At 35.0% G+C, this 72,089-nt stretch overlaps 5 protein-coding genes across 7 annotated transcripts; 3 read left to right on the forward strand and 2 right to left on the reverse strand.

Moving 5' to 3' along the window:
* Window positions 1-468: 468 nt before the first annotated feature.
* Window positions 469-15,953, forward strand: LOC132274968 (uncharacterized). The gene is made up of 15 exons (XM_059776340.1): window positions 469-2,137; window positions 3,248-3,358; window positions 3,473-3,529; window positions 4,197-4,273; window positions 4,359-4,458; window positions 6,015-6,088; window positions 8,665-8,765; window positions 8,854-8,957; window positions 10,323-10,376; window positions 10,458-10,513; window positions 10,630-10,668; window positions 13,812-13,953; window positions 14,227-14,410; window positions 15,316-15,427; window positions 15,523-15,953. The coding sequence occupies exons 1-15, from the start codon at window positions 2,057-2,059 to the stop codon at window positions 15,638-15,640; spliced, it is 1,410 nt and encodes a 469-aa protein (XP_059632323.1). The 5' UTR covers window positions 469-2,056; the 3' UTR covers window positions 15,641-15,953.
* An 893-nt stretch (window positions 15,954-16,846) lies between these two features.
* Window positions 16,847-32,137, forward strand: LOC132274966 (splicing factor U2af large subunit B). Its single transcript, XM_059776338.1, has 10 exons — window positions 16,847-17,012; window positions 18,512-20,068; window positions 20,164-20,301; window positions 26,995-27,066; window positions 28,602-28,643; window positions 28,750-28,839; window positions 30,298-30,405; window positions 30,525-30,617; window positions 30,770-30,849; window positions 30,969-32,137. The coding sequence occupies exons 2-10, from the start codon at window positions 18,668-18,670 to the stop codon at window positions 31,696-31,698; spliced, it is 2,754 nt and encodes a 917-aa protein (XP_059632321.1). The 5' UTR covers window positions 16,847-17,012; window positions 18,512-18,667; the 3' UTR covers window positions 31,699-32,137.
* Window positions 32,138-32,743: 606 nt separating this feature from the next.
* LOC132274967 (large ribosomal subunit protein bL28c) lies at window positions 32,744-35,760 on the forward strand. Its single transcript, XM_059776339.1, has 2 exons — window positions 32,744-33,079; window positions 35,387-35,760. Exons 1-2 carry the CDS (start codon window positions 32,866-32,868, stop codon window positions 35,617-35,619), a joined length of 447 nt encoding a protein of 148 aa, XP_059632322.1. The 5' UTR covers window positions 32,744-32,865; the 3' UTR covers window positions 35,620-35,760.
* A 433-nt stretch (window positions 35,761-36,193) lies between these two features.
* On the reverse strand, window positions 36,194-37,750 carry LOC132273455 (glycine-rich cell wall structural protein-like). Of its 2 annotated transcripts, XM_059774413.1 has the most exons (2): window positions 36,942-37,750; window positions 36,194-36,902 (listed from the first exon to the last, which is right to left on the reverse strand). In XM_059774413.1, exons 1-2 carry the CDS (start codon window positions 37,705-37,707, stop codon window positions 36,349-36,351), a joined length of 1,320 nt encoding a protein of 439 aa, XP_059630396.1. In that variant the 5' UTR covers window positions 37,708-37,750; the 3' UTR covers window positions 36,194-36,348. The 2 variants fall into 2 exon arrangements, with proteins under 2 accessions (XP_059630396.1, XP_059630395.1); XM_059774412.1 differs by having other exon boundaries at window positions 36,194-37,750.
* A 17,836-nt stretch (window positions 37,751-55,586) lies between these two features.
* LOC132274969 (glycine-rich cell wall structural protein-like) lies at window positions 55,587-57,011 on the reverse strand. 2 transcript variants are annotated; one of them, XM_059776342.1, is made up of 2 exons: window positions 55,980-57,011; window positions 55,587-55,937 (listed from the first exon to the last, which is right to left on the reverse strand). In XM_059776342.1, the coding sequence occupies exons 1-2, from the start codon at window positions 56,938-56,940 to the stop codon at window positions 55,723-55,725; spliced, it is 1,176 nt and encodes a 391-aa protein (XP_059632325.1). In that variant the 5' UTR covers window positions 56,941-57,011; the 3' UTR covers window positions 55,587-55,722. The 2 variants fall into 2 exon arrangements, with proteins under 2 accessions (XP_059632325.1, XP_059632324.1); XM_059776341.1 differs by having other exon boundaries at window positions 55,587-57,011.
* Window positions 57,012-72,089: the final 15,078 nt, after the last annotated feature.

The following is a 72,089-nucleotide window of genomic DNA, read 5'->3' on the forward strand; positions in this document are numbered from 1 at the left end:
ATAATAAAGGAACGACTAGATTAATCTCCAAATGATAAAAAAAAGTTAAAAACTCTTAAGGGGTGAGAACATTCACACAATCAAATAGGTCAAAATCTCACCACCAATGCTCCACTCCTTGAATGTTAAAAAGTGGTGCTAGTCACGCTCAAGCATGGCCCATGTTCCGTAAAGTATAATTCATCATTTAAAATATTTACATGTAAAGTATAATTCATCATTTAAAATATTTACATGTAAAATATTGGTTAAAATACACTAGGAGTAGTTTTTATGAGAACAAATTCCATTATTTTTATATACTTTAATCAAGTTCTATGGGTGGTGTGAAGAATGTTCTAGACCAGCCACATTGATGGAAAACTAAGTGAAAGAATTAACTAGCAATAACGATTAAGAGAACCACTTTGTTGCCCGAAAAAAAACGAAAAAGAAAAAGAAAAGAGAACCACGTTGAATTTACAAAATATTAAAAAAGAAAATTCCGAAAATATTATTGATCATTATATACTGTGCCATTGGTAGTAAAGCTAAAAATATAGCTACAATATGACTATCAAAAAAGTATGAAAAAGAAAGATAAGAAATCTAATAGATCTGGTCTGATTTTCCATCGCCAGTCATCAGATCTACAACCGTGTGGAGACGGGATGGTGTAATTTGGTGGTGCCGACTGCGATTCCGATTCAGATCCTTTCGCAGGGCGCTTGAAAATACCGCTACCGAAATAGGTGTCAAATCAGGACTGCCCCATCTAGGCCAAAATTTTGCAATACAGAGTTTTAGAACGGGTTGGATTCGGGAATTTAGAGAAATTTTGGTTTCATGAGTGTTTTGTTTTAGGCCATGGATTTGTGTGTGTGTGGGTGGGAGTGCAACACCTATTGGCCTGTTTGTTTTGAAATCAAACTAAAGTTTTATAGTTTGTAAATTAACAATTTTAACATAAAATCAAAATTACCCCAATATACTCAAATAATTTAGAATCAACAGAAAAAACAACATAAACAAACATAACCAGTAAAAGATATATATTATTAAAAACAGAGCTCAAAGAGCATACACGAAAACACTGAAATTGTGAAAACACTAAAACGCTCAGAGGGGAGCCTATAGTCTAGACAGGTGTTAGGAGGAAGAAACACCTAGATCTAGGAGGGTCCATACAGTATACTCAGGTGTTGGAAAAGAAAGAAACACCTGGAAACTAGGCATCTCGGCATACTTGGGCCATATACTTCCTATATGAAGCAACATGCTTCATATTGACGCTCTTCGGAAAGCCTGCGAGCTCAAGGAAGCGCCTGTTGGTACCCCCAACCGGCCTTGGTTTGGACCGAGTCTGCTGCCGACGCCCCGTGGAACCCTAGGATGCCTCGCAGATACTCTCTATCTGTATATAGAGCAGTCGGTGGATCTCTATTAGAAATATCACGCAGGTGGGGCCCAGAACCTTAAAATAAATAACTCCATTTTAACAAAACCTTCCTCTCATCTCAGCCGTCGATTACACAATATGGATCCCATACTTCCACTCTTCCCTGTAGCCAGTTACAACAGCCAATTACACGAACAACACCAAACTGGAAAAAAGAAAAAAACAGAGAGAAAAACAAAACAATTTCTAATCATTTCTTTAATTTTTTCCCCCTCAATTTCGAATCCCTATTAATCAGATCGTATATCAGTGCTTCAAGGATGGTGATAGCTGCCGATTGGCACTTCTAGAGAGAGAATTTTAGACCCAGAAAGATTTATGAGTATGCTTCGAAGGTTTGCTTTTTACTGGATTGAAGTCTAAGATCGTTGCAAAGAAGATATTTGTTTTGGCTTTTGATATAAACTTTGATCGTTGTTTGCAACTTAAGGCACTCATTTGTCGTTGACATATAAGTTTAGATTTTTAGAGGAATTGGCTAACTTGGGTTTGGGTTTTGGATGAGTTTGGGACTCGGAAGAATTGTTAGATTCATGGTTCTGAGACTTTTGGATTGTATAGATATAGATACAGGTATGGGTTTCATTTGATTGGCTGGGGTTTATACAATTAGTCGACATGGTTAGCGGAAATATATTTCATTGTAGAAGGAATTCATGGCCTCCTGAAGAGTATATAAACAGGGCAACATTGCAGTTGGTATGCTTGTCTACATTTAGTTGCAGAATTGGTATATATATATATATAATACATTTTTACACAGAAAAGTTAGTCTTTTTATTGAAATTATATATTTTATCAACTTTGAAACTAGACAGAGCACTGCAAAAGAATTGTATCATGAGAAAGAATATAAGAGTACAAAGTTCTATTTAAACAGATTTTTTTTAAAAAAAATTTTAATTTTAATTTTTTTTAATTACGAGTTCATTATGTGTGCTGGTAATGTGAAATGTGAGAGCTTTTCATTTTCAATATTTTATGCTCATTTTTTGCCCTTCTATGAGTGAGCTGATTGTAGCATGGAATGCTTAATTGAGCCAATTTGTGCAGTTATGAAAGAAGAGAACTTTTGGAAGATCCTGCAATCGCAACCTTTCAGTTTTCAAAACTTCATCAGCCACATCAGTAATCAGTTTGAAAAAAAATTAAGCATAGATTATTTAAACCTTGTAAGCACCAACGGTGTTGTTAAGATGAAATTTTGTGCAATGTATCCAATTTTTGCTTTTCCTACTCTCAAGTAATGCAACTTCTTTATTGTGTTTCTCAAATTCAGTATAGAACACTGTGTTTCTCAAATTCAGTATAGGACCCAGGTTAATTTGTAGTTTTAAAGGTTTAAGACTGTACACTGTATATATATAAACGGATTAAAGACTGTGCATACTGCAAGGGTGCTATTTATCTACTCTTGAATGTTGGTCAATTATAAGTTGAAATTTGTTTTTTAAAGAAGAGGTATTAAGTTGAAAACATCTTCAAATTATCACAAAATTGTTGGTTTGTGTTTGCTGTTGTTCTTTAGGGTAAGTGTCATTGTTCTTGTTTATTGTGTTCCTTGGTGGTTTTGAACTTGAATTCAAGCCTCAACAGGTTCAACAGGTCAGTTGTTATTTTGAATTACATAGGCTAACAGATGTCTACAAAGAAGAATTTGGATTTGATTGCTTGGTGTGGGGGGTGGATTATTGTGTGGCATTACTTTTAGTGACATCTTATTTATACCCATTCACAGCTTTTATCAGTTTCTTTTTTTATTTACTTTTTAACTTGAACTAATTGTTGTTCTTCAAACTTTACCTGAAGCTTGATTATGATAGTGCTGCTCCTCCGGAACAAGCTTGGAGAAGAAAATTAAATAGCCATGCTAGTATTCTTAAGGAATTCAGTGTTACATTTATGGAAGCAATAAAAATGGTAACCAGTTGATGAATCCATTTTCTGGCTCTAAAGGAAACAAAGGTCCTGTGTGACCTCATTTTTCCCTCCTCATTTCTCATTTGGTGATTGTTATTTGAATTTTAAATATAGGTTCGACTTGGCATACGATTGTGGTCATATGTAAGGGAAGAGGCCTCTCAGGGAAGGGTAACTATCTCTATTCTATTCATATTTATTCTTTTTTTTTTTTCCTTATTTATTTATTTATTTTATCTATTTTGAGTAAATTTCTTTCTATTTTCTTAAAACTTAGAAACAGATGAGGACAAGTGCTTGAACTAATTGTTGTTCCTCAAACTTTGCCTGAAGCTTGATTATGATGCTGCTACACTCCAGAACAAGCTTGGAGAAGAAAATTAAATGGCCATGCTAGTATTCTTAAGGAATTCAGTGTTACATTTATGGAAGCAATAAAAATGGTGACCATCCTTAGTGGATGTATCCATTTTCTGGCTCTAAAGTAAACAAAGGTCCTGTGTGACCACATTTTTCCCTCCTCATTTCTCATTTGGTGGTTGATAATTTTAAATATAGGTTCGACTTGGCATACGATTGTGGTCATATGTAAGGGAAGAGGCCTCTCAGGGAAGGGTAACTATCTCTATTCTATTCATATTTAGTCTCTTTTTTTTTTCCTTATTTATTTATTTATTTTATTTATTTTGAGGAAATTTCTTTCTATTTTCTTAAAACTTAGAAACAGATGAGGACAAGTGCTTTTTGATGCTTGAGAAGAAGTAATTAAAATTGAAACCACATCTGTTTTTTATGTCCTGAAACTTAAATTTGAATTCTTACTCCCTGATCTCTACAGAAAGCACCTATTGATCCTTTCACTCGAGAGAGTTGCAAGCAATCAGCATCCCATGGGGTTCCACTTGGGGGGATGGGGTAAGTAGTGGGCGATCTATGAGATATCGGCTATTTCTTTATTACTTTTCTGCATCTGATGGGGGATTAATCTTTTTACTCACAGAAGTGGCAGCATATCTAGAGGCTTTGGAGGCGAGTTCAGGCATTGGCAAATTATTCCGGGCACATGTGAGGCTTCACCTGTCATGGCCAATCAATTCTCCGTAAAGCTCTGCCCTTCAACTCATCATCTGCTAGTTGTTTATTATTTAGCTCCAGGAAACATCTATGTGCTATTCACATAATGTGTTTTCTGTGAGTATGTGCATTCAGTTACCTTTTATGTTTATTGTCTTTCATTTCAATTTACAGGAGTTGATGATAAAATTTTCAAATTGTTTTATTCAAGTGTCATCATTTATTTAGCTTACAACAAAAATTGAAGATTGTATTTGATAATCTTTGCTCCATTTCTGTTGTGTTCCAAAATATTGTCCAAGATATGTACAGTTTGCTAACTGAAACTTGCCTCCAACAGTAAACTTATGCTTATGTAACCTTATCACACAAAACTTGGATATTCCTTCTTTCTTTCTGTCTTTCTCTTTTTTTGGAATTTTGCTCCAGATTTTTGGGGCAGAATAACAATAAGAATGCGTGTGTATAAAGAATGTTTAAATGCATATGTTGTTTGTATGAGAAATTACAAACTCTTGGTATCATGTTCTATTATGTTGTGAAATAAGGTAGATAACTGAGATAATGACAAAAATTTCTTTCGAATTTTGAGGAATGTTAAAAATAATATTTTTGAACTCATTATATCCAATTTCTGAGTTTGATGGGGTACATAGCACTTGTTGCCAATTTACTTCAGTTGAGATTATGAAAAGAACTGTCGTATATTGCAGGGAAATAAGTACTATAAATTCACTGATACGAGCATGAAAATGGTTATAATTAGCTATTATCTCCAAGTGCTGCACACTTAAAGTGATTGTTTCTAGGTAATAGTCTCATGTCTAACTGTAAACTTATACTATCTTTACTAGGATCCTGAAATTGTAACATTTTCTTAGGATAAGCTTAAGACCTTGACCTAGTAGATAATTAAGAGATATGTGGAACCCAAATGTCCATTTTGGCCCAAGCTTAGAGTCTGATAGTCACAATCGTCATCATCCTTGCTCTTATCCCATATATTTAGAGTCTGATTAGGATATAAAAGATTTGGTGTGAAAGGATTTTCATTGATCAACTGGACTTACTTTTGGGGATTTTCTTTTTATTGTGGTTATTTGGTGGAAACTTTCTTTATTTGTTCTTTATGAAATCTTCAGGGATGACGAACTAGTGGTATATATATGTATCAAGTGATTGACTTTAAAGAAATCCAACTGTTTAGAAATTTGCTTTTCTGTTTGCTGCATACCCAACTGAGTTGCCATGTCAAAACGTATCCTCAGAGGCAAAGAAATCCAGTTGATGGTTGTGGTGACATGAAATAGTTTGGAGCTATCATTTAGGCTGCTCTAAAGGCATTGTTACCCAGTATGATGTGGAAATAACTACTGTATGAGACTTGCTCTGTCCTCCAAGAAGCGTTTTGGTTCCTTCTTATTATTTTATTTTAGATCCAAGTACTAAAAAAAAAATTCTAAAATGCTATCTGATTGTATAAACCACAAATTCTTCACTTTTGAGATGTAAAAGTATAGAGTTTATTGTGCCTGACAAAGTATCACGTTGTATTATTTCATTTATTTTTTTGGTACAAGAGATTTTCATATCTCGAGATGGAGGAAATAAAAATTATGCATCAGTTTTAGCCCCGGGCCAACATGAAGGTTTAGGGTACGTAAATATCTAACAATATTTCAATTGTAATTTTCTGAAGCAGACCATATGCATCTTTTAGATCTATTTCTAATAATGGTGAGTAGAGGCTTTGCTGAATTGACGAATGATATATGATTCATCGAAATAAAATTCACTTGTGAGAGAGAAATTTAGAGAAATTTTATTTCAAATACTAGCATTTCAAAAGGAGACTGTCCATTTAAGGTCGTAATAAGAACATTACCATTCACAGCAAAAGCTTATGTGAATTTGGTGCAACTCTTCATATATGCTTCTGACTCCTTTATGAGGCTGCTGATGATCTTTGAGTAGGCTGAGTATCCAAGCTTTTCCAACTCCTTCCAATAGCCTTTGATATTCTTTGTACCGCATAGACTAGAAAAATTGTTTTTTGTCGAGTATATGAGCTTTTCTACTTCATAGATTGATCACAGGAAGAGTAGTGACTGTGAAGTGAGAGGGAGAGAGGTAGTGTGAGAGTGGCAACTTCTAGAAAAACATGTGGTCCAGAGTGTATCTAAAGCGGCATGCATATGGTTGAATGGTTTTGTGTTTTTATATAACTCGGAATGAATCAGTAAGATGTGATGTATTGGACCACTGGTAGATCAAAAGAAACCATGGTAGCCTAATGGTTAAGCTGATGTGTCCAAAGAATTGATTGTGGGTTCAATCTCCAATTGCTGCACACTTTTGGACTCTCTCTGATGTAGTAGATTTATGCTAAAAAAAAGTAAAAAATTGTAAAATAAGTTATTGCAGCCCAAACAGCTGTCAATCTTTCCAGGTACACTTATAATAGCACAGAAGGAAGTGATTTAGTGTTCATAAAATCTATTTTTGCATTTAAATGTTACTACTACTCCCACCCAACCCAACAACAAACACAAACATACATTTAAAAAAATAATAATACTAAGAAAAACTGTTAGTCATCTTAGGTTACAGGAAATACTTTACATTGGATTATGTCATCACTTTTAAAATCTAGTCCTATATATCTTACTCGTTTTATCCTTTAGACACTTGTGGTTCCCACATGAAGAAGTCAAGTCTATTTTGGTCAAATTTTGAACTAATTTGAGCCGAGCGAAAAAATGCAATAAACTTTAAACTTTTCTGCCTAATTAGATGAACTTGGCCATATAAGGTGAAAAGAAAGAAAAGGCATTCCTTTTGCATATTTTGGCTCTCAATGCTTTCAGAATATAAGCGAGAGGGGCTCTCTGGTTCAATTTTTAATATCGAAAAATGTGAATCTTTCAGAATTAACTGTGTTTTCTTATTAGTTATCTAGTTTTTAGATACATTATGCATACTGTACAAAGTATTACTACAGTTCCTATATATTAATTATATTTTGGATTAATCTAGATATTTCTCACATATCCCATAACTTCAACCCTTTTAAGGACGTCCGCTCTTTCATTTTTGGCTTTGTCTCCTCGTCTGCTTCCAACTTGGTCTGTTTGACACAATGATGGGCAGCCATGCATCCCAGTTACGTGAAACCATCACTTATTTCACCTTTACAGTTGAGCAAACTCTTATCATGTTAATTTTGCACATGCAATTTTAGATTTTATTTTTAGAGAGGCTAATTCACTTTGGCGGAAAGAAATTGCTTTTGAAACTCTCTGTTTTCTCTACCTATTGATCTATCTGACCTGTTAGGTATATTCTATATCTCACTACTATAGCTAAATAGCTAATTTGCATGATGACTGTTTGCTGAAAATGAAAAGAGTATCCAGCCACAAAATGATGCATGTGTATACTTTTGTGTCCTCGAAGAGATCTAATGATAGTGGCAGATTATTTATAATTTAACTTAATCAGCAACATTTAGGTTTCTGCAGTAAGTTTTTGGCATGATATCAGATCTTCTCTATTCTTAAGTTTTAAATGAGAAAAAGGCAGCAGACTGCTTTTGACAACTATGTATTTCTTTAGAATTTATGTTGAAAGGGACAACGCTATACAATTGAACTCTGCTTGTTCTTGTTAATTTTTGTGAGAATTAAGTATATAGAAACATTGAGTTCTGTTGGCTCATGTAAATTGCAAGATATATTAAATTCTACTTAACATTACAACATCAAATGGAAGATATCTCGAATGCCTCTGCTTGGAACTTTTTGGTACGAAAATATCATAATGAATGGGATTTAATGTAATATTGTCGTCTCCGCCACCACCGCCATCATCATGATCATTATCATTATTGTTATTTTTTGTTTGGAGGGGTTGGGACTGAGAGGCCAAGGAATTAGGGAACTGTAACCAAAATTGGGGTACATGACTTGTTTTAGGATCTTTGGATATGGCTATTTTTAATTTTTTACCTTCATCAATTCATCTGTGGTGAATTGGCTGGCATTGTATTGTCTTCATTAGGAGGATGTCTTATAAAGAAAATTACATGTGCAACATAACTACATAAATAAACTAATTATAGTTAGGGATGTCTAAATGGCAAGTGTACTCTTCTTTAGTGTTACTTAGAAGTTCTATGGAACTATATAGTGATGTGCAGATTGTTATCTTAGTTTTATCTCATTCTCTAACAGGAAACCTAGTGATCAAGGTATATCATCATGGGGCTGGAATTTGAGTGGTCAGCATTCGACATATCATACACTATTTCCAAGGGCATGGACAATATATGAAGGTATTATTCTACTTTGGACTAAAATTCTACTTAACATATAGATATTTCTCTCATTATGTTCTTTTAATTATGTTACTCTTACTTTCAGGTGAACCAGATCCAGAGCTAAAAGTGTCTTGTTGGCAAATATCACCATTTATACCGCATAATTATAGAGATAGCAGTCTTCCTACTGCTGTTTTTGTTTACACGGTATGGAAATTTAATTTCTAATATGAAATAGGTGTATTACCGGTGTTGGTCCTTAATCGAGGATGTAGGAAGGGGTAGATCGGGTATAAAGTTAATCTTTGACGTTATTTACACTATCACGCTCAACTGCCCAAAATTTTCCCACTATACGAATCGATGACCCCTAACATATCAAATATTTTTGTTAGTTATAGTACTCTTTTTTCTCCATATGGATTCTTAAAAGGAACTAATATTTAAGTGGGTTTTCATCATCTATTTATCAGCCATGTGAAATGACTTAGCCGATAGGAGTTTCAACTTATATTCTTTTGATGCTAAAGATATGTTTTGCATTGACTTAATTCTGATTCAGATCCAGAAGTTTTTACGGTTGAGACATCCAGTATAGGCGTTGGACGGCTACTGGATGGGTTCTCTTAGGTTGTTTGCTAGAATAACCAATCAACACAAAAAATGGGGAGGATGAGTTAGTGACATTAGAAATAGTTAGTGAGATTAAAAATAGTAAGTGCAGAATAACAAATTGGCTTGGACTCTGGCTTAAATTGTTGCTCATCAAATTTCTACAACATGGTTGTAATTGTCTGCTATGGGTTTCTTTCTACTTGAGTATTTTTTGTGTATGTGAATCTATAAGAATATATTTATCTGAGAGGTGTATATGTCTTCTGTTATTTTCTTTTCTTCTGGTCGCTACTTGCTACTATATCACTTCCTTCCATGATCCTATGTATGTGTCAATGTGTGATGCTTCTCTTGTTGACTAAATTGATATTGTTTCCTTCTAAAATGGGGCATTGGCTATCTATAACCATGTGTAGGAGTGTTTTTTCTTTCTTTTTCTACAAAATTGTAATTAATTCATAAAAGTTATGATTGTAACTTTTTGTACTATACAAGCAAGAACCAATAATATGGATGTATGACTTGCTTTTCTTGAGCTATTGAATTCTTGGCCTAATATCCGTCCCGCCATTCCTGACTGGTTAGAGGAGAGAACGGCTGTCTTAGTTAATTCCCTTCTTCTTTCTTTACACAATTATCAGTATAGGACTGTATAAATAAATAAGACCAATTCTAGTCCTTTGTACCAGAAGAGTGATTAATTCACCCAGTATCTTTAGTCTGGTCTACCAGTAATTAAATAAATTAGTAATAAATGATTCTGTAGTCTGATGACCTTAAGAACTGCTTTAAAAAAGTCATCTTTCTGAAGAATGATTAATTTTTATCTCCTGCTTAGATATACATATATGTATGTATATATATATATATATATATTGATGATATTAGTGCAAGAATTATTAGAATCACCATTATTGTATGATTTGCTCACATACGTGTGGCTTGTTTCTGTTGTAGCTAGTAAATACTGGGAAGGAAAGGGCAAAAGTTAGCCTTCTTTTTATGTGGGCGGTAAGCTTGTTCTGCTTTCAAGCAAGAAAATATGGACTATGAGCTCTTATATATTCAGTCATCATTTTTTATGTTGCACAGAATTCAATTGGAGGCACCTCACACCTATCCGGTGATCATGTGAATGAACCATTCATGTGAGTACATTTGACTTTTTTGTTTGTTTGTTTGTTTTTTTTGTTTATAACTCTAGTGGAATATAATACTGACTTTTATTCACCCTTTTTTTTTTTTTTTTTTAATTTTTAAATAGAGGCAAAGATGGAGTCTCTGGCGTACTTCTACATCACAAGCAAGTCATGAAACCTTAATAGCTATATATAACGGTTGATTTGCAATGTATTCTGGAGTAATTGCTGAGTTTTTGTAGGTATAAGTGAAGGGATGGTGTCAACTAACTTCCAAATTTCTGTTCTTCATAATTAAAGTAATGCAAGAAAAGAAAAAATATAATTAGCAACAAATAAATAAATTTTCAAGTCAATCTAACAAGGAAAATACACAATTGCTTTGGTATGGTCAACTCTGGAGTGGAATTGTTTTGATAATAGATTATGCAGCCTGTAAATATGAAACTAAATTTCAAAGATCAGAAAAAATAAAGAAGAAAGAAAAAAAGAAATTGAAATATAATCACTACATGCCAAAAAAAAAAAAAAAAAGAAAAAAGAAAAAATTTCTTTGAAATAAAAATCAGGTCTAGTCCAAAGGTTAATGTGTTTGCGTATGTTTGTTGGAGTTTGGTAGAAGGAAAAAAAATGGATAATTGTTATATTTTGGACCTAGGAACTTAGCCATAAAAACCGGAAGATTGGTGCTAGTTTCTTGAATTCTTGCCTAAATTGCCGAACATGAGAGCATTAGAACCGAGATTTCCATCCTCCTTGAAAGGCACTCATTGTTATAAACTTTTTTTGTTGTTGTTTTTATTTTTTTAAAAAAAATTGCAATTTCATGACCATCTGACGTGCTTCCTGCAGCAAAAACTGAAAATACTTTCCTCCATTCTTGTAAGGAGAGACTTTCTCCCTGCAGCTGACTTCTCATACTATAATTGAACCCCTTTAAATGACTGATTTGGGATCAGTTTGACCCAAGTAGAAATTAATTAAGCATTTGTTGTTTTCCATTCTTTGTTTCTTTTTTATTTGTTTAAAGTTTCTAAAATTATAAAGGACTTGTGTCACATTAATATTATGACACCTCAGTTATAAGGAGAGGATATCTCCTTACTGAGGTTGATACATTGTGTTGAACTCACTTTGGTGAACATTTCAACTAAATGACTAATATATTAAAAATCATTAAACATAAGGGGTGAAGTTACTGGTTGTCTCTGTGTGTGTGTGAGGAGGAGTGCCCCGCGGGGCGGGGGGTTTAATCCTATTCTTTCTTCTTCCTATGTTAACCTTTTGGTGATCAACAAAATGATTGTTTCTTTATTTCTGGCATTTCCATTCAAATTTATATATCTATATATGTATATATTTATTCTTTTTCTTATTATATCATTTGATCATTTTCCCCTGTATGCTATGCTGACATTGATGTAGGGCACCTATGCTAGGTGCAATTATGTGTGCTGGTGTTTAGAGTTGTAGCTATGAGCCTATGACACTACTGAATTCTCATTACCATATTGTCATCATATCTGCGTAGCACTAGATGAAGTGCCTGCTATAGTATGCCAAACACGGAAACCTGAACTTAGTTTAACTACTGTGATATAAAGTAACTACCCAGATGGGTATCCTAGAAATTTTTTGGTTAACTAGTAGGTTGCAAATGAGTCGAGCCAAGTGAAACGGGACGAGCTTTGGATTGTTTGGGCTTGGCTTGATAAGGTGGTATATCCATGCTCAGCACTTGTCTAGACGAGCTTGTCTTAGCCAAATTTGAGTTTGGCTTCGGATTGTTCAGCCATGCTCGTGCTCAGCTTGGTTCATGCTAGTTTGCTTATATATATAATATACGATCACAGGGTTACACAGATACACATACACATATATATGATACGCAGGTTAAAAAATAAAGATCCTTGTGTCTTTATAGTTTATATATATGAATTCATATTTTTGCAGATTCAGATATAGATACACGCACACGTATATATCTACATACCTGATGAAATCGTCAGCAACTAGATAATATCCTATATGTTCCAAAACTAAATGCCTAGGGGTTAAGGAGCTGCAAACCAATGGGCCTCTTGATAAATTATTGTTTGCCAAATATAGCACCATTTAACAAGTTCTGATTCCGATTTTTTTAGTCAAGCAAGGCTTGGGCACATTGAAGATGAGATGTTTCAGCTTTTGGATCCAGCCAAGCGTGGTGTTCCTTTTGTATGATAGTGTTGAATTTGCTTTGGTTGCTGAATCTTTATCCCCCTCTTTATACGTGAGATCTATATATGTAATATTATACATATCTTAAGTCCATACAAGATGGGCTTGAATTTCCCAACTTAACCCTGGTTGAAGATAAAATGGATATGTGATATTAGGATGTGGCCTCCTCTATGGGCATGTAAATCTGGACAAAACCTAATCTTAACCAAAGGACTTGGTAGGGATGATGGACAATTGTGAAACCCTGATTTAGGCCATCAAATTTAAAGAGCAAATTGCCCCCCATCAAACCACCACACCCCCCCCCCCCCCCCCCCCCCCAAAAAAAAAAAAAAGGGTTAGAATCGGAGCAACCCAGTAATTGTTGCATCTCATTTAGTTGCAGTCTCGATCTCCTTGCAGTCAATGTGCCATAAGCTGCAGAATGTCCACCGGTGTTGTACAAATAGTTAGACAACATGGTGTTGTTGGACCATCTTTCATAGAGAGTATGGATTTACAAAGTTGGCCAGTTCAATTTGCTTCTCCTCACTTTCAATCTCCCGAAGGCAAGCTAAGATGGATTCAAATTTGATTTAAATTTATCAGTGGCTCCTTTTGTATTGGACGTGCAGTGATTGACAATATTTGGATATGGATTTATCAGCCTGGCAAATGTTCTAGGCTGACATTAATGATGCATCTTATCCTGATATGATTATTCTATTTTGTTTTAGTTAATAGGATTTCGTGAACTTGAACTGAGAAATTACTTTTTCTACATGCATGGTTCTTGTTTCCTTTGTCCATCCTTTTATATATGCATAGATATAAATATCAAGATGCCAAGTATATTTGTTTGGGAGTCTTTATATATCTTCTTTATCACATACAGTACATACTTTGCCCACCTGGCCCCCTTTCCAATATGTCACATGTTAGATGATCACTTTATCACGTCTCTGAAAAAAAAATTATTTTTTTGATATTTATGTATGCTTGAACCAAAATATGTATATTTTATGTGGGGTTTGGTATCATATCATTGAAAATATGAATTTTTAATTGGATTGCTACTGCTTCTAATTATAATGCACGTGTTCAGGACCGCAAAAGGGAACCCTGCTGTTACTTTTGCCATAGCTGCATGTGAAACTCAGAATGTAAGTGTGACTGTTCAGCCCTGTTTTGGGCTGTCTGAAGGAAGCTGCATTACTGCGAAAGTTATGTGGGGTAAAATGGTGAAGGTAATGTTTTTAACCATCAGGTTTCTATAGACCTTTCTACACTTACTTCGTCAACGTTACTTTTGCTGCTGTTTTGGACAGTACAAGTCTTTTCTGTAGCGTTGAATGGTTTTTGTTTTTGGAACTTTGTATTAGGAATAAAAATGGTCCTGGTTATCTAATTCTATGATACTTTTCCTTGGTACAACAATTCCCTCTTAAGCATGTCAAGTGTCCAATTAAAAGCATTATGCATACTTTTATTATTGTTGACTTGTGTTTATGTGTCTAAAGGATGGACACTTTGATCGGGAGAACTTCAATACTGGACCTAGCATGCCTTCATCACCTGGAGAGACACCTTGTGCTGCGGTTTTTGCTTCCGCATGGGTTGAACCTCATGGAAAATGCACTGTTGCATTTGCTCTTGCATGGTCATCCCCAAAAGTAAAATTTAAGAAGGAAAATCATATCACAGGTAACTTCTTTTAACTTTTAAACTTTAACTTTTTTTGCTCATGTGGTCAAGTATGTATAAATTTAAGGGATTATTACATATAAATGGTGTTAATGATCCATATTTATCATTTGATGGAGTCAAAGTCTCATTATTTTGAAAAAATAAAGTTGACCAAAATGCTGACGTGGACATGAAAAAACATTGTTCATTTGCCAAAAGGTACCACTTTTAGGCACATAAGTACCACTTTTTGTGCACGCAGGTACCACTTTTTGTCATCAGGTACCATTTTTGTTTTGGACATAGAGGTACTACTTTTATGCACATATGTACCACTTTTTGTGCAATTTTTTTGTGCAAGACAAAAAGTGGTGTACCCATGTGCCTAAAAGTGGTACCTTTTGGCGAATGAACATTGTTTTTTCATGTCCACGTCAGTATTTTGGTCAACTTTATTTTTTCAAAACTATGAGACTTCGACTCCATCAAATGGTAAATATGGGTCATTAACACCATTTATTTGTAATAATCCCTAAATTTTTTAACTTCTATGCCTGCACTTAATTGTTCATTATGTTTACTTATGCCTGGGTTGTTTTATACCATGGGGTGCCGGTCTGGTCGGCATTTTTTTTCAAATAATAGTCATACATTATTTTAGAGCAAAAGTTGTCACAAAATCTAAAGCTATACACATGCTTCGTGTCAAAAAAATGTTGTTAAGGGCTAGGGCACATATGAGCATCACAATGTCAGATCCCAAAAAGAAAATATGTAAACATATTGGTAGTTCATTAATCACCAAGGGTCAAGCCTTTTGTTTCTCTACTTTGCTTTCATATATTTCTCTATTGTGTCTTTATTGCAAAGAAACGTATCTGATGGCATTCTCTAATACATCATCATAATATCTGTTTCAACAGTAGTCCACTTCTGCCAAATATTCCTCCACTGCAAGCTACTCCTGGTACAATCTTTGTTCTCCACCAGAGTGCACTCTCTCTGTCTCTTAGGTTTTATCTTAATTTATGAAATGTAAGATTTATTTATTTATTTATTTTGGTTTGCAGTATTGTGCAATATAAGAAATGTGGGCAATAATGCATTCTGAACCACATTTTGTTTTGTAGATTGGCATGGCATTCCTCATCAACAAGATGTATCAACTTCAACTTTGATGATCTGTCTCTGAATTCTTTTAGAGGAACACCTCCAGCTTTCTTGTTTGATCCTAATTTTAACCGATGATCATCAACAAGAAGTCGTATAAATTTCAACTTTGATAATCTTTCTTCGAATTCCCTCATAGGAACACCTTCAGTTTTCTTGTATGGTCCTCATTTTTATTAAATGAGGGAGTAGCTGCTTGGTTGGGTTTTTGGCATGTCTTTTGTATTCATAATGTAATCACTTTGTAGGATTATGATGATTTACTGAAGCCAAAAATTTTCTTGCTAGATGAATCTAGTTGTGAGTTTGGCAATTTGATTTTGCATTTTACTGAATGGTTGTTTTCATCGGCAAGACACATTCACATACTCACGTGGCCCTACGGAATTTGAAACTTCATTCACGTAATTTACTTTGGAAGGTGAGGAAATCGAACCTTCATCCTTGAATCTTCATTCATATAATCTACTTTTAAAGGCAAAAACAAACACAGGAGGGGGTTTTAACCCCAAAAAGAAAAAATAGTGCAGGATCTCATAAAAATATAAATTTGCAGAGAAAGTTATAACAACTAATTTATTCAGAATTTACAAGTAGCATCATTAATTATAAAAGAAAAATTTCTGATAAAAATAACATTAAACAAAAGAAACTAAATGATAGTATTCATTTTTTTGGTTCATTTTTTAATAATTAAAGAAGGAAAAAAACAATAACGGAGTACCATCATCAAGAGAAAAGAAAGGGAGAGATTATAAATATTGTTTATATGTGAGTAGCAAACAAAACAAAAATACATTATTTTGAAAATATAGGAACAAATTGGATAATTTTACTAACTCTTATTTCATTTCCTTCCAACCCTATGAAGGATAATCAAAACACTATTCAAAGGCTAGGCCATTCTTCAATTTTCTCCCTCCCAATCCTCTCATTTCCTTCCTCATTCCTGAAATAAATACATGATAAATAATTTGACCTCCTTTTTTTTATTTGTTTATTTATTATTTTTTATTATCACCCTTCTTTCTTTCTTTTTCTCTTCAATTTATTATTATTATTATTATTATATACAAATGAGGGCTGAAATTGTAATTTAAGCTGTAAATGTCTCGATAGTCCAGTAATTAGTGCCTCCGGTTGATTTTGAAAATGCCAGGTTTCGACTCTTTGTACCTACTGATCTAACTTCTAATAAAAAAATATATATATAATAACCTACATGTTAGGGGTATTGTGGTAATTTGACTCATTAGATAATATCAGTTGCCTGCCTAGGTTATTGATTTTTCCAATCGGAGCTGGGGGCTATACTACCCATTTGGGAATTCACCCACCTACTCTAGCCGACTCTGGTCTTTGTTCTGCATCGTCGTTCGCGAACTTCTCCGGCGACTTTCCTCCAACCACCTCCGTTCTCCGACAAGTCTCCGGCGTTATGTCCGTTCAGGTAAGCCGTATTGTTCTCTCGTTTACCGATGCCCCAAACTCACATGTTGTAAAATTTATCAAGAGAAAAGAAAATTGCACATATGTACATGTACGTAAATCCGTGAACCTCTAATGAAACTAGACTAATAATAATGTGCGAATCAGACTTTCTCATATATGGGAACCAATATTGTTCTGTTGCACTTATATATATATATATATGTATGGATAATGCGTGTTGTGGTTATTGAATTTGTAATATGTCCTCTGATATGGGTTTGCTTTTTACTGGTTACGTTCTAAAATGTGCGCATTTGTATAGCCCTTTTGGTTTTTTTCAATTAAATACAATGGCCTTCTTGCCAAAAATTCAGAGTCAGGTGATTATGTGCATTTTTTGTTCCTACCTTGATATTGTTTTGTTTTACGTTGACATACACAACCATTTGATTGGATTATTGAAGGAAGATGTACTTCTTTTTTTTTTCTTGTTGGTGATTAAGTGAGTTATCTAGACTCTTTGCGTTTATTATAATTGGTTCCCTCTTTTTCCCCTCACGAATCTCACGATTGAGGGATGGGGGATTTAGGAATAAAAAAAGAAGGTGCCCTACTAAAGGTATAGAAAATCCATGGCACTTGATTTATCTTTCTGCCTATTCAGTCTTTAGGAATCTGAAGTGAATTTTCTTATTCTGATAAGCTTCCTTGTGATTTTAGACTGATTGACTGGTTTTTATCACGGGGTCTAATAGTTGTTTTTTCTTCCAATCCAAAAAATAAGAATTAATGAATAAAATAAAATGAAGCATGTGCTGCTGTGCATGCTTAAATTTGGGGCTTAAAAGTGAAGTGAGAAAAACCTCTGAAGTCTTCTTGTTGATTTAAGGCTGCTTTGTTGAATGCATTATTTATGGAGTTGGCCTTAGGTCCCTGGTACTGTTGCTGATTAATTTTGTCATCCTGAACAGAAGTTTATACCCTTCATTCACTAGGAGGATACTGGAAGGTCATTGTTAACTGGTAGGAAGGGAGTAAATAGTTGATCGTTGAATATTTGCTGGCATTGATTTTTTCTGCTGGTTTCACCAACAAAGCAATTTTCCTGATGAAATTTTCTTGTTTCTTTTTAAATTGTGTTAAGTTCATTAGCATTCAACTTTAAAGGTTTTTTTTTTTTTTTTTTTTGGTAAATAAATAAAATTTCATTAAAAAGTGCTCAAAAGGGGAGCACTTGCCCAATGTAACAGTCAAGTGATTTACGTGGGGAGAAATATATCTAGTAGTCATATTTTTATTTACTAATAGTAAACTGAATTGTGAATTTCTGAACATGAACATGAAGAATCTTCATTAAATTTATGTTGGTAATTTTTGGGCTGGTGTAAATGGCATTCTTCAAATTGTTACTGTAGGGCCTGTCTCGGTCTGTCATGTAGTAATATGGACTCAATCTTGTCAGTGGCTTACACTTTTTTGAAATTGACTAGTGGATATATTTTTTTTGTTTGGTTGCAGTGATCGTTTTCTTTTATCTTTTTTCCCCATCCATAGAGAAAGCCTGAACAGTAATCAAGGGTTCATTCCACATCTCTTCTCCTTTACCTGGCTGCATGTCTTAGTGTATGCCGCGGCGTCAGAATTTCGTACTGTAGGAAGTTTATATTTAGCAGGATGAGCAGATCTAGTAGGAAAAAAGAGAGGTATGGAAGGAGTGGTGAAGCTTCCTTGGATAACTGTAATGAGGGAAGTGCCGCTCGGACAAGACCTTTTAGTTTTGATGAGATTATGCATAGAAGGGAAAAAAAGAAACAATCTGGAAATGTTAAAGGGGATCATTGTATGGAAATGGACAGAGGTTTGGGACAGAGTGATCCTGCACCTAGTGGTGTAAAGCACAGTGATCCTGCACCTAGTGGTGTAAAGCATGCTTCAGAGCATTTTGTGAAGGTAAGTTCTAGGAAGAAAGAAAATGATATGCCTATTAAGGAAGATAAATTAGTGAAAAGGAAAGATAAAGAAATTTGTGATTCTGAAACCAAATCAAAGGCTACACTGAGAAAATATATTGGCGATGAAGCTAAAGGAGGCAAGATTGACAGACGGGTTAATGTCAGGAGACAAAATGATGCGTGGTCAAGTGATGATTCTAAAAATGAGTCTGAAAAGAGGCATCTAAAAGATTTGGTAGTGAAGGAGAGATATGCAGATAGAAGTAGAGTAAAATCTGAGAGAGAGAGCAAAAGGAAACACCGCGATGAAGATGATGAAAAAAGTAGGGACAGGAATGCTGCTAAAAAACGTGAGTCTGGTAAGAGGAATGGTTCAGAATTCTCAGAGAGCAAGGAGAGGAAAGAATCTTCAAAATTTCGTCATGAAGAATCAAGGCCGAATAGGAGAAGGTCGAGGAGTAGAGAGCATGACAAGGACAGAGGGAGAAGGTCTACTTCACTCTCACCGAGGGCGCAAAAACGGGCATCTTATAATGTGCGGGAGCATGGCGAGTTGTACTCACATTCTTCTAAAGATAGAACGGGAAGACAGCATTCTGATGCTGATCGGAACAAGGTATCAGGCAATGGATCGAGTAGCCAGAATAGACGACATGGTGGATTTGCAAGTGGACTTGGTGGTTATTCGCCAAGGAAGAGAAGAACCGAGGCTGCTATTAAGACTCCTTCCCCAACCAATCGTTCTCCAGAGAAAAAAAGTGCTGGGTGGGATCTCCCACCTGCAGGAACAGACAGCAATGTTACTGGTCCTACTCTTTCTAAGTTGCAGTCTTCAGACCAAATTGTATCATCCAACATGCATGAGTTGTCTAGTGTGGTTCCTGCCCTTTTGACGACAGTAAAACCCTCTTTTGGGGCTTTTCCTAGCACTTCATTGTTGAAGAGAAATCCCACCATTGACTCCATTCAGCTAACACAAGCAACCCGACCTATGAGGAGGCTTTATGTTGAAAACTTACCAACTTCAGCCTCTGAGAAATCTGTTACGGAATGGCTTAACAGTTTTCTAATGTCTTCAGGTGTTAACTATATTCAAGGGACCCAGCCATGTATCAGCTGTATTGTAAGTGTCTAATTAATTTTCTGAATATGCATGTCATATTCTTGGCTTGCATTTGTGACAAGCGTGTTTGGCTTGCTTATCATATTATAATGCAGATACACAAGGAGAAGGGCCAAGCTCTTGTGGAATTTCTTACCCCTGAGGATGCTTCAGCAGCACTTTCTTTTGATGGCAGATCCTTCTTTGGCTCCATTCTTAAAATCAGACGCCCCAAGGACTTTGTTGAAGTAACTGTAAGAATGATAATCACGCCATTCTCTTGCTGTACTGCTTATGTCCTATACTGAATGAATACTGTTGGTTGATTAAGAATAGATGAGCTTGTTGGGTTTTAGGTTTCCTGTTTTCTTTTTCTTTCCTGTTCTTTATTTTATTTTCATTTTATGTTGGATGATCAAACATGAACCTGATTTCTTCCTAGTATGATCTTTAAGCTGAAAATGCATTTGCTTTATGGTGTTGTATAAACACACATTTTATGCTTTAGTTCTATTTTATCAAAATGCTAAGCAAGGGAAATTCTTTTGCTTTCGCGTGCATTGTATGGTTTTTGAAGATTATTTTGCAGTTGGATCATAGGAGTTTGTCTTTCTGGAATCCTAAGCTGTGACAGTTTCTTTGTTGAATTTATATCAATTATATAGAGATAATTCAATCATTAGAAAAAGGTGTTGATCCAGTGTTCGAATCTGAATTTAGTTTCCCCAAAGCAACAAGGCCCAACGAGCCAGTTAAATTCAATATTATTTCTCATTGAAAGGGTTGAGATTTAATGTGTGGTTGAAACCAGGACAGGCCCAAGAATAGTTGTTGAGCTATGATGCATGTCATATATCATTTTCCTATTTTCTTGTACCATATCTCATATTATTGTATTCTGTTATATTTTAATTTTGTTTTGAATAAGTAGAGAAAGGATGTAAACTCATACAAAGCACAAACATCTTTGAGCATTGAAGTACAAGGCAACCTATAACAGTGACATGATATGCGTGCATGAATATTCACCGTGTACTGCCACTAGAATTGCACTAACTGCAATCATTAGTCGATCACTTGCCTTCTGACAATTCTGTCAAATAAAAATCATCACTAGAATTAAAGCGAATAAAATTTACTTTTAATGCTGAACCGGAAAGTCCTCAAAATCTCAACAAGATTTCGTCTATTCTCTTATAGAAACATCTGAAAAATTGCCATTAGCCTTGAGAAAAGGTAAATCTCTGTTTACTTCAAATGAACGGATAAGAAGAGGTCCTAAAATTTCCAACTTAAGAGATGAAGGTCAGGGAAAGGAAGAATGGAAAGATTAAAATTTAAAAGTATAAAAGCCCTTTTCCTTGAGAGTTAGGTACTCCTAGTTGAAGAGAAGAAAGAACCAAATGAAGGAAAAATAGTTTTCTGGTTATCAGGCTGGCTGACTCTTGCCAAGTTGCATAATGTATGAATCAAGCGCACCGTAGACATTTATTGTGTCATAAGATATGAGCATCACATCATGCAACAGGCTGGTTTTTGTGATATGCAAGAGAGATGTGTGTCAAAATGACATGCATCTGTATCATATCATTATATCAGATACCATAATAACAACATGAGGTTCTGTCTGGGTTTTTAATAGAAAGGACATCCATCCAAGAATGACGAGCGGTTTCTTTTGAAGGGCCAAAGGACCGCTACAACCCTGAATCCCTGACGGTGCAGTCATTTTGTGAATGTACAAGTGGTGGCTTGCTATTTGCTACAGTTGCAAAATTGACTGATGCAACTAAAAAGTTGCTGTTCGTGTAACCTAAGCAGCTCTTCAGTGACATTGTTTGGATCTTGGATGTTGAAATAAGTTGGTAAGCCGTTTCTGAATCCATTGTGTGCCCTCATATTGTCTACATGTGCCCATTGGTGGTATTGATCCCCTGAACATTGACCATATAGTGGAAGCCTTGAAAACTTATAATCTTCTGACAATCTTCCTCAACTTTAAGACCTCTTTCACCTTTCAGTCATGTGCTTCCATTCTAAATTTAACTTCTCGCAACTCCCTGTATGTGGTAACCTTACAAAGATTTTGGAAGGACACCTTTGGAGCGACAGTCACACGCCAAATGTCATGCCAAAAATACTCCTTGTTTCTATCACCCATTTGCAATCTGATATGTTTAGAGAAGTCATCCACCCCTTCTGATGCCAATATCTAAGAAAATGTGTGTAATCTTTACCTCCACAGTATCCAATTGCTCCTCGGGTTTGCATATTACTTTACCACCAGTTTTCTTCAAAAACTTTTCTTTCTCTGTAATGTAATGGCATGATCGTTTGGAGACCTCCAGCCTCTCAAATTCCTAGACCACTACTTTTAGGGGAAAGCAACTCCAAAAATATTTAAATTCATCTCTTATCTACTCTAAAGGAAGTCTATTTGCAACTCCTCTAATCTCTTTGTCAATCATGGTGTAATAGTAAAAAAGGGACATGACTTCAGTTGGTAGAACTGATAGTGTGCTTTTACACAACAGAAGCCTTTCTCCTTATATGGTACTGCCTCTTCCTACCTGTCGGTCTAACCTCAAACCATCTTACAACTAAATCCTATATCGTCATGGGAATTATGGTTTGTAAAGCCAGAATTTATCTTGTATTTATTGGTCTAAGAGGTTTTGAACTTCATCTTGTTGAAAATTTATTGGTTGTGGCTGGAAATGAGAGTAGTATAGAAAAGTTTGCTTTTTCTTAATAGGTGTTTTCCCACCAAATAAGGTGTTTTTGCATTTATGAGTCTTAAAAGAGAATTAAATTTGGTATTATAATGCATACAAAAACTGTGTTTGTGCATCTTATAGAAAGGAAGTTCAAAGTTTCTTCTATATCTTTAGTAGACCACTTTTTCTTAACTCCTGAATGTGGCAAAGCTGGTTCCTATTTTGAATAGAAATAATAAGACTCAGTTGCAATGATAGAAGTTTTAGTGTCTGAGTGCCTTTCTTTTTATAAGTACAAAAAATCTAGTGACAAGAACCAGAAATTGGAACTGTATTTCATTGACAAATCTTTTAATTTAATTAAAGTAAATTAATTAATTATTTAACTATTATGATTTTTTTTGTTTAGGCTTCTTAGGATGGATGAGAGTAGATGATAAAAAATGTGCAAATCCTTTGGCCCAAATTGACCATTCTCATCACCGGTTGGGAACTATGAGGCTTTGTAAAAAATAAAATTAACTTGGATTATGAATCGTAAATCTAGGAGAGCGCCTCGTAACTGTGAGAATTACATGGCGCAAGTGGTTAACTTGGAGTTCCTTTACTTCTGCTTGCACCTCAGAAGAAAATTCAGATTGCATATGAAACCTCATATTACAAATTGTCACTGTGGTTTCACTAGCTTTCTTTTGCCCAAGACAATCCATTTTTCTTCTTGTGCGAGGTTTTTGTTTTCTCTGACCGTCATGTTGGATTTATCTTAAATAGGGTGTTTTTGTTGGGTGTATCGTAACTCACATTCAGGATGCTGATGAAGCTGATTCCTAATAAGAAGATTTCAGGTGTAGTGGCAATTTTGTTGTGTTTTTTGCCTTTTCTCCTTTTTTCCTACTTAGAATTGGTTTGGGACCTTGGGTCATTGATGTACAGTGTCAGTCCTTTCTTATGGCATATGGTTAATTTGCTTTCATACGGCGTTCAACTTGCAAAATGGTAATGGGATATTGTTTGATCAAGATTGCTGGTGTCTCTCTCGGTGGTGCTGTTTGCAGTTTGACTGTTGAATCTATGGCTCCCAAAAGTGCTTGATTTTAACAGCTGGTGACTGTTCTTTGACAACATAGCTTAATGTTGTTACATTCAGCACATGCTTGCCCCCACCATTATGGATGTTAACAGTTAACCACCCTTTTGTCCTTCCATATTTGCTTCTTTTACCCCATGAAAGATTTCTCCAGTTTCTGAAGAGATTATTTGAAATTTGGCAAAGATAATTGAGGGGATCAATGAGATTCCAAAAGTAACCATATTGGGTCCATACGTTTATTTGGATAATTATCTATAATTGACCTTTTTGGGGAACACGTGCAGAATAATGGTTCATGTTAAAATAGATTGAAGGCATTTGAAATTCTTATACTCAACTCTATAAACCTTATGCCAACTATTTGAGGTTGGATTTTCTTGCCATTTATCTCCAATTAGGCTGTCTTTAAAGTATTAATTCATGGGCCATTTTGGCTTCTCCAGCTGATCTTCCTCGTCCTTTCTGTGTTTTTGTTGAAAGCAAATTAGTTCTTTAAGAAGTAATCTTGACAAAAAATTTCTTTATCTTCTTGATTTCTTCTATTTCTAGCTTTGCATGAATGATATTTCATGTATAGTCTTGTATCAATTTTGTGGATCCCTTTGGTCTAATTGGTATCCATCAATTCTACATCGTAGCATGTTTCTATTTCTTTAGTCTTCAATTTTATGTGCGACTCTTTAATTTTCCCCACTTTATGGTTGATCCATTGAAATTAAAATCCATCTTTATTGGCAATATTGTGGCTATAAATTTACTCTTTTGCATTGGACTCTAAATGTTAGGTATTTCCTTTTGATTCTAATGCATTTCTCCATATTGATTTATTTAGTTTTATTTTTATCAATGAGACTGGGGGCGAATAATGGTAAATACTTTATGCAAAATAGTGCCAATTGTTATCTTGTATTTATTGTACTCTCAACATGCTTCCAAGTTGCTTACCCTTTTAACCAAAAAAAAAAAAAAAACATGCTTCCAAGTTGGGTGCTGGCCTTCTTTTATGAATTGAAGTAGTATTTTTTTGCTATAGATTTACTAAATGAACGAGTTTGAGCCGAGCTTTTAACGAGCCGAGCCCGAGCTGTACATGAACAGCTCGGTTCATTTTCAGCCCTAGTATGAGTAGGCAATGGTTGGAGATAGACCTAACCTTTGCATTTTTTTGAGTTGATAAAACCAATTGTCATTAAAGGTTCAAGGTGCACTAAGGCAACAAAATCTCCTAGAGTCTAAGCACAAGGTGCAATAAGAAGCGAGAACCCAAAGGATTAATGTGCATGTGTGGTGGAAATACATATTAAAAATAGAAAAAAATATGCTACGCAAACTTGTCAATATCGTGAGCGAATCATTTAGCATACTAATTTAGAGTGTTAGCTAAAGAAATTTAGTTGACTCGAAGTAGGGAAAAAATCTTTGATGAAGAAAAATGAAACTAATAAATATGCATATGTGATATATCCTTTTAGTTTGCATACATTTAATTAAATCGATATACAATAAAAATAATTCAAAATATGTAACACAAAAGTAGTAAAATAATTTGGAAAAAAAAAAAAATGAAATTTTTGGTAAGTAGTCAACCATAAGCTTATGAATTGCACAATCCTAATATCCAACGAGCTGCAGGATTAAATAATACTCCGTCAGCCTAATATCCAACTGGATTAAATCATAAGATCTATCAAAAAAAAATAAAAAATGATTGGGATATAATAGAGCATAATGTATAGAGCATGTGAATTAACAATCGTTAGACAGAAAGAAATGGTTGAATGATTGAAAAAAATGGCGCCTTCTTCTTCTTCCTTTTTTTTTTTATTTTTTATTTTTTTGAAGTCAGTACCCTGCTAAAATGCATGTCATTCATTTGAATAGGTGTCGCACTGTCACCTATAGAGTGTTGAGGCATTTTTTGATTGATCCTTGACATGCACGGGGCCTTTTTTGGGATCTAGATACGCCTTTAAGAACTATGTAAATACAGTTGTGAGATCTTTCCTATTCCCCTATTTATTCAAAGTGTAAGAAATAGAAGTGTTTTCATGATTTGTTTTTGTAATTTCTTCTCATAAATAGGCATTAGAGTGTTTCTTATAATATTCACCTAGCAGCTTTATATCTTGTTGCATAGTTTGGTGGAATGGACTACACAATCATTGCTTGTATGTTCTCCAGCCTACTATCAGTCGCTAGACCTCCCCATTTCATCTGTTTTACAGCTTTCGAATTTTAGATATTTTATTTCTTTAAAAGTGCCAAATTTTCTAAACTCTTCAGAGATGCTAAGTCATTCTGGTCTTAAATTTTCTGCATTGTTTTTGTTGATATTTTTATGAAAGTAGCATTTTGTCTTTGTTTAAATCTATTCTTCTGGATTAAAACTCCATAACCCCGTTGGTAATGCATTTTTGACACGATCTAATTCTCTAATTTTCTTTTTCTTACATCACCTAGTTTCATTCATTTCTCCGCATAATATTTGCCTAACTTCCAATTCTGGTAATTTTATGTGTTGAAATTAGCTTCAGAACATTCTTAGTCTTGGTCTTTTTATATATTTCTGAATGTTATAATTCCTTATTGTTAGCTGTTTTGTGAGCCATGCTATCCCATTAGCAAACTACAGCAGATGACCGGCCTTCCCTTTATTTTGATTGTAGTTTCTTTGCCACTCTTAGCCATCCAAAATTTAGTGCTGAAAAATGTTTACTTGTTTAGGAGAATGGTGAGCATGATGATTTCATCATCTTCATGATTAAGAGCCAAAGGCCCCTGAAATAGAAAAACACAAAGCCCAAAATATACTTTCCAGTGCTGATCTTTAGTAAATACTAGTTTCCTAACAAGTGTATGTGGGGTACTGGATCTTGGTACAGAACCGGTAATTTGAGATTAATTTACTTGAAATTTCATGTGAAATATTATCCATCTCAAAAAATTTATTACCTTTGGTGTTTCTTCTGTCGTCAATTGTCTTGAACTTAGCATCTTTTTCTTTTTGCTTGAGTTCTTTGCGTTAACATATGCTATTTATGGTTGAAACAGTACTTTCTATTACTACTTTACTTTTTCTGAGGTATACTGTGGTTACTATTCATGTAGCAGGTTTTCAGACAGTTGCTATTTTCATGCAGACTGGCGTACCTGAGAAATCAGTGGCTGCAGTTGATTCAGTAAGTGATGTTGTGAAGGATTCACCTCACAAGGTATGTATTTGAAACAACGTATTGCAATAACTATGTGATTAACTTTATCTTAATCTCTTTCAGAAGAGTTGAATGTTGTACGGTTTTACATGTTATAGCACATGATTTGAGAGCCTATAAAACATCATCTTTCTATTATTGTTAATTTATTCTCATTCTGATCAGGCTAGCCACCTTTCTTTCTTTTTTTCAATAAAAAATGTATCATCATCATCATTGCCTTATTCACATTAAATTAGGAATTCTCTTCTTCCATTCTTTTATATTGCAAGCTATATCTCCTATCATGTTTAATTTCTTAGGGTCTTTCATTATTACTTCATCCCATTGGTATGCTTCATTGTCTCTTACCTTCTATTCGAATTGATCTTTCTTTTTCTATTGGTGCATCTACTGGTTTACATTGTATATAACAATACTGCCTAAATCTACTTTTTCTAACTTTATAATTAATAGGTGGCAGTCGGCAGATGCCACACCTAATCTCTTTATCATGTTGATTATTAAGCTTGTTTCTTCTAGTTGCTTCAATCATTAATCTCTCTTCTTTCTTTCTTTTTTTCACTTCAGTTACATGGATTGTCATTTGTTTTTTTTTTTTTTCTTTTTAATTTCTGTAATATTTATTTTGACTCCATTTAAGATATCTGGCAGAATAGATTTTGTTACTAAAATAGCATCTACTCATATATGACAATAGTAGTGTGAAACCGGGATCTGGGTGCTTAAATGAGTAGTACGCTATCGATCTTCTGTCTAGTTCTTTTGGAAAAATAAGAACTCTTTTTGGGCATTGATAAAGACCCTAATGTATCAGTCTATAGGTTCTTGGGGACTGGGGATTTGTTCACGCGGTCGACATGTTCTTCGTTTATCATTTTTTGATTTTTTGGACCTAATCATATCGCTTTATATAACAATTCACACCTTTTTTGGGCTACAAAGTCCAAGATTGGCAAGTAGTGACCAACTATTACGTTTATATAATGGTTTTTTTTTTTTTTTTTTGTGCCCGGGGGGGGGGGGGGGGGGGGGTTGGTCTTTGCTTGAGTTAGTTGCTGTGGAATGACGAACATATGTGGTGTACCATTGAATATATTCCTCATAAATTGTTTGCTTGATTTAGTTGCTGTTGGCACTATACTCCTCTTTCCTGTAAGATGGAGGTTGGACATGGTCAATCTTTGTTTTCTGCATATTTTAGTGCACAAAGAGTTTATTCTGCTACATCTTTTGTGTGTGAAAAGCATTGTAAAATTCCTTAAGGCACTTGGCATCCATCTTGAGTATGTTTTTCATGCTATCGATGCTTTTTAAATTTAGCTTGGTATTGCTTTCTTAACTTGTGGCCCTTATATATTTATTAATGGTTAATCTATGGAATTTTCTCAAGTTTTTGACAAGCATTAAACTTATTTAATCTTGCTGTGTGGGTCAGGACTGGTGGTTTCCATAAATGTTCTTGTTCTGGTTTATATATTTTGATATTTTCTTCAAGTCCTTTTGAAAAGCTGCTTTGTGCATCATTGCTGCAGATTTTTATCGGCGGGATTTCGAAGGTTATTTCATCAAAAACGGTAACATGTTTTTAAAGTTTGTGCAGTAATGATAAAATTGCCTCTATTCTACCTTTTTTATTCTTCAACATCTTTTTAGTGAGTAAAAATTATTCTTCTTTCTCAGCTTATGGAGATCATTGGTGCTTTCGGACCTTTAAAGGCGTACCGCTTTGAGGTTAACGCGGATCTTAATGAACCATGTGCTTTTCTTGAGGTATCGCACTAAATGTACTTTCATGGGTGCAACATTTATTGATTTATTTTACTTTTCAAAAAAAAAAAAAAAAATGGACGTACTTCTATTGACTTCTGTTTCCAGTAAAAATTTTGCTAAGATGATAAACTAATGCAGAGATTATCATATAATTAATCTTGTTTGAATGAGTTGGTGCATAATTGGTGCTATGTTGTGTTGCAAACATTTTAGTGTACAGTTATGTTGCAAGGGCTAATGATCAGTGCACCTTTAAATGCCAATTGCGTAATTTTCTTGTTATTTGTTCCATAATTGTAATATGATTTCCTTGAATTCTATATCTAGATTGACGTTATTTATCTATTTAGGTGTCTCTTGTATTAACATAAATAATTGTGAACGTTCTTGTGATAATTTGAACTCAAGTTACATTTATGTACTGGGATGTTGTCTGGGATTCACCAACCAGTCAAGTCTTGAATTTTATGACTGGTAACTTACACGTTGATAGATCATACTGAAGGTGCTCTGAGATTCCAGAATAAATGTGTCAAAGCAAGATACACTTAAGTTTGGGATACAAATGGGATGAGCCATGTTGAGCCAAGTAGTAGACTTTTCAGGATGGGCTTGGCTGAATTTTTCTGTGTTCAGACTTGATGGAGGCTTGCTACAAGCACACGAATTTTTTTTGTACTCTGCATGGAAATCATAGAATGGCCTGGCAAGCGGTCTGAGCTTTGCTTGGAATGGTCGGGCTTGGCTTGTACTTGCTCAGAGTTCTTAGATGAGCATAGTGAAATTGGTGCTTAAATATGCAAGCCGGATTGCTTATTTCCTAACTTATCCACATCATAGTTTTCAGGTGAAATACACCTCTTATTGTTATCTAAAACATTGAAAGATGGATGTAATGACCTTATAACTTCATGCAGTGTCTTTTAGTACCAGTATCTATGTTATTATGGTTCATTTTGTTTTCAGGATATTGTGCTGGTCAGGATCCTTGTGCGGCAGTGACCCTTGTTTGTTTTTTTATTTTTATTTTATTTCCTTGGTTAATGGATGGCGATCCTGCCCCTTTGGGGTGGGACTGGTCCCTTTGGATACCTGCAATCACTCCCAAACTGAGAGTACAGGATAATGACAGGGCGGAGGCTTAATGCCCCCGAGAGTTGAACACATTGAACACACATGTTCCTTGAGTAAATGCCCAGAGGCTTATGCGAACTCAAGTACCCACGAATACCGGGCAATCCTTGTTTTAGTATAAACCAGTTCTCCTGGTATTTTCTTCCAGAGGAGGGGATAAACTGTTGTATGCCTGGTTTTTTTAAGGAACTGTCAATGTGAATTATTATTGTTGTCCTCTTTTTTTATGCTTATTATTTGACCTCTTCATTTTATAAGTTGTCACTTTTCCATCCATTCTCTTTTAGATATTGGTTTGTTGACTACTTATCTGTACTGTTTCAGTATGTGGATCAGTCAGTTACTCTCAAAGCTTGTGCGGGTCTGAATGGTATGAAGTTGGGAGGACAGCTGCTAACTGTAGTTCAAGCTATTCCGGGTGCAGCATCTGTGGTACAATAATTTCTCTTCTTTTCTTCTTCCGTCTAATGGGGGAAAGAGATTTCCTGTTACTTTTTGTATTTTCTTCTCCTTAGAATTATAGATTTGACCAAAATGAACACTTATGGTAGGAAAATTATGAGAGCCAACCTTTCTATGGGATCCCTGAGCATGCAAAGCCACTTCTTGAGAAGCCTACACAAGTTCTGAAGCTTAGAAATGTGGTATGTTATTTGTGATTATATATTGTATGCTGCATATTAGTTTGATAATTTATCATCTTTATTTAGTTTATATGAAGCCAGTTTTGTTGGGTTGCTGATGTTACTCTCTCTTTTCTCCTCGCTGCCCTGACCCACCATTCAATATGATTCAGTTGAGTCCGGAGGGTTTCTCATCACTGTCTGAACCAGAATTGGAAGAAATTTTAGAAGATATACGTGTAGAGTGTGCCAGGTCACAATAGATACTGCCCTTCTGAATTTTACTTCCTTTTTGGTTTAAACACCCTTCTCTCTCTCTCTCTCTGTGTTAATTGTCAGCTTGAAAATCTTATGTCCACCCAATCTTTGCAGGTTTGGCACTGTTAAGTCTGTTAACGTTGTCAAGCGCAGTAATTGTGGTTCCACCCAAGAAACATGCAAAGTCACTGACAACACAGATTCTGCTATAGAGGATTTGGAGTGTGATGACACACACACGGAAATTGTAGAAGGTATGGATTGTGTCTCAGGAAAAATTAGCAGATCAGAGCCTTCAATCTGTGCCAAATCTGAAGAAGTTGATAGAGCTGAAGAAGATAACGTCATTTGTGATGGTAAATATGTAGACAATCTTATAAAAGAAGAAATATGTGAACCAGCTCCAGTTGATAGTCATGTGGTTGCTGAAAATCCAATATGCCAGGAAAATTCTAATGCTATATCTCCAGAAGTCCCCAACCTATTTAAAAGTTCGGTAGATCAATTGGAATGCCATGATGACAAGGTTGAAATTATTCAAGCAGCGGATTTAGAGATGAACAGAGCAGTAGTCAAGGAAGAGCTGAAATCAGAGGAAGTCAATGGAAAATTGGAGGCAGCTTTTTCTGAACTGGATTGTGGTGAGAGAATAGAGGTTGAAAGTATGGAACATGTTTCCGATCTTGGGGATGTTTTGGAGCCTGGTTGTGTTCTGGTGGAGTATCGAAGAACTGAAGCTACTTGTATGGCAGCCCACTGTTTACATGGACGTCTTTTTGATGACCGGATTGTGTCAGTGGAGTATGTTGCTTACGATATTTACCGCGCTAGGTTTCCCAAATGAGTTTGTTTGGATGCTTACAATGGTTGATGTAAATGTTTCCATGGTCCACCGATTTTTACCACAAGCCGGAGTTTTAGTAATTTTCAGCATGGTCTTCTGCACAAGCCTGGCAATGACAATATACTTGTGGAGCAGAGCTGTAGCAGTTTTAAAATTCTTCAATATTTCGAAATGTCAATTTTTATTTGAATTTCAAGCCACATTGAGCTATATCCCATTTTAACCTTTACCCATACAAATTTGTAAGGAACGCATCAGTTGGGACCAATGCTCAACTCCAAAATCATGAATACCATGGACTTTGACCTAGGAGGCTGACTAGATGCTACTATATGATATGAGAGTTAATTTTTTTTATTTATTTTTTTATTGTAATTGTATTTCTTTTGCATACTTTGGACAATGAATACCATGGACTTGGGTATGCCTTGTTTTCTTACCTCTGAAGAACTAATCTCAAAAGCTTGGCTTCTAAGAATGGCAACTGATTTTTTGAGCTTGACAATTTTTTCTTTTTGGGTAATTATGCAAGTTAACTTATTGCTAATAAACACCCTAACCTTCTCACAAAAATTAAAACAAGACAATTAAATATTGTAGATCATTTTATAGTGAAAAAACGTAATGTTCTAATTCCATCCGTTCCTTGTTTGGCTAACAACTCTACAAAACTTCATAGAATAGCCCGAAATATTCTTGATGATAATTTTTTAGTATATGTGGAGCTGAAGTACCGAATGTGTTGAAGTACCGAATGTGTTTAGCAATGAATTATAAAAGGTGATTTTAAGAGATTTCGACACCACCATCACCCCTTGAGTTTAAATCAGACTTGTTATTTCAAAAAATATTAGATTCCCACTTAATTCCAAAACCTATTCATCAAATCAATAACCACTCCAAGTTTAAAGTCTTCCCACACAAGAACTGATATTATTTTTTTTCAGTTTTTACTTTTCATCTTTTACATAAGAAATAGTACTTTACTTCAAAACCATCACTAAAGTTCCATTCTACATATTATTTGTGTGCTCATTCTTACAAACCAACCTATCTTATTTTGGGCCTTTCACAGTCCGACCTCTGGAGTCCCCCACTTGGGTAACATTCAATATAAGCAGATAAGATAAAGGGGGGAGAGAGAGAGAGAGTCTGAAGAGAGAAACCATGGCAGCAGTTACAGCATCATCAGGATTGGTGGTGGGTCAGAACCTATGCTTCCTTAAAGCACAGACTAACAGACCGTCGTTCAAGTCGAAGGTGCTTCCAGACCTAGGGTTTGTTACATCCCAATTGAGTGGCCTCAAAATTTCCTACAACAATCTCTTGACCAAACCCATCATCTCTGCTCCATTCAGGCCAGCTCTTCAGCCTGTGGCTCGTAATCTCTCTCTCTCTCTCTCTTTCTCACACGCACACACACACTTATTTGCTTTGGTTTTCGCTTTCAATTTTGCAAAAAAACATTCACTAAATGTTGGAATCATCTTTCAAAATAATATTTTTAATTTCCATAATCTGCGAATGTTGGTATATGTTTGGTGGGTCATGTGAATCAATTGATTGTTTGGTTTATATATTTATAGTGCACACATACATGGATGGGTATATTGTATCAAAAGGAAATGATGTAGCAATGGGAGTTGGATATTGCTAACGAAGTAATGTTTTACAATTGGGGATTGAAATCATCAAATATGTATGTGGGAATGTATATATGCTTGTGTATATATGTATATAATTATAACTAAGGTGTCCCTGAAAAATTTTCATTAATGGAGGACAAAGTGGCAAATAAGAGGAGCTCCATTCATAACCGCATAAGGGGATGATTAATAATTTTGAAAGAATTTATGAATGGTCTCTTTTCGAATGTTGTGGAAAGTACAATTCGGAGTCTGCCCTAGAAGTTGTCTTACTCTTTTGCTCCAAACCTTTGGAATCCAGGGAAAAGGCGATTGGAAATCCATTCGTGAATTGCAAAAAACCCAAATAATGTGCACTTGAGTGAAGCCAAAGCAATGAGATTGGTGAGAGGGTAGCAAATCGAATGATGGCTTGCTAATTTGAAGTCAGAACGGCAATGTTAATTAGAAATATGCATACTCTATCCATGAGATGTTCACTATAAGAAGCTTATACAAGATGGTAAACCAAATAAAGAAGTGATACTCTTGATAACCTCTCCTATTTGATATTATGGAGTTAACTCATAAAATGATAAATCTTCTGGCGGTGCTAGTGTGCTGTGGATGTCCACTTGAGTTTTACAGGTCCTATTGCTGTTAATATGGTATTTGAAATCTATGAATTCGGAGTCATTTAGGATAACAGGAATTTCAGCTTTCCTAGCATGTCATCATTCTTGTTTTCTTGAACATGACAATTTGAATTTCTAAAATCATCTTGTGAGATGGAGACTTCTCTAGCGTCTCCATTTAGGATTATAAATGTCTACTTTAATATGCTAAAATGTCAATAGGTTCATTCAATTCTGTTGGACATCCAAACACACCTTGGAATTCGATTATGTAGCGTGTTTACTCTCTAATGTCTAGTTGATAATATTGTTTAATTTTGATAACATTAATTATGCCCATAACTGAGGCTGCGAAGTTTGTTGCCTCACTTCAAGCAATTGGGTTTACCCCCCCCTCCTCTTTTAAGTGCTTAAAGGTCTTTAAAGTCTGAACATATATTTGCAAGCTCCTTCTAGAACACAAATTTGAATTTAAATATGTTTACTATTATTTCCAACATTCTTATGGATTTTTCATAAGACAGAGGTCCGTCATGAGTTAAAAAAGTGCCATTTCTTTTTTGAGAAAAAGGGGAATTCAAATAGCTGATATACACTTATCTTTCCCCAAATTGGTGCATGAGAAAGGGTGCATTATCACTTCTACAGTTATGGTGCAGCCTTGTCACATATCTCCTCAAGTGCACACACATTAAAATTAACATATGCACTCTGGACGCTGCACCACCTGGTTAATTTGTAAATTTCAGGTGTGGTACTTGGGTTTTAGCTTCGGGGCGGACTCACAGCAGAGGCCGCCCTGAGATTTCTGCATTTTATGCGGAGGGATTCTGTTAGGATAATCAAGTTTTGTTAATCGCAAGCAAATGTGTTGGTATTTATAAATATTCTTTTTTTTGTCTCCTTATTAGTGTAACAATGAAAGGAAGAAGGGGGAAGAGAGTCAAAGTGTAATTTGGATGATATATGTAAATGTTGACTCGATTTGTATATATGGGTTTTACACGTGGTTATTGATGAAGTTCAAGGCCCTCAATTGTTTCATATATGCATTTTCATGTTTTTATGATTTTCATATTTATTGTTGTTTTATTGGGTGGGAAGGGGATCAGGAAAATGTAGATTTTAGCATGACTGAGTTTCTAACTTCTGTGGCATTGGTTTTAGTTGCAGTTTCTTGATGGCTATATACTTGTATATTGTCTGTTATAAGATATTCTATTCTAGTTCCTTATCAAACAAAACTAAAAAGTAGTCAAATATTTGAGAAACATGAATCAGTTAGCCATTATCATTGTAATTTCCATTAGCAATGCCCTTACTTTTCAGTTCTATGCCATTCTAACATATCAGGTTCATCATTTTATAAAGCATTCAATTGTTTTTATTTTCCCCCTGAAACATGTCGTAAATGGATATGTTTATCAGGTAGAGTGTGCCCGTTCACTGGGAAAAAGACCAACAGAGCTAACAAGGTTTCCCATTCAAACCATAAGACAAAGAAACTGCAGTTTGTGAATCTACAGTACAAGAGAATCTGGTGGGAGGCAGGGAAGCGCTATGTCAAGCTGCGCTTGTCGACCAAGGCAATAAAAACCATAGAGAAGAATGGACTGGATGCGGTTGCCAAGAAGGCTGGGATTGATCTTCGCAAGGAGTAGTGGATTGCGTATTCGTTGTTTCTAATATTGTTGTTAAAACACTAAATAGTTTTTTTTGCTTTGTCTCATCTTTTCTGTGGTATTTCAATGTTGTGCTAAACCTTTTCTTTTTGGTTCAAATGAAAAGTTCCATTGTTTCTACATTCTCTTCTTTGTGTGTGAACTCAGGTGAGTTTAGTTTCTTGTGTTTCATTCTCAAGTTGTGTGTGTTGAGCAACTGCTTGGAATATAGTATGATTGATTGGTCTTATGCTGTCTTGTGTTTGGTTAATTGGTTTATTTTTGGATTAGTCCAAATCATTGTAGAACTAAACCAGAAATCTTCAATCGTTTTAAACTTATTAATGTAGGTTTTCTACAAATCAAATACTCCGTAATAAAAGTTAAACTAAATTTGAGCATTACCACTTCCAAGAATTTGCTAACAAAGTCTCGTGAGATAAATTGGAATCCTGAAACTCTTTCTTGGAACTGATTTTAAAGTGAGAGGTTTTTGATAACAAGTTCTTATCAGTAAGATCTTGGAAATGAAAATGAATTTCCCTCAATTTTGAAGCGATCAAAGTAAAGTATGAGAAGGTAACTAGTAATATGTTACTATTAATTAAGAATAAGTTTGACATACATATTGTTCAACTAGAGTAAAATATGTCTGTTGCTCTGATTACACGATTTTAAATAGGAGGCTACCCATGCAACGTTAAGAGATGTCAAAGGGGCTTCTTACGCTCAGGGATATCCAATTGCACCACCCCCTCCGCCTCCGCCTCCACCCCCACCGCCTCCACCAGATCCTTCACCGAACCCAATTCCACCTCCAGAACCTCCTCCTACTCCACCAACAAATCCACCACCACCACCACCACCACCTCCTCCTCCTCCTCCTCCTCCTCCTCCCCTAATTCCACCACCTCTTCCAATTCCTCCGCCAGCACCGCCACCTACTCCACCCCCTATTCCAATCCCACCTCCGCCTCCTCCCCCAATTCCACCACCGGTACCAACACCTGTTCCACCACCTGATCCTCCCCCAATGCCACCACCGGCGCCACCACCTACTCCTCCACCGGCACCACCGCCTACTCCACCACCTTTTCCAATTCCTCCACCTGCACCACCACCTGCTCCTCCACCGGCACCAACGCCTACTCCACCACCTTTTCCGACTCCTCCACCCGCACCACCACCTACTCCTCCACCGGCACCACCGCCTACTCCTCCACCTCCACCACCACCTACTCCACCACCACTTCCTATTCCTCCACCGGCACCACCGCCTACTCCTCCGCCAGCACCACCCGCACCACCACCTACTCCTCCACCAGCACCACCGCCTACTCCACCACCTTTTCCGACTCCTCCACCCGCACCACCACCTACTCCTCCACCGGCACCACCGCCTACTCCACCACCACTTCCTATTCCTCCACCGGCACCACCACCTGCTCCACCACCTTTTCCCACTCCTCCACCCGCACCACCACCAGCACCACCACCTACACCACCACCGGCTCCGATTCCTCCACCCGCACCACCACCTGCTCCTCCACCCACTCCACCACCTTTTCCGATTCCTCCACCGGCCCCTCCTCCTACTCCACTACCAGCTCCACCGCCTGCTCCTCCACCCTTTCCAATGCCTCCACCGGCACCACCACCAATGCCTCCACCAGCCCCTCCTCCTACTCCGCCACCAGCTCCACCGCCTGCTCCTCCACCATTTCCAATGCCACCACCGGCACCACCACCAATGCCTCCACCGGCACCACCACCTCCACCAGCACCACCGCCGCCACCAGCTCCACCTCCAACACCACCGCCACCACCAATACCACCGCCCCCACCAGCTCCACCTCCAATTCCACCACCCCCGCCTGCTCCACCGCCAGCGCCACCTCCAATTCCACCACCACCGCCTGCTCCACCGCCAAATCCAAAACCAACTTCCTTACCAAGAGTACTCCAAAAATTGTCTTCCTCATCGGCATTCCGCACACTCACCAAATCTCTGGCAACCGCCACACTCACAACAAGAACATGAAAGCAAAGCAACGATAAAACACAAACTCTCACTGCACCAACTTTCATCTTCAAAGAATATATATGTCTATCACTTCAAGAACTTTTGTGAACTTGTCCCTGATGACCTGCTGCTAACAGCACGAGGGCAATATATATATATACATAATTAAGGCACTCTCTGATACTCTCACAATCAATTCGATTTTACATTAAATCTTCTCAACAACCAACTAATTTCCACTTTTAGATTTGATGCTCACTATTATTAATATTACGCGTTAGTTGATGATGTCTTTAATGATCTTTTTATCCCTAATTAGAACGCCTTAAATTTTGAATCAATAGCCAATCGGCATTCTCTGACGAATCGTCAAATCGCTTTCACATGATCGAGTGGAAAAATGTTAATGGGATACTGGTTAATTCTTGGCAGTTGATGATGTCTTTAATGATCTTTTTATCACTATTATATAATAGTGTATATATATATATAACACTATTATTAATATTACGGCGTTTGCTGATATTTTTATAAATAAATAAATTATAAAAAAAAAAGAACACTAATTGCTTTCACATGAGCGGAAAAATGCTTCATGGGATATTGTTTAATTCTTGGTACATTATTTGCAAGTGTGTGTGTGTATATATATATATATATATATATATATATATGAAAATAATTTTAAAGCTCAAGAGATTGACCAAAATGGAGACTGATGTAGAAACTATTGAATGAGAAGCCTTGGGCTCCCCATTTTTCAAACTCATCCGTGTGAATAGCATTTCTATTATATTTATATATATATATATATATACATTGTTTCTCCTATTATATTTATATATATATATGTACATTGTTTCTGAAACGAGCTAGGAAACCTCTGGCTTCTTATGGCAAATCTTGGTATTATAAAAAAAAAAAATAAGGAAGCATTCTTAATTTTCTTAATATACTGCTTTTATTTTTGAATCAGAATTGTTAATAAAGATAAATGAATTGAACTGGCTGTCTTTCTCATTTTCATATTTTGAAACTCAACCTAGGCAAAGATTATTCTTCCCTTTTACCTAAACTTTTAAAGTTTCCTAAATAAAATGACTATAAAACCCAACAAGTTAAAGTACATGCACTATTACTCAAAGCATAAACATACATAGTACGGAAGTCATTTATTTACACACTAGTAAACTGCTTCCGCGCTCAAAAAGTAAAAGAAGAGAGTCAGAAAAGTCAATCCAAACCAGAGTTGTCAAACCTAGGTCAAGTGTTTAATGTTTGTACAAGTTGATTTTTTTTTTTTTTTTTTTTTTTTTTTTTAAGTCAATCCAAAGTGCATTGCACAAAGACTATTAACAGGTGCCAAGCCAGCAAGAAAAATAATAAATAGTCGAAGAATCAGATATATTTGAATTTTTTTTTCAGTGGGGATAACTTTCAACTTGTATAAACATCAATGACGAGTAGTTATACTTAGTTTGAAAGTTGGAGGCATTCAATTACATTTATGTAGTGTTGTTGGATATATCTGTCCTTCAAATTCGGTATTACAACCCATTGTTTTATACAAGTTGAAAATTTAAGCGAATTACATATAAATATTCACACATGAGGTCCACATGATTTCATCTCCTCAGAATTCATTATGTTATATTTTGAATACCAAATAGTGTCTTAAATTTGATATTGAAAAAAATTTAAGGGTTAAGTACATTAAACCCCCCTCAATTATGACCGATTGCACAAAACCGCTCTGAACTAAAAAATACCCCCTAAACTATAAGAGTGTTGCAATTTACCCCACACCATCAAACAACCGTTAAGTAAGAAATGAAATTACCATTCTGTCCATTAATTATACTACTCGTTTCTTTACTTCGAGTGTTGATATGGCACTTGTAATCCCTGTATCAAATCAAAATTTGACTAGTCATCCTATCTAAATCAATAATTTTGCTGACTGGACAAAAAATAATTCCCTCCAATTAAAGGATGACAGCTCAATTACTAATTTAAATGTATTAAAAATACTTGTTTATATATATATATATATATATTTGATAAGTAAAAATACTTGTTATATATATACATATAACAAATTTTCTTCTTGCTTCTTCCCCATCCATGGACGTCGTCTCCCATGGCGGCACTGAAAATGAAAATTAAACACATTTATCAACAGATCTAACCCAATTGAAGAATACCCATATCATTAACAACTTCAATCAACTCAAAAATTCAAGCTTTGTATTATTATAACATGATTGGAAAAGCAATTAAGGGAAGGGCATATTGAATACCAACCAAGATCAACCAAAATAGAGAGAGACCCAGAAAGAGATAGAGTAAAGAGAGAAAGTGATTCAAGTAAGCAATGACGAGGAACAAAGAACGGAGATATACAAGAAGAGTGGAGGTTTAAGAGAGGACTATATATGTATAATGTAGTACTCTCTATGTGTACAATCATGCAAATTCAAATCAGGACTCCCGTGGCCGCTGAGAAGCCCGTCGCCTGTTGCCTCGGCCACGCCGATGATCTGCTCCAACTAGCGATGTTTCAGCTTGAAGACGACTTTCAGATCATTGACTGACTTTTCACCCCTTCATCGTTCTTGTCATCGTCGGAGTTGGAGGTCAAAAACTGAAATAAAAAAGAGAAGGAGATAGATTGGAGAGAGAGGGAGTGGCGGCAGCCATAGATGGTGGAGCTGGAAGTGGTTCTGAGGGAAGAAGCATCTTTGTGGGGGAAGGGAGAGCGGTGGTGGTGGCGCCATGGATGGTCAGTGGTGGTGTTGGCCATGGACAAATGGTAAAGGTCGTTGGAGAGAGAAAGGACGGCAAATGCAGCGTTTTATATATATATATATATATATATATATATATAAATAAATAAATGGAAATGGAAGAGAGTAATGTATATATACATTATTTCTATATAATATTTATTTAATAGTCATAAGGTTATTTTTGCCATTCTAAAATTTTGCTTAATCACATCTATGTCACGTGCTTCCCGGGCGTTAAATTTTGGACGGTAACTAACAGTTTGCAACTAATAGAATAGTTTGGGGTGTTAAACTATCTTTTTAATACTTCAGGAGGGTTTTTTGAGAAATAGAAGAAAGTCTAGGGGGGTTTAATGCACTTAACCCAAAATTTAATTTAAATTTTATACTAAAATTCTATTAATCCGAAATCCAAAACACCAATTCACTTGTCACAATTTTATTGAGTTACATTAGCAAAATTGAATAAAAATTAAACCCAAGTATTGTTCTTTAGATTTTATGCTCACTGTTATTAATATTATGCGTTTGTTGATAATGTCTTTAATGATCTTTTTTTCCAATCGGCATTCTGTGACAAATCAGCAAATTGCTGTCACATTTAGTCGGGCTATTGAGGGGCCCTATGGGTTCGTGCCATCCCGAACACCTCGGGTTAATCCAAAAAAAAAAAAAAAAAAACCATTGGCCCAAGGCCCAACCCCAAATTCAAGCAAAAAGCCGAAATTAACGGCAATGATGCCGTTAGTAATGGATTTTTGGTGCAATTCCCGCGAAGGACGGCAACAAGTGTATATATATATATTAAAGAGAAAAGTGCAAAAAAACCCTTATATTATTGGCAAATTGCAACTAACCCTCCTAAACTACAAAAAAATTCATGAACTATTATTTTGTTGCATTTTACCCCACTACGTCAACTTCGGACGCCGAAAAAAGTAAAAGACCAGTTTATCCTAGTAGAAAACTACGTCGTTTTAACTGATTTTTCTGCAAACCCAGAAGATTTCTCTGCAATATCCCAAATGAAGAAGGAACAGTGGGATGATTGGTGAAAAGGGCACAACTATGAAGATGGAGGCGCCGGCTGAAAAAAGATGGGGAGAGCTTGGCGGTGCACCGGTGAGACAGATTCGGTGATAGACATTGGGTCTAGAATAGGCCGGCAGTGGAGAGCTCAGATGTTAGCTCGGCCGTGGAGAGCTTGGGGCAGTGAGCAACGGGCTGCGATGGTGAGAGTTTGGCGGCTGAAAAAGATGGGGAGAGCTTAGCGGTGCACCGACGATGGGCGGGCGCAACGGTGGCGACGGCAGCGAATCAGCGATTAAAGAAGTCGCAATTCCGGTGAGGCGATAATACTCAGTGACTGGCACAGCGGTGATGACGGTGGCTTGTGATGAAGCGCGGCTGTGTACCAGTGAGATAGATCCGGTGATGGGCAATGCATCTAGAATCGGCCAGCTGTGGAAAGCTTGGATATTGGCTCGGCCGTGGCTAGTTCATTGGGACACCATGCGTAGTACGCACCCCCATGGGCTCCGTACAACTTCTTCACCAATCTTGGTGATAGATCAATCTCCATCTCTGTTTCTCTTTTCTAACTCACACAATCAATCACAGAAAAAAAAAAAAAACCCAAAAAAACACATAAGAACGAAAAGCGATTAGAATTTCTCAAGTGAAGTAAAATGAGAAGAGGGTTGGTCTGTATTTATAATTGTTGGCAAAGATGATTGAGTTATATTAGGAGTGTAATTAGTAACAGAAAAGATTTATCTATATTGATATTTCGGATGTATTGAGATTATCTCGAATTGGTAACAGAGGATTAACAGAAAAGATTCTTTTTTTCTTTCCATCATGCGCATTGCGGAGAAGAAAAACAATAATTTGTAACTATATATATATATATATATATATATATATATATATATATATATATAGTGTTTGGGGGTTTTTAAAGGGTGTTTAGGTTTAATGGTTACAATAATAAGGGGTTTTAGTGTCTTTTCAAGATCATAAGGGTATTATAGTCATTAAAATTATAGTGTCAATGACGTCGTCACTGTGATGGAAAAATCTGACCGGAACAGTGACGGATCCTACCGGAAGAGTAATGGATGGAGTGATCTGCAAAAAAATTGTATAGTTCAGGGGTTTTTTGCAATTTTGATAGTTTAGGGGGTTAGTTGCAAGTTTCCCAATAGCACAGGGGTTTTTTTGCACTTTTCTCTATATTATATATATAAGTATTATATACCGTACAATAATAATTTTAAAGCAGAAGAGTTTGATCAAAATAGAGACAAATGTGGAACTTATTGAATGAGAATCTTTTGGCTCCCCATTTTTCTCTCTTTGGTGTGAACAACACTACTCATATAGAGTAAGGCTACAACTCGAACGGGTTTAAGGTATAATGTAACGACCCTCACCCTGGCCAGACACAATATTGTCCGCTTTTGGCTCACCCAGACCAGAGACTTCCCAAGGGGTCACCCATCCTGGTACTAGTCCAAGTTAAGCACGCTTAATTACAGAGTTCTGATGGATTCACGACCATCGCGGCTTTAAAACGCTTTGTGTCATAGAAAGGTGTTGAATCTACATATAGCACTTGCCCCATCCACACCCGGACGATATGGGATTGTGCACCTATAGCTTGCCCAGTGTGGTAGCCTACTAGTGCCCCTACACACGCTCACACACACCCGCGCACAAGGTCGCCACAATCACCCCCCCCTTTGGGGCCCAACGTCCTCGTTGGCCACACTTCCGGCGGGGTCAGGCTCTGATACCATTTGTAACGACCCTCACCCTGGCCAGACACAATATTGTCCGCTTTTGGCTCACCCAGACCAGAGACTTCCCAGGGGGTCACCCATCCTAGTACTATTCTAAGTTAAGCACGCTTTACTACAGAGTTGTACCAGGATGGGTGACCCCCTGGGAAGTTTCTGGTCTGGGTGAGCCAAAAGCGGACAATATTGTGTCTGGCCAGGGTGAGGGTCGTTACATATAACTTGAGTCCAACCCACCATATGAAATGTTATACCCACGCCCAACCCAACCCTATCTTCAACCCTAACTACTCAACCCTAACCCAACCCATCCTTTTACTTTTAAATTCGGGCTTGCAACTAGGGCTTAGATTTCATATTAAAAATTGGGGTGAATTCAAGTTACTCATATAGTAAATCTTTACACAAAAAATTTAATATGATCTTAACTTAAATTTAGATTAAATTACTCTTTAAAAAAAAAAATGTTTAAAGACATTTTATACATTTTGAATAAATTACAAACAAATTCTTAGAAAATTAATTGTCTTAAATGTTAAAATACAATAAGTTAAGATTTAACAAATAAAGTTGTAAAGAAAAAAAGGTAATCATAGTTTAAATATTATATATAATGTATTTAAAATTAAAAATATATATGAAAATAATACTAGAATTCGGGTTCGAGTTTGTTCGGGTTGTTAGTACCTCAACCCAAACCCAGCCCTAATTAAATTCGGGTTGAGATTTTTCGACCCAGACCTAATCCTATTTGTAAAAATAATTATCCAAGCCCACGAAAAGTTGGGTGGGCTTGGGTTGGGTTCAGGTTGCCCAACCCAAGTTGCACCAGTAATATAGAGCCTCCAAGGGCTGGGTTTTAATATGTTCCGGTTTCGAATCCCAACACTCTCTTTATAACTCTTAATTTAACTGGTGTTGTCGTTGTTGGGTCGATTGCAGCACCCTCGGTTTATAGCTTGGGGTGGGTCCAAAAGGCCTTGCTCAAGGGAGTTCCGAGTTCCCAAAAAAACACTACTCATATAGTATGCACAGTGTCTATATGTACATTATGTAAAATGATCAATAAAACCCAAAACTTTTCCCTAATATAAAATAAACAATAAAACCAACAAAGTTGAAACTTAAACTACAATTTTTTTATTTTTATTATTATTATTTTTTTAAGTTGAAGCAAACACACCCACTATATATCATGTCTCCACTTAAGGTCGAACATTCAACCTCCCATTTCAAGATGAGAGCTTATACCATATATGTTAGTGCATATTGGTCTAAAACATAGACGTAAATAGTTTGGAGGCCATTTACACATTAGTGAAAGACTATAAACAGTTGCCAATCCTAACCATTTACATGCAAATAGGGCTGCAAAGGAGCCGAGCCGAGCTTTAGGCTGTTCAGGCTCGACTCGCCTAAATCAGAGTAGTGTTCAAGCTCGGCTCGACCTCGGCTTGGTAAATTTTTGACGAGCCCGAGCAAAAGCTCGGCTCAAGCTCGTATGTTGAGATGTGTGTTTGTATATATATATACACTTACCTATCAAATGGATCGAGGAGAACCATTTTGAAATAAAAAAATGTCTATCAATTGACATGTTAAACACTTATCTTATCCATTCTTCAAAATTTCTTTTGTAATGTTTGTGATATATATGTATATATATTTAATGTTAAAAGAAATAAAGTTAATGGGCCCTAGCATTATGTTAAACATCAAAAAGGGCCTAATGGCCTTTGACTAGACTGCATTTTCTCTCTCTGCGTATCTCTCTTTCTCGTCCGACTCCAGTAGCTTCATTTTCATTTTCTTTTTTTTCTTTTACAATTTTAAGCTTTGATTCCTCCTTCCATTCTTGGAAATTTTTAGTGCCGTTTGCGGCAAATCGAAGAGCACGGCGAGATCTACGTGTGAGTACCAGCAATTTCAGTTTTGGTGCACTCTAGGGATTTTGAAATTCTAGGGTTCTTGGACTCAAATTGGGGGTTTTCATCAAATTTAAGGTAGGGGTGCTCTAATCCACTATTTCTTAGATTTCTTGTGAATTTTCACCTTTAATTTGACTTGAAGCATGCTTAATTTTAATTTTTGTGATTATGTTTGTTAGGGTTATTTATATTTATGGTGATAAATGTGCGTGTCATGTGTTAATTGGGCTTATTAGTATGATGATTTTCAATTTGTAAAGAAGAATGCTTAGTGTTGATTTGTTTCATGATATCAATTGCTATGAAAATTTATGTTATAATTAGAGAAATAAATAAATTTGTGAATTGTATATTTAAATTGCTAGCAAAATGTGGAACGAGAATATGATTTGTGTATTTTTGAAAATTTATTAATTTATTTGAAAAAGTATGTGGGAACTTTATGGTTGAATTGATGAAATGAAACATGAAGCATTCATGCATCCATTGGGAAAGAAAAAGGGAGGAAAATGTTTTAAAATAAATGAATTTGTTCTTGGAAAAAAAAAAAAAAAAAATTCAAAGGAATTTGCGAAAACCGGACACCTAGCGGTCCGTGTTGTTAGTGTAGTCTAGAAGGGAGTATGGTTGAGCTAACTAGGCCGGATGTGACACCTTAGATGTGCCTTGTGGTCGTGGATAGTCAGTCAACCCTCCATTCGTGACACCTTGAAGGTGCCTTAGGTCGGATTACACTAACGGTTTGGAAGTGGAAACGAAAATGTTTTAGAAAATGGGGAGTGACATTTGCATAACATTGCACTTCATGACATTGTGGTAAATGATGAGCGCTGAATATATGTATATTCGAGCCCCTAAGTACGTATATGTTAGGGCCTAAAATGATACTTCTATCCATTATTAGACGAATTTATGCTTAATGTGTATTTTAGGTACTTTCCCATATAAATGGTCAAAATCGGGATTTTATACTGATATCGAAGCTTACAGAGCCGTTGTCGGTCATTTAAAGCAAGCCGAGAGTTAAATTGGTGAAGTTTGAAGCAATTGAAGCCTTGCTCGAACCCAAGTGTTGAGGTTCGAGCACCACAACAAAAAGAAGAAGAAAAGTCAACAAAGCCAAATGCTCGAGCATCAGTACCTTAACGCTCGAGCCTTACCGCAAAGATGCTCGAGCCTTACTGCAAGGGTGCTCGAGCCTTAACCAAAGGTGCTCGAACCTTGACCCTGAAGCTTGAACATGAGGCGTTGGAAATTAATGAAGTTGATTTTGAATTAAAGGCTGTGTTCCCAGACCTCGTGCATTACCTCTATGATCGAGCACTATCACCAAAGGATCGAGCATCAGTACCTTGATGCTCGAGCAATGAGCCCCAGATGATCGAGCATGGCAATATAGTGATCGAGCGATGTTAAAGGAAAAAGACGCTTCGGAAAAATAGTCCAAAGAAATTGGCTAAGTGTCAATATGGTGATCGAGCACCATCCATCCAGTATTGCTCGAGCATTTGGTCCTGAAGTTCGAGTATCCGGTCCTGAAGCTCAAGCAATGCATGACATGTTAGACTAAAAGATGTGGATTCCTTTCTCGAGCCGCCGTATCTTATCCCAGTTAGGCCAGAAGACCTAAAAGCCCACCAAATATATATTTTCTTCTATAAAAGAAGGCGTAAGCCTTGATAGAAGAAGTCGGTAATTTTTATCTCTTTTACGCTATTATTCAGAAGGCTGAAGGTGTGGTGGCTTTTAGGGTTTCTACAATCTTAGAAATGCAGATCCCGAAAAGAGAGGTGTTGTCCGTGACAAAAGAGATGAACTCAACACAAATGCTATCCAACTTTGTCATGAGTAGCTAATCCCTTTCTTAGGGCACTGATATAACCTAAAGTTATATTATGGTTTGATTGTTTTAACTCTGGGTTTATTTTAATATACATGTTTTCTTGATTATATGACTATGAGCACTTGAGACAACTCAAGTGGTTTTTCATGTATTAGTAGACTATAAATTGTTATTACCTTGTCTTAGATACAATAATTTATATTCTATTCTCAACCCACCTTGTTGTACGTTATTTGGCAGAGCCCTGCCGGACACAAGGATAGAGGTCATATAATGGTGTTCCAATGTATTTTGCAAATGAATGTTTTCATAATTTATGCTTAAGAAAGGTAGTTCATTCACACAATAGTTAAAGTAGGTAGAGTAGGTAGGTGAATAGTCTACGCTAACCGCAAATAGGTTATAGTTAGCTAAATTTGTATAATATCTTTCTTTAAACTCCGAACTGCACGAATGTTATTGAGTTCAGTTCATTTGAAAACAAAATAAGTTAAAATCCCAAAGTTGATTCAATTGACCATAGTATAACGATTGTGGCGAAGTCAAAGCCCTAAGATTTCCCCTCTCTGATCATTTAATTTAGTTTAGAATTTGCTTTAGTTAATATTTCGTTTAATTCAAATTTGTTAAATCGTGACAACCAACAAACTCAATAATCAAGTTTTCTGTAAATCATGCGACTAATTTAAAGGCTAATACCAAATCACATCCCTCTGTAGGTTCGACATCCTCTTTGCATAGAGCTATATCCTACACGATATCGTGCGATTGCGAGAGACACATCAATAAACTTGTGATTGGTTGATATTTGTTACATACTTGTTATTGTGTTTGAGAATGTGCATTTCCCTATGGCATGATCCCGTTCACTTTTATCTATTCATTGTATGGCAACGATTGAATTAGAAGAATTAAAGAAGCAACTTGATGATTTGAGAGTAAAAGGCTTCATCCGACCGAGTGTGTCACCATGGGGTGCACCGGTCTTGTTCGCTAAAAAGAATGATGGTTCTTTGAGGTTGTGCATTGATTACCGAAAGTTGAATCATGCCACCATTAAGAACAAGTATCATTTGCCAAGGATAGATGATTTATTTAATCAATTGAGATGAGTCAGTTATTTTTCAAAGATTGACTTGAGGTCAGGTTATTATCAGTTACGGGTTAGAGAAGAGGATATTCCAAAGACCGCTTTTCTGTACGTGGTATAGACACTATGAGTTTCTTGTCATGCCCTTTGGTCTGACTAACGCACCAGCGGCATTCATGGATCTAATGAACCGTGTTTTCCACGATTACTTGGATCAGTTTATAGTTGTTTTCGTGGATGACATTCTTGTGTATTAACGAACTCGGGAAGAGCACGAGGTCCATTTGAGTATAGTGTTGCAGATTCTACGGGAGCACCGTTTGTACGCCAAGTATGAAAAGTGTGAGTTTTGGCTACAAGAGGTGAAATTTTTCGGACATGTTGTCTTGAAAGGTGGGGTTTCAATTGATTCTTCAAAGATAGAGGCAGCTGAATTAGGAGCAACCCAAGAATGTCTTTGAGATCCGGAGTTTTCTTGGTCTAGCGGGTTATTATCGGAGATTTGTGAAGGATTTTTCCCGTTTGGCAACTCCTATGACCAGATTAACCCAGAAAAGGATCAAGTTTGCATGTGACACCTCACGTGATGGTTTGGGTTATGTACTGATGCAGGATGGTAGAGTAGTGGTTTATGGGTCTCGACAGTTGAAGATTCACGAGTTTAACTACCCTACTCATGACTTGGAGTTAGCGACATTCGTGTTTGCTTTGAAGTGTTGGAGACACTATTTGTATGGTGAGAGATTTGAGGTGTTCTTGGACCACAAGAGTCTCAAGTACCTTTTATCCCAAAAGGACTTGAACAACAGACAGAGACGATGGGTTGAATTCTTAAAAGACTATAACTTTGATTTGTAGTATCATCCTGGCAAGGCAAATGTTGTAGCTGATGCTTTAAGCCGGAAATCTCGTGGGACTTTGGCTAGTTTAACCATTCGGAAGTGGAAGATGCTTGAAGATTTGGCTGAAATGGGATTGTATTTCTTTGATGATGATGATGATGGCAGTGAGTCAGCATTCTTGTTTAGTCTCGTGGCTTAGCCCACTCTTGTCAGACGGGTGATTGAGTCACAGAGACAGGTTTCGAATTTGGATGTCATTTACACTTTGATCTCCAGTGGCGAGACCGTGAAGGATTGGACCTTACATGCAGAGGGAGGTCTACGGTTCAAGAGTTTGTTAGTTGTTCTCACAGTTTGTCGTGAGGACGTCTTACGGGAGTTTCACACTTCTCCGTTTGCAGTTCATCCAGGTGGTACCAAAATGTATCACAATCTGAGACGTTAGTATTGGTGGAATGGAATGAAGAAGGACGCTGCATAGTTTGTGGCTAAGTGCCTTACCTGTCAGCAGGTGAAGGCCGAGCACCAGAGACCAGCTGGTTTATTGCAGCCATTGCCGGTAGCGCAGTGGAAATAGGAGGAGATTGCCATAGATTTTGTAACAGGTCTTCCTAAGTCACTAAGGGAAAATGAAGTCATATGAGTCATTATTGATAGATTGATCAAGACAGCTCACTTCTTGCTTATTAAGGCAACAGATAATGCAGAGGCGCTTGGTGTGCTTTATGTGAAAGAGATTGTAAGATTGCATGGAGTTCCAGTGGCTATTGTTTCAGATAGGGATGCCAAGTTCACCTCAAAATTCTGGGAAAGACTTCAAGCATCGTTTGGCTCATCGTTGCACCTTAGTACAACATTCCATTCGCAAACGGACGACCAGTCAAAGCGTACCATCCAGATCTTGGAGGATATGCTTTGGGCCTGTACACTTGACTTAGGTGGTAGTTGGGAGGATCACCTTCCACTTATTGAGTTTACCTACAACAACAGTTATTAGGCAAGTATTCAGATGGCTCCATTTGAGGCGTTGTATGGCAGTCCTTGCAGGTTTCCTGTCTGTTGGACTGAGATGGGCGAGACAGCCGCCTTAGGACCCGATATTATACTTGAGACTACCGAGAAGATTAAGCTGATCCGGTAGAGATTGCTTACAGCTCAAAGCGGACAGAAGAGTTATGCAGATAGGCGGAAATGACCGCTATCCTTTGAGGTGGGAGACCACGTTTTTCTTCGGGTTTCTCTATGGAAAAGGTTAATGAAGTTCGAAAAGAGTGGCAAGTTGTCGCCACGATTCATTGAACCTTTAGAGATCTTGGACCGTGTAGGAGAGGTTGCCTACAGACTAGCATTGCCACCGCAGATGAACAGAGTCGATAATATTTTTCATGTATCGATGCTACAGAAGTACGAGCCAGATCCGTCTCACATTTTGAGTTGGGTTGATGTGGACATTGATGAGAATGTTTCCTACGAGGAGGGACCAATTCAGATCCTTGACACACAGCTGAAGGTGTTAAGGAAAAAGACGATACCGTTGGTAAAGGTTCTTTGGAGGCATCGTGGAGTTGAGGAGGCTACTTGGGAGCTCGAACAGGAGGTTCGCTCTAAGTATCCAGAGTTGTTTTCTCCCTCAGGTATGGCTTGATTTCGGGGACGAAATCTTTTAAAGTTGGGGAGAATGTAATGTTTGTGATATATATATATATGTATATATATTTAATGTTAAAAGAAATAAAATTAATGGGCCCTACCATTATGTTAAACAAAAAAAAGGGCTTAATGGCCTTTGACTAGACTGCATTTGCTCTCTCTGCGTATCTTTCTCTCTCGTCCGACTCCAGTAGCTTCATCTTCATTTTCTTTTTTTTCTTTTACAATTTTAAGCTTTGATTCCTCCTGCCATTCTTGGAATTTTTGAGTGCCGTTTGTGGCAAATCGAAGAGCACGGCGAGATTTACGTGTGAGTACCAACAATTTCAGTTTTGGTGCACTCTAAGGATTTCGAAATTCTAAGGTTCTTGGACTTAAATTGAGGGTTTTAATCAAATTTAAGGTAAGGGTACTCTAATCCACTATTTCTTAGATTTCTTGTAGATTTTCACCTTTAATTTGACTTGAAGCATGCTTGATTTTAATTTTTGTGATTATGTTTGTTAGGATTATTTATAATTATGGTGATAAATGTGTGTTATGTGTTAATTGGGCTTATTAGTATGATAATTTTCAATTTGTAAAGAAGCATACTTAGTGTTATTTTGTTTCATGATATCAATTGCTATGAAAATTTATGTTATAATTAGGAAAATAAATAAATTTGTGAATTGTATATTTACATTGCTAGCAAAATGTGGAATGAGAATATGAGTTGTGTATTTTTGGTAATTTATTAATTTATTTGAAAAAGTATGTGGGAACTTTATGGTTGAATTGATGAAATGAAGCATGAAGCATTCATGCATCCATTAGGAAAGAAAAAGGGGGAAAAAATGATTTAAAATAAATGAATTTGTTCTTGGGAAAAAAAAAAAATTCAAAGAAATTTGCGAAAATCGGACACCTAGGAAGCGCCTAGCGGTCCGTGTTGTTAGTGTAGTCTAAAAGGGAGTATGGTTGAACTAACTAGGTCGGATGCAACGCCTTGGAAGTGCCTTGTGGTTGTGGATAGTTAGTCAACCCTCCATTTGTGACGCCTTGGAGGTGCCTTAGGTCGGATTACATTAACGGTTTGGAAGTTGAAACGGAAATGTTTCGGAAAATGGGGAGTGACATTTGCATAACATTGCACTTCATGACATTGTCGTAAACTTGTGATTGGTTGATATTTGTTACATACTTGTTATTATGTTTGAGAATGTGCGTTTTCCTATGGTATGATCCCGTTCACTTTTATCTATTCATTGTATGGATTCACAGGAATATAAGAAGAGTGTCTTAGACACTTTCTACTGAGCTTATGCTCACCCCATTATTTTTAACATTTTTTTCAGGACATGGAAAAAAGGTAGCGGACGACGATCCACCACGAGTTTAGACGAGCTTGGGGATCTATTTTATTTTGCTATCTTTTGTATTAGAACTCTAATATTTTGTGAATGTAATATTATCTATCTTGTGAAACTTTAGTTTAATTAGCATAATGTTGTAAGGTATGAACTATTAAATTTTAGCTACATTTTATGGACTGTAACTTGATGTAACTAAAGTGTACTCCTTGTTTGGATGAGATTGAGGAAGAGGACATTTCATATGTATGTAACCATTTTAGGAATGTAACATAATATCTGTATTGTGCGTTGGGACATGATAGGTTATTTTTAAGGCCTAGTGAGGCCATTGCATCTTTTTTTTTGTATTTTAACAGGTCGTAGAGGGACTTTTTTAGCGGAGGTCATGCCGAAATTTTAGCTATATTATTATTATTCTTTTGGTATATTTTAGGGTCATTACATCTTTCACTAGCTTCAAGTTAAGGAATGTTTGATTTATCAGATTTATGAATAATACTAAACGAGAGAAAGGGAGAGAGAGGGGGAGGGGAGGGGAGGGGAGGGGGGGGGGGGGAATATAGACCTAACCTGATGTTGCCTGAGGAGTAGAAGACAACCGCCTGAGGAGTAGAGGGGATGTTGCACTGACTAGATTTTCGTTGCCCCCAATTGGATTGGAGAAGCCGTTGCAACATCATGCGGCTACTTTTAGGGTTTCTTAACCCCTAAAAATGAGATAAGTTACAATCAAATGGCTCAGATGAATCTATGATTGGTTTGTGGGCTACTTAATTAGATGGGCTTTTAGATGGCCAAATACTAAATGGGCTACTTAATTAGATGGGCTTTTAGATGCCCAAATACTAAATGGACTAATGAAAATATACTTTTATGAATTTGGGCCTAAAATTATATATATGGGCTAGTTTTAAAATATAATTATATATATTTTTAATATATATTTATGTAAACAAGCTTGCTTACGAGCTTAGAACCCGAGCTTAACATTGTTCAAGCTCGGCTTATTTACTAAACGAGCCTAAAATTTAAGCTCGAACTCGGCTCGTTTACTAAACGAACGAGTCCGAACAGAACTTTTAACGAGCCGAACCCGAACTGTTAATGAACGGCTCGGTTCATTTGCAACCTTACATGCAAAGACCATAACTAGCCGTCCACAAAGCCAAGAATTTACTTCCAAGGGGTGATCATTAATAATAATTTAATAAGAAATTTTGAACCAAAATTAATACATAACAAATGAGGGGTCTATCTAAATTTTGATTTTTCAAAATATTGTGAGACTGAGTTGAGGAAAAAAAGGTATTTTTTAATTTTGAAAATTTTGTGGACAATAAGTTAAAAAAAAATTGAGGTATTTTTCAATTTTGAAAGTTTTTTTAAGGACTTTTGTAAATTATTTTAGGGATTCAGTGGGGGCACTTTTAGAATTATTAGAACTTTAGTATAAAAGCCAATGTGGCTTCTGCATTCAACCTAACTCAAGTGGTATAAATTTAAGCCAATTAAGTAATGCCGATCGACATCATAACCACCAATAGATATCTTATCTTTATCCGAGGTTCACATGATATCATTCCTTTAAAATTCATTATGTGGTTGCATGGATGGAATTGGTACAAACTATTTTTTTTTTTTTTTTTTAAGACATTATTTGTATGCAATCAAACACAAATTTAGTCTATTTGATCCATTGGCACTAACTAGTTGTAGTTGGTTAGCTTTTCCACTTTGAAATGTGATTATACTTTCAGTAAATCTTTTAATAAATTTAGACTATATATACTTATGTTGTAGCTTTATGATTATGTGTTTTACCTTCTCATTTTTCGAATCAGTAGTACTTTCTCAAATATATTTAGTTTAATTTGTTCAAAATTTAAATCATTTAACTCTCTAAGTAACAGAAGCGAATCCACAAAGAAAGTAAAATTCCAAAGGAATATAATATTTTGTTGATAAAATTAATTTTTAATATTTTGCTCTCATAGTACATTATATTTATAATAAATAAAATTCTAAAACTATAAAGGAAACTAATAATAAATAGAAACTAATTGATTTAAGTAAACTAAAAATATAAAGAAAACAACTATCTAAAATAAAATTCTCTCTAAAAAAATATAAAATAAATAAATGAACCTAATTAAAAAAATGCTAAATTATGTCCTACATACTCTCTCAATCTAAGATTCTCATGGTTTATTCTTATATATAATTAATCAAATAAAAGCATAAACTGATAGTAGTTATGATTTCATTTTTTAATCTGCTTATAATGCATGTCAAAGTTACCGTTGGTCTTTTAGGGTCTGAGAATTTGATGATTCAAATCTCTTATTAGGCTTGATTTTTTTTTTTTTTTTTTTGGCGGAAATTAATATGCTTGACTTAGATTTTGAAGTTATGCTTGAATTTAATTAGGATTCTGCTGGTTTTGGTAGATAATAGCAAGGGCTCTGGATACTTTGTTAGCAGAGTCAGCCTACAAAGCATATTTTTTTAATTATAATTAGACCGAAACTGATTTTTGAATCAATAATTCAGACCTAAAAGATAAGCAGAATGTTTATTTATTGTTAGATAAGTTTGAATTTAAAATTATGATTTTCGCTTTTGAAGGTTTGTTGCGTTGTGGGTAGTGTACTGAAACAAAAAAATATTTATTGCTTGAAACGTATTTGTTTAGTAGTTTTTTATGCGATTTGAACAATACTTTTATTTCGAAATATGAGAAAGTACACTGAATTACTGAATTATAGTACTTGGTGATAACAAATGACCTTTTTTAAATAATCAAACACATATTTTTACTATTAAAAATATTTTACATTACCAAACATACTTTCAATCACTATATTATTATTTATTTCAGATTGAAAAGAAAATACAAAAACAATAATTTTTACTTTTGATTAAAACAAAAGTTCAAAGTAAAAGAAGTTGTCAAAAGGACCCTTAAGGTGTTTAGCAAAGTAAATTCTGATAGTGAGAGTATGATTGGCCTTCTCATACCTATAAACTTTAACCATTCCAACGCTTGTTAAATACCATTAAGCTTCATAAATTTCAACCAAAGCTTGCTCGTTACAATTTTTTTTTATTTTCTTTAAGAATTGAAGAAACTTAAAGTAGTTTCAAGTATTTTAGAAAAGTTAGAAAAGTTCATACGAATTTAGGAAGAAAAAAAGAAAAAGAAAAGTTAATATGCAAGTTTTTTTTTAAAAGGTAAATACTTACATACTAAAAAATGCCGGAATAGAACCCTGATCTGCTTTATGAGAAAGGAGAGACTATATCAACTCGTCTAATTATTTTTTAATACTATACTAGACTCTTTTAAATATAATACACACACAGACAGAACAGAGTCTTGTCAATTATTATCTCATAATTGAAAACTATAGTCAAGGTTATGATAACATAACTATTACAATATTAATTTTGTGAACTGCATCTACCACAAACTTGAACCAATAGATTGTGATTAGGACTCATCCTTGTACTGATTTTGAAGTGAAAGAGATTGAGTTTTGGTTACATTAATTCATTTCATTTAAAGTTTCTCTCTCCATCTGGTTTTTTTTTTTTTTGGGGATTGACTTGGAAGTGAAAAAGATTGATATAACAAGTTCTTAATTGATTTTCCGAAAAAAAATATACATATATTACCACTATTATTGAATAATAAGTTTGAGAAAAATCATACATGAAGTAAATTATAGCAATACATGCATGTTTACGGATTACAAGATTTTAAATAGCATGCAACGTGCTACTTAGTGATGTCCAATTCCACCACCACCTCCGCCACCAAATCCACCGCCACCACCTCCGCCTCCACCAGCTCCTCCACCGAACCCGAATCCACCACCAGAACCTCCTCCACCTCCAGAACCTCCTCCTACTCCACCACCAAATCCACCTCCTGATCCTCCTCCAATTCCACCACCTTTTCCAAATCCTCCGCCAGCACCGCCACCTACTCCACCCCCTTTTCCAAACCCACCTCCAGCTCCTCCCCCGATGCCACCACCTTTTCCGAATCCTCCACCGGCACCACCACCTTTTCCGATTCCTCCACCGACACCACCACCCTTACCAATGCCTCCACCAACCCCTCCCCCTACTCCGCCACCCTTGCCAAATCCACCTCCAGCTCCGCCACCCTTACCGTACCCACCACCAGCTCCACCGCCCTTTCCAAAGCCACCACCTGCCCCTCCACCCTTTCCAAAGCCACCACCTGCTCCTCCACCCTTTCCATAACCACCACCGGCTCCTCCACCCTTTCCAATGCCACCACCTCCTCCTCCTCCCTTTCCAAAGCCACCACCGGCTCCTCCACCCTTTCCATAACCACCACCGGCTCCACCACCCTTTCCAATGCCACCACCACCTCCTCCTCCCTTTCCAAAGCCACCACCGGCTCCTCCACCCTTTCCAATGCCACCACCGGCTCCTCCACCCTTTCCAAAACCCCCACCGGCTCCTCCACCCTTTCCAAAACCCCCACCGGCTCCTCCACCCTTTCCAATGCCCCCACCGGCTCCTCCACCCTTTCCAAAACCACCACCGGCTCCTCCACCCTTTCCAAAGCCACCACCAGCTCCTCCACCCTTTCCAATGCCACCTCCAACACCACCACCTTTCCCAAATCCACCACCTCCACCAGCACCACCGCCGCCACCAGCTCCACCTCCAAATCCACCACCGCCGCCTACTCCACCGCCAGCTCCACCTCCAAATCCACCACCGCCGCCTACTCCACCGCCAGCTCCACCTCCAAATCCACCGCCGCCGCCAGCACCACCTCCAAATCCTCCGCCGCCGCCAGCTCCACCTCCAAATCCACCTCCCTTACCAACACCCAACAACTTCTCTTCCTCATCGTCATGCCTCACACTCGCCACATCTCTGGCAACCACGACACTCACCACAAGAACATGAAAGCAAAGCAATGATAACAAACAAACTCTCATTGAACCACCTGTCATCTTCAAAGAATGTGTATCAAGAACTGTGTGAACTTGTTCCTGAGCTCCTCACTAATACAACAAGGGTATTATATACGCACACAATCAAGGGACTTTCAGTTAGATCTACATTAAATCGTCTCAACAACCAACCATTTTCCACATTTAGATTTGATACCCACAGTTATTAATATTACGCGTTTGTTGATAGTCTTTAATGGTCTGTTTTTTTTCTTTTTCTTTTTCTTTTTTCCTTCTTATAAAAAACCACCTAAAATTTCGAAGCAATTGGCATTAATCTCTGACACCAAATTGCTCTCACATGACTCGAAAAATGCTTCATGGGACACTTTTGAATTCTTAAATCTATTTATTTTATTTTAAAAATATATAAATCCTTAACCTAGCTCTCTCAATCTAATATATTCTCAAGGTTATTCATAGAATCAGATAAAGGCATATTAATTGATCGGAATTTTATTTCGTTTTTTATTCTGCTGATATGGTAAGAGTTACAGTTTGGTCCTTTTTCTTTCTTTCTTTCTTTGTCATTTTTCATTGCAAAAATATATTAGGGGTTTAGTGGTAATTAGAGGGGAGAGGGGGGAGGGTACGCACTTGCTTACATTTGGTCTTTTAGGGTCTGAGAATTTGATGATTTAAATATCACGCTTAATAGGCCTGATTTGACTTAATAATGTTGTTAGGCTTGAATTTAATTATGATTCTGCCATTAATGCAAGGGAAATATAGACAAATCACAAAAGTACGAAATTCATTAATAAGGGTTCCACTTGCTCTTTCTTTTTTTTCTTTTTTTTCTTTTTTTTCATTTCAATAGTCTTTATACAAGAAAAGTAGGATATATCCAAGTGCATTTATGCAAGTGAGAAATGACATTATCATCGCACCGTAACGACGTTATTCCTCACCGTGTAAAAATATAACTTTCCTTATAATTATTTAACAAGATAAATTATGATAGTGCCCATCGAATGGCCTTTCTCTAAGTCTAAAATTTAAGTATTTCGAGGCTCACTAATTACAATTAAGCTTCATAAACATTAACCAAAGGGGCTCTTGTGTGTGACTCAACTGCCATGTACATCCCAACCTTTTCATGCTCTCTTTTTTGAAATTATTTATTGGCATTTGGTTCCTCTTCAAAGAGCATGCATTTTTATGTAGTTTAGCAAAGTAATATAATAGAGTTTTTTTTAATTAACTATTATCTCACAGTTGAAAACAAGCTTGAACCAATAAGTTGGATATATGTGAATAGTACTTCAAACAACAATATTTAGAACTGCAAAAGAACTTAAATCTAGGGTCTAACATGGACCCTACATTAGTCGGTCACACCAGGAAACCGAAAGCAATTCAAGGAGAGTTCACCAAAATGTACGAAGAAATGTGTAGAGTCTTGTTGTACACTACTATTCCATGTGCAATGTAGATGAAGAATTTAATGATTTTGTTGACTTAGAGTTCACTTATTCTCTACCACCATATCTAAACAAACCTCCATATAAATGATTCCTAGCTGTATATATAACTGATTTCTAATATAAGAAGCCATGTTCATTCATAGAGATGATATATATATCTGACATCGATGGTTCAATAATTCTGTACCCATGCACAGTTGTAAAAGAAGTAGCAGGATTGTTTTAAAGGGTGTTTGAAAGATGCATGCTAGCCGTTTACGAAACCAAATTAATGATTTTTTTCCCCGATTTAGAACAAATTTATTAGAGGATGAAACAGACTCTCTGAGCAATGACTCAAGTTCAGAAGATGATCAGTGACTGAATTTCAGGTGGGCCTTATTTCGTTAAGCATTGAAGCTCAAATAACAATATTTTGGTCCCAAAAGAGATAAATTGCCAAGTACTATACCAGTATATATTAATTGCATACCTAATATTTTCCATGATCTCACAACTCACAATACTATTTTTCAACCACTAAGACATGATGATCTGAGCCAACCACAAATGAAGAACTCACGACTACATAAAAGTTCAAGAAATGACCAAGACGTTGACGAATGGCTGATTCATGCTTCTTGCATGTTAATTGATCAGCCAAGCATGGGACTAGACACCATGACCTTTATCTACGAATGGTGATTTCATATTGTATTTGCGTTGTATATATATATACTGCATGTTTTTTCATATTCACATCAGAATTTTAGAAAAAATCATTTTTATGAAATTTCAGGACCTTAACTCCGTGTATCTGTACGTAAAGTCAGTACTTTAGAAGAATCCATTTTTTTTTTGGAATTTAAGGACTTTGACTCCATGTGTTTGTAAATTGGTATCAAAAGTCCATGTCTTTGTAATTTTCCCTTTTCTTAACATGATCCATAAAACAAAGTTGTGTTTATTGGTTCGGAAAATGATATAATTGGTGACTTTTTTTATTAGAGTATACAACAGACCTAATGTGGGAATTAGTATGTAATTGGAATCAATACCTAAAAAAAAGAGATTTTGTTGTTTTTAAAAGCTAACAAGAGTTCTTATTGAACTCTATAATCCTTTCGTTCTTATATATATATTTTTATAGTTGGTATTCACACAAATATCTCTTCTGCGACTTGAATTCCTGACCTTCTTTTGAAAAATAAGAGACGGATACCGTTAAGCCACCGACCCGCTAATTCCTTTCGTCCTTGTACAAAAATAGTATCACAAATATCATATTTCCTAAATGTTGATATTAAAAACAAACCTAGGGTTACGTTGCACATGGATCCAACTTTAGCCATACCAGAAAATTAAAAGCATGGAAAACAAAATATATGTAGCATTATTTGATTCACCAAACTATAGAAAGAAAAACTGTTGGGTCATGTTCCACAATTCCATGTGCAAGGTAGTTAGGTAGATGAAGAATTTATTGCTTTGTCAAAACAAACGGTGTATATACTGTATATTTTTTCTGATCATAATTATAAGATGTTTGATTGTAAAGTCCCTAATTTTCTGAAGTTAATTCCTTTTATATATACACACACTGAATTACCAACACTGTGAGAAAGGGTATTGAAAGGTGCTTGCTAAGGCCCTGTTTGGGTAGTGTGCTGCAGTGTGCTGTAGTGTTCCCTACAGTACTACAGTACCCATTTTCAGAACACATGTTGTTTGGACCTTTGTTGTGTTCTCAACAGTAGTGGAACACCAAGGAACAAATCCAATATTTGGCCCAAAAACTGGAACAATAATTTGGTATTCTATGTTGTTCCAAGCCCATTTATTTTTATTGTAGCAAGATAATAATAAATTTTTCAGCCTCCCAACCAATCGCCTTCGTCCCCATTCTCGTTCTCAACTCTGAACTTGCCCTAATCGCCTCCATCTCTAGTCTCGTTCTCAACTCTGAACTTGCCCTAATTTCAGATCAAAAAAAATTCCCAAATCGCTTTCCAGTGGCGATTTCACGGCAAATCATTTCAACCTCCTAATCACCTCCATCTCTATTCTCGTTCTCAACTCTGAACTTGCCCTAATTTCAGATCAAAAAAAACTGTGAACTTGCTCTCTTTCTGTGCAAATGCAAATTACAAAATATACAAGCCTCAGTTGCCCTCTCTCTCCCTCTCTGCAACTGCAAACTACAAAATCTACAAGAATGGGTTTCATTTCAGATTGTTCAAAACCCATATCTTTCGGTCAAGTGTCAGGTCCACCTTTCTTTGAGACATTTTTTTGAACATATATATACTGATTTACAATATTGTTTGACCAGAGATGCAAGAGGAGGGGTGGGTCTCTTATTTGATGTGAGCTTTGCTCTCACTCTGTTCCAAACCTGTTACAGTGGAGTCAATATTTAGTTTGAAGTATAGTTATGCAATAAGAGAGAGAGCTACCTTGTGCGTATGGGTTTTCGCTGTTCCACTGTGTTTGGGTTTGCTTGTGTGTATGGGTCTCAACTCTCCAGCTTGCCCCCTCTCTCTCTGCAGCTGCTAGCTTGTGTGTATGGGTTTTGTTTTAAATTTTTTTTTTTTCTAAATCAACTAATCAAGCTCTGTAATTCTTGTTTTGCAAACTAATGAAGCTCTGTAATTAATTTAATTTAATCATCCAAAAAAAAAAATATTAATTTCTATTCCAAAATTCTCACTTCAAATTTTTGTTCCAAACATGTTTTGTTTCCATTTCAGAACATCACACCACAAAACATTTGTTCTATTCTAAACTAGAGCAGTACACTACATCACACTACACTTCCCAAACGGGCCATAAGTGTTTATGAGCTGGCAAATCCAATTATTGATATAATGTGTACGGAAGTGTTGCATTATAAAGATAATTGAATTTGAAGTGGGTCTGGGCAAATTATTAAAGTAGTGTTCTCAAATATGGACCCAACAGGAAATTCAAGATTGGATTGGTCACGCATAGGCATATCGGATTAAATTAATTCAACAATCATAACTTTTAGTACATATTTCATGATGGTGAATTTTAAGTATGACTTTAAAAAACTGCTACTTCTACATATTGTCGGTGAGATGAGTGATTCTGCCATGAGGTCTCGCTCGTTACATGGATTTAGTAACTTGTGTTTTGAGTTTAGACATGTATTTATGTATTGGACGTGTTAAATTTTTAACTAAAAAGACACATAGACACGACTAAATATTAATTTTATTAATTATTTTATTTTTTAGAATAAAATAATATTTTTATCTAATAAGATGTTTAATATAAGTATTTAATTTATTTTAAAATAATAATATAATATAATTGAACGATTGGATATGTTTTTTAAGTACATGTTTAATCAAAAGTGTCGGACACATATTACATACCTATGTCTGAGCAATGTATCCGACACGAATACTTCATTACTTTTGAAGAGTCCATGTAACATAGATTGTCAAATCAACTATTCTTTAAATTAGCAATTTTTTGGGTAAAAAATAAAATTAATTCATAAATTACATCATTACATTGTCAATATTAAAAATAATTTTACTGTAAAAAAAATCAACTCAAAATATTATAAAATAAAATACGAGACAAAGTTGTTAGTGTAATAATAAATATATTTATTTCCTTTGATACCAAGTTAAACTTCTGTGCAATCTTTCTTTTGTGTTGATTTTGTCTGTCCACATTACGTTCTCAACTTTGATAGTCTGCTATTTTATTCTATGATATTTTGAGCCGATTTCTTAACGCTGTGCTGTTTTGGGCCTTGTATGGTTGTGGCCTTTGGGCCTTGTTTGGGTTAGCCCTCTTTTGTCTCCCCAGCTTCCTCCTACACTAAAGGCTTTACCTTTTACGGAGTATTTATTTTTCCTTTCACGGATTCAAATCATGAAAATAATTTTTTTGCGCAGAGATAAGATTGCTTATATTTTATTCTTCTCAAATTTTTCAATATCAAGAGTCTTAAACACCGAATTGGCTTGTTATTTAAATAATAATAATAAACACAAATAGGGAACATTAGAAAGTTCGACCAATAACAATATGCACTCATCACATTTTTATAGCAAATAGACAACTTTATTCCAGCTCTAGCACAAAATTAAAAAATTAAAAGGAACTTTATTTAACTAAGTCAAAATTAAATTTTTTTTTTTTGAAAAAAAAAAAACAACCTATCTCAGTGATTTGGGCATTTGTTCAAGTCCTAGTGGTCTATGGACAGCTAAATATTTTAGTAACATTTGAAATAAAGAATGTGAGTTTGAATGGGTTACAATTGTACAACAAGTGAAGCTCTTTATCAGTAGTGCACATTGACGCATGCATAGTGTGGATCACCCATGATATCATGAATTCCATTCTTTAATATTTATGTGTCAACAACACATATATGAGACAATACAATACAACAAAACACAAAACCACTGTCAATTTATCTACATTTTGTACTTTTATATATATATATATATATATATATATATATATCGATGATTCAACTACCCAAGTTGATCAAATTGATAGAGTGTATTCTTTTGTTATCTACTGATTATCAGCAATATTCAATTTAATCTATACCTTAATTGATTTTTTTTCTGCACTTAAAGCTTTCCTTGATATTCTTTATTGGGACATGTACATTTTCTTTCCAAATGACTTTTTTTGACCAAGGAATCATTTGAATATTATTTATTATTATATAGTTTTATATTCAAATCTCTCTCTCTCTCTCTATATATATATATTAATGATGCTGCACTTTCCTCATCGGTTTGACCCTTATACCTTAAATGTAACGATATTCGTTATACTTTTTTCTTACGAAATAAAGATATTCCTTACTTTTATTCCTCACCTTACATACCACAAAATCACTTATGTTGATTTTACCTAGATTAATGTCTTTTCTTTTTTTTTCTCTTTTAATGTGCTGAACACCTTAATGCTTAAATGTAGTTGATGACTTTTTAATTATATCCCTCTATTTTTTAATCATATCCCTCTTTCCATCCACCAAAAAAAAAAAAAAAACTTAGTACTTATTTTCTTTCTCAACGGCCTCTTCTAATCAATTTTTTACCTCTCTAAAAAAATAAAGTTAATAAATAAAGTAAAATTTATAGTGTTCTTTAACACTTTCCTCTTGATTGATAGGACCCCATATAATATATATATATATATATATATATATATATAGTAAATGATTGCTTCATAACATGGTCTAAGAGAATGAGAGAGGTTGCTGTTATTAGACAGCATCGATAAAGTGTATTTAACCAGCACAAGCAATTGCCGAGTTATTTCATGATAGAGGTACAATTATACAGAGGAGAAAATGAACCAAAATACACTCTTACCTACCTTTCTCATTATTGTCATTGTTGATTTTTTTTTCTTCATAAAAATAATAATAATAATAATAATGGAGCTAATTATGCGTGAAACCTGTATCATCTAATGTTGTTCAAATATCTCATGATTACCATGCATATATATTTATATTTTGACAAAAAATTCATTCACTCTTTTATTTTTTAAAAACTTTAACTCTTAGTTTTTTACTTTAAAAAGTAAATCATTTACACATAATCATATGAAATTTCAATATTTCTGTCATCTCAATGGTTAAAAATAGTTTAACTTAATTGAAAAGAATTAAAACACTTGATATGAACTGATAAATTTATAACACTTCATCTGAGTCAATCCACCATTTAACAATTATGATCGAAAGAAAATGCTGATCGATTTCACTATCACTTTTCTCTAAAATAAAATAAAAAAAGAAAAAGAAAAAAAGTAAATCTGTCACTCACAAGCTGACAAACATCTAAATAAAGTTGAATTAAGCTATTAGACAAAAATAAAAAAGAATTTAAGACACACAACCTGACACATATCCAAAAACTTTGGGAATACACATCGATTTCACCAAAGATATTCCTTACGTCTTAGCTACAAAATGTCTGATGTTGATTTTAGCTAAATTGTCCATTTTTTACCCTTAAAGCTTAAAAGTAGTCGATGAGTTTATCAATTATATCCCTCTTTTGTACCCACAAATTAGGAAAAGAAAAAGTAAACTTTTAGGACCCAATTGTCCAGTGCACTTTTTCCAACTTTTGCCATTATGTAATGCTTCAATTTCACTCCTTTAAGAAAAAAAAAAAAAATGCAACATATTATACTAATTTCATGAAACTATGTCCAAATAACACATTTGTGTCTATGATACTTTGAATTTTTAATATTAAATTTCATTTATTTATTTTTATTTTTTTGGTACATTTCATTTAATTCAATAGTATAATTTTTTTATTTCCAGATAGGAGGGGAGGGTTTAAGCAAATTGAATCATTTATTTTACTAATACGATACATATCATTTCAATTTAAGAGGGAATCCTGATCGATCTCATCACCTGGTGACTCCAACGGCCATGATCTTTCTAAACACAAAACAGGGAAATTGGGACCAGGGGGCTCTCTGTATAATAGACGACACTCAAAGTGGGTCCATATGAGTCCATAATATTCCAATCCACCTGTCAAAATTTGCAAAAGAGCTAGCACGTGGTATGATATGGTTGGTAAGCGTGTAAAATGAGACAGTGTTAGAAAAATGTGGGATGCAAACTTAAAGCATCTCCAATAGACTTTTCAAATATAGGTTCTTCAAATTTATCACATTAGAATTTTCCACATGTCACGTCAACATTTTTCATAATCACGTCAGCGTTTTAAAGTCTCCAAATTTTAGCTATCGCATGTACTCCAATGGTGCGTTTTCGCTCTTCAAAAATATTAATATTTTAATATTTTTAAATTTTAAAATCATTTGATTTAATATCATTTGATTTATTAATTTTTAGTAAAAACAAAGACACATTTTTTTTAATAAAAAAATTACATTTTAAAATAAATTTCAATTTGTTAGGGAAAACAAATAAAAAAATTTGTTTTGTTAGCCAATATAGCCTTTAAGGCACTGTTTGTGTCAGCCAAACAGTGTCTTAACGGCTCTTTGGTTCAATTATTTTGAAAAAAAAAAAAAAAGAAGAAGACTAAAATAAGTCAAAAATCTGATTTTTAACTTTTATTTCAGCCAAACATGTCCTTATAACAGTATTCTGGATTGGTTGGGCCTGAATTAAAAAAAATTTAAAAATAACCAAAAAACAAAAATGAGCCCACATAATTGAGCCTAGAATCGCCATCAGGTTCGCCCTTTTTGGCGACCTGTTTGAAGAACCAAATTTTGGGGCCCACAAAATGAATAGGCCATTGGAGAAGCTGGTCTTCAAAATTTTGCCCAATATCGCTATAATCAGCAGCATGGAGCTGCTCTAAACCTCATAAATTACCTTTTTGATGTAAACTAATACTAAATAGACATGTCATATTTAATAACTAATTTTAATATGATGTGTAGATATTACTTATCAAATCAGAGATAGTGATTTGACTATCATATATAATTTGGTAATTAAAATAGAATGTGTCAGCTTATTATTGGGTAATACTTAGATCTCATTAGTGAGGATCTACAATATACTCATTGCTGATTGCTGATGTAAATCAATAATAAATGGACATATGATTTGGTAATTAAAATATAACGTATTCATTTATTATTGGTTCACATCAGCAGTGAGTATGTTGTAAATTCTCAATAGTGAGAACCTAAGTATTATTCATTATTATTGGTTCACATCAACAGTCAATATAATGTAAATCCTCACTAGTAAGAACTTAAATATTGTTCATATTTTTTTTAACATGCATTACTAACTTGAGGGACCGATTTAATGTATGGCGCAGGGGAAGATTTTAGTCTGAAATTATTAGATGATCTTAGTCCATTGACACTTGGTGACAATTAAATTTAGACTCTCAAATTGAAAAAATGATCCCATAAAATTATATTAATATATTACATAAAAATCTCAAAATTAATTTTCATTAGCCATGCATCAGGCGCACCAAATATCTATTTATCGGATAGATCCATTAATTGGAGCTATATCATGTAGTCGGTGGGCTCAAATCCTCTGCTGACTGAATCCTATGCAGTCTCATGTAGTTAGTTTTAAGTGACCTATATTTTGCCACATCATTCTTCATTTAATAACTCTTGAGACAGTGTTTGGGTGCACCAATTACAAAAAATTAAAAACCTTCTGTGCCACCGTTTATAAGTATATTTACATTCAAAATAAGGTATGCGCATAATGCAAACTAAATAATGTCACATACAAACGTAATTCAATTCAACATATTGTGTTTAGTAATTACACCACTATTTATAAGTAACATCTCACCACCATTCATAAGTATCTTCACCCTCAAATTAAGGTATGCACATAATGGTGATATTACTTTTAGACTCCTGTAATGTTACTTATAAATGGTGATGAATTGTTATTTATAAATGGTGGTATAATTGTCAAACACGGTCTTAATTGTCCAATGGTGATGAATGACGTGACCAAATATAAATCACATAGGAACTTACTGCAGGAACCGCATGGGAATCCACAGCACAGAATTTGCGCCCTTAGTCGGTAGGATGAGTCGGTTGTGATTTTTACACGTGTTTGATTGTCAACTTAAAAGGCCCGATGAATTGCCATCGTGATTTGGTATATCATCGCCGTCCAGGATTCTCTCTCCCTTTGCACACAGTTCCACGTATAGATTTGTGGTAAATGACCATAATATCCTTCGAATGTCTTTGTATGTCTAAAACGTACCTTCGAATCGGACCAGGGGACCATTTACAAGAATCCAAATTCTCTACATTGCAAGTAATAATAATAATAATAATAATTACCCTTTAGGGAAAAAAAAAAAAAACAAACAAAAAGAAACTGAATTAAGGGAAGGTTTTGCAACTGTTTTTGTTTTGTGGTTGCTGCTAAGTGCTAAATAGATGAAAAACAAAATCAAGAATTGAAAACATATTCAGTTTTTAAATACAAAGGTCAAGTCATCAACAATAGTATAAAGATAAAAGTCAAGACACATAAAGACATACAAATCTTGAAGTAAAACAAAAAATAATAATTGTTGAAAAAAAAAGAGAGTCAATATTATGTAAATACTATATTTTTGATACAATCTTCCAAACCTTTTATTTTTGTTATGAAATATTGTGCAACAGATTTACTTATTAATCGAAATAAATTACAACAAAATAAAAACACTGGTTCTGACATATGAAATTGAAAATGCATAGTATTTGGCAAAAAGACTCTAAATTTTGTAACATTGTTCAAAGAAGAAGCTTTAATGAAGGCATCCCCTTTCTTTATTTTTATTTTATTTTTATTTTTATTTTTTTTGCTCTTTTACAATAATATGTAAATATATTTCTTTTGTGAATTGTTGACGTGAGCACTTAACTTGTTATGTGATAAATAAATAATAATTTTCAAGTTGAACCCGCATAAATTTACATATTAATAAAGATATAAATAATCTCTTACTTATTAGTCAACAATAAATTCATTTACAACATGTATAATTTATCTTTGTTATATTTAAAAATAAAGGACGATGGTATAGTCCCAATTTATTCATCATGGATTTATTTTGAGCTTTATTATGGTGTTTGATGTCGGTCATCATCGACACGCCTTTATAATATTTATTTATTTATTAAAATTTAAAATGCAATAATCATTCACTCGATTTATATAATCCTGTATCTAATGATTGGAAATGTCATATATATGTTCAATCAGACCTAGGAATTGAGATTAGAAATGAGGCCCCATCGAGATACAAAAAAATTGGATGTGCATGGTGTCATGAATGGGTGCTATCCAATAATAGTGTTTAACAAAAGTGGCACTATCTGGTGATTCCCACATCACCCTGTCATGCTCCAACCCAACTTGTGGAAGAGCGCGTGTGTTGTCGTCATGTAATTTGGTATTTCCATTTCAAAATTAATATTTTATGTTCACCCAAATTATACGCCAAATTGAAATGGCTCAATTTCATTCCCTAAGCCGCATGAACAATGGCTCTACCTTTCACCCTCACAACTTTAACCTGAACTTTTTAACCTCAACCGGCCCACCATTTATACTTATTATTATTATTATTATTATTTGGTTAGGTGACTACTCACAAATGCTGGTATTGAACTTCAAATCCTCATTTCTCTTTAAAAAAAAATGAGTGTTTTTTATTTATTTATTTATTTTTATGACAAGAAACACACACTTTTTATTTTTGACTTTTTCATTTTAAAAGGTGATAAGGTATTACTAGATCACAAGGATATTGGTATAAAAAGATAAATCATAATTGTTTACGGACTCATTAGGTATTGCGGTGAAATTGATTATCAAATATGATTATTCAAATTTGAATTTGGTGATTTATAATTTCATTCACTCCAAAGTTCACCAAAAGTACTAATCCACTGGATTACAGATACATCTACAACTAAATAGTTAATGAAAATAATTATTTCATTCTTTTATTCCTACACCCCCCCAATTTTCTTTTTAAAAAAGAGTTACATTCCTATTCCCTTTTCGTCAATCAGGTTCTAATTTGTTTCTCTTAAAAATTCTCTCATTTTTTTTTTTTTCACTTATATAGTTATATATGATTTATGCAACATTTTTTTCCCTTCTTAATTACATTTATTGCTGTAATTTTATGAAGTCAATGTGTTTAGTTTCATGCATCGCTTTCAAAATAAATTTATATTTGTCATTATTTTTTAATCTAAGGACATTATGTCTCCTGAAATAAAATTCTAGTTCGACCTATGCTTAAAATGGTATAATACTTAAATTAAAAAAAAAATAGTAATGTGATTCATGCTGAGAGTAATTTTAGAAATGGAAACAAATATTTTATGGATTGAGAAAATAAAAGATATAAAAGATAAAAATATATATGATAGCACACGTGGTTTGACAATATATACAATAATCCTACGTCGAGTAGAATATAAAAATAAGAAAATAAGGGAAGGGTGAAGAATTGAATTACTCCAAAAGGATATTCAGGAGGGGTTTTAGCCATTTACATATGTGTTAAGGATAGTTTTGTCTTTCCATAGTCGAGATATGGATAATTAATAAACGGTGCTGAATAACTAAAGTTTCTTTTTTCCGTTACCATTGAGGTCTAAAAGTCTTGGGGATTGCAAAAGTAGTGCCAGGTCATCTCATTATGGTTTGGTTGATAAAAAAATATCAATGTTCAGTTGATATATATATATATATATATATATATAGATAAATTAGGAAGATTGATAAATTAGGAAGAGGGATTCAGGCACAAGTGCACGATACATCAAATAAAATTAAAAGGATACTTATTTATATTATTTTCTGAAACAAAATAATAATTAAAATTTTATTCACCCAAAAAATAGATGATAATTAAAACAGCCCATCTAACATTATTTCGTCGTATGGATCACTGGATTGAATTTGTATATCAGAAGTTAGAATCTTATAAAAGAAATTTTCATTTTTTATCCTTCAAAATACACATCAAAATTACAGTAAACTAATCAAGTGGTTAAACACTTTAAATAGGGTCCATGTGATTAAACAAAATCAGATAAGACAATTGAAAATTTTCCTATTAGAAATCAAGATATTTATTTTGATTATTATAGGAATTGTCAAGATATTTATTTTGATTATTATAGGAATTGTCATTTATTTTTTAATATGGTGATAAATCAGATATGAAAGGGTTTACAAGTTTTTTTAGATTGTGTAGTAATTTGTGATTGGTAGGAACACCATGCTTGAATCTGACTCATTTGTTAGATAGAAGTCAAATTAGGCATAACTCATTAATATATGTATATGTACAAAATTGTTCACTTCCTCTCAGTTTTGCAGAAAAATACATGCATATTTCAAGGATTAACTGTTAGATTTGATTGCGCAGTTAAAAAGATAATTTATTTTTTTATATCCAATGGTTAAAATATAATTCGTGCATAAATTCCTTGCACATTGTAGGTAAACAATCCCATATATATGTATATATTTGGCATGTGCCTAAATTTCTTAAATTTGCTGCTAAAATACCTTAAATTATCCTCAAAATAATATACATGAATTAAGAAGACTTAAAACAATACAAATTGGGAAAAGGAAATGACTAATCAGGTTTAGAAACTTCACTCAAACCCAAAACATATAGTAAATGAGCCAACCAAAATTTGGTTAAGGTGGGAGAGAGTTTATGAGTTTGAAGCAAGCTCAACTATTTTAAAGCAAAAAAATTATGGTGTGTTTGGTTGTATGAAATTAGAGTATTGGAATAGAAATAAGTCGAATTTGAGAAAATTAACTACTAAAATTGAACCAAAATTTTCTCAAATTCTACTGATTTCAATTTTAATTACAAGACTTCAATTTCATGCAGCCGAATACATCCTATATGTAATAAGTTCTATAGTTGTTATGAAAGAAACTCCTTCATAGTTAATTGGTACCTAGAGTCCAACAAGAGCGTAAAAATAAGTACTCTTAAAAACTTTTATGTTATGTTTGTGAGTACTGAATTAGTACTTTGAATTTGAAATTAGAGAAAATTTACTTAACTTTTAACTAAATTTCCTCTAATCTCAAATCTAAAACATGATTCGGTGCTAACAAATGCAACATCTTTATTTTTGTTTTCAGAACTACGTAATTTACAAAGTATTTTCAAGTGACAATGATATAATTTTTCTTATTTTTCATGACTAAATAAAAAATACGTAGCCAGAGAGGTTTAAAATACCATAAACAACAAGTCTACAACTAATGTAGATGATAGATAAAATGTGTATGTGGTATCTACAATATAATGATACCATGTTGTGATTAATTATGCCACATTCGAATTATACGTTAGATAGGAAGATTGACATGGACCAGCTAAAATTCTTAGGTTGATTGATTTACTCGGAAAAGAGTAATTAAAGCTTGGTCATGTTTATCATGGTTCAACCAAAGGAATTCTAATGTAACAATCTTAATCCTTATACACCAATTAATCATTCATCCATAAACGAATGTACAGATTTAGATTTAGAAGAAATGTTGACATGATACAGGCAAATCTAATACAATCGTACATACACTTTTGTCTTTTTTTTTTATTTTATTTTTTTTGTCGTCGCTTGTAATTGATCGGAACCATATAATAATTTATTCAAATATAATATTTTTTTTTTTTTTTTTTTTCCAGATTAAAGAATTTTTCATTTAAAAAGTAACCGTAGTAGTAGTAATAATAATAAAAAAAGAAAAAATCATGTACCATGTAACATCAAAAGAGACGAATGTCGAAAAAAGAGAATGATTGCATTGTGTTAAAATCAAAATAACTTTATCTGTTTTAATATGAAGTAAGAGTACGTGGTATTCACATTTAGTAGCGAAAAATATGTTAAACATGCATCACTCAATTGATGCAACGCAGTTGATTTTCATATTTTCTATTTTAAGCAATTTTCAATCAAGACAGATAGACAAATTTAGTGAGGAAAAATAATTGTCATTAGAAAATTTTTAACAAAAGAAGTGTTTTGAATGGCATCGAATCCAGTGCTTGCAATTCGATTTAAAGAACTTGCAGCAGCTCCTTTGGCCGTAGGAGGACTCGGTAATGATTCGATTTCGAATTTCATTTGGGTGAGCATTTGATAATCAAGTCTAAGGTACTCTAAACTAATGCATAT

This window comes from Cornus florida, unplaced genomic scaffold, assembly GCF_030987335.1.
Source record: "Cornus florida cultivar Cherokee Brave unplaced genomic scaffold, ASM3098733v1 CherokeeBrave_3.0.0_Hap2_Chr09, whole genome shotgun sequence".
NCBI lineage: Eukaryota > Viridiplantae > Streptophyta > Magnoliopsida > Cornales > Cornaceae > Cornus > Cornus florida.

What these genes read in the sequence shown, in the direction of transcription:
- LOC132274968 (XM_059776340.1), top strand. Translation starts at nt 2,057, where the DNA reads ATGGTTAGCGGAAATATATTTCATTGTAGAAGGAATTCATGGCCTCCT. An exon ending in GCCTTCTTTTTATGTGGGCG is followed by an intron (nt 10,377 to 10,457) that starts GTAAGCTTGTTC and finishes TATGTTGCACAG; the next exon opens with AATTCAATTGGAGGCACCTC. An exon ending in CATGTGAATGAACCATTCAT is followed by an intron (nt 10,514 to 10,629) that starts GTGAGTACATTT and finishes ATTTTTAAATAG; the next exon opens with AGGCAAAGATGGAGTCTCTG.
- LOC132274966 (XM_059776338.1), top strand. Translation starts at nt 18,668, where the DNA reads ATGAGCAGATCTAGTAGGAAAAAAGAGAGGTATGGAAGGAGTGGTGAA. An exon ending in AACCATGTGCTTTTCTTGAG is followed by an intron (nt 28,840 to 30,297) that starts GTATCGCACTAA and finishes GTACTGTTTCAG; the next exon opens with TATGTGGATCAGTCAGTTAC. An exon ending in ATACGTGTAGAGTGTGCCAG is followed by an intron (nt 30,850 to 30,968) that starts GTCACAATAGAT and finishes CAATCTTTGCAG; the next exon opens with GTTTGGCACTGTTAAGTCTG.
- LOC132274967 (XM_059776339.1), top strand. Translation starts at nt 32,866, where the DNA reads ATGGCAGCAGTTACAGCATCATCAGGATTGGTGGTGGGTCAGAACCTA. An exon ending in AGCTCTTCAGCCTGTGGCTC is followed by an intron (nt 33,080 to 35,386) that starts GTAATCTCTCTC and finishes TATGTTTATCAG; the next exon opens with GTAGAGTGTGCCCGTTCACT.
- LOC132273455 (XM_059774412.1), bottom strand. Translation starts at nt 37,707, where the DNA reads ATGAAAGTTGGTGCAGTGAGAGTTTGTGTTTTATCGTTGCTTTGCTTT.
- LOC132274969 (XM_059776341.1), bottom strand. Translation starts at nt 56,940, where the DNA reads ATGACAGGTGGTTCAATGAGAGTTTGTTTGTTATCATTGCTTTGCTTT.